Below are 70639 nucleotides of genomic sequence, written 5' to 3' on the forward strand. Positions count from 1 at the left end.
AGACTCGGGGAGCTGGATTAGGATTCAACCATGTCTCTCATAAATACCAGCACCATTATGCAACCGTGTCTGGTGTGGTGCCTCTGGAAGCTCTTTGGGGTCAAAGCTCATCTTGCTCATCTTTGTTTTTTTCAGTGCCTGCCACATTGCTGATGTTCGGTGGATGCCTGTTGAATCTAAAGAACAGATAATGGTGAGGCCAGGGAACTTCAGAAAAGGATTTCCGAAGGAGGGGATTCCATTTAAGCTGTAATGAACGTGAGGTGGGTGGCTAGGTGAGGAGCAAGGGAGAGCATGCTAGAGGTGAATTACTGGGGCCGAGACTGGGGTATACTGTGGCCTGTTTGAGGTCTGCAGGTGCTGCCAGGGCTGGTTCAGGGCTAGAAGTTAGGGTAGTGATGGGATAGAAGGTGGCTAAAATCCAAAAAAAGGAATGGAGGTGCCAAATGATGAGAGAATTTTATTTCTTTCTTTTTTAAAGTTTATTTATTTTGAGAGAGACAGAGAGCGGGGCAGAGGATCGGAAGTGGGCTCTCGTGAACCTCGAGATCATGACCTGAGCCGAAGCTGGACGCTTAACCGACTGAGCCACCCAGGCACCCCGAGAGAGTTTTTATTTTATGCCAGAATCATTAATATTATTGAAAGGCATTTCCTTTGAGGAATTTAAAATTGAAGAATTGTAGGCAAGAGGGTAATATAATCAAGTGTGTGTTTTAAATAAATTACTCAAGCTGTCACTAGGCATGCATGGAGAGAGAGAGATGCGAAGTTGATTTCAAAATAGTTTGGGAGAGAAGATGGGACTTAAACCAAGATGGATCAGAGAGGAGAGATTAAGACGAGAGATGTTTGTTTCTTGGACTCTAGACTTGATGAATGATTTCAAAGGGGACAAGTTTAGGGAGAGAAAGGAGGAGTTAGGGATGACATCTGGATTTGATAATTTGGCAGCTGAGAGGTTGTTAGTGCTATTCACCAGAAAAACAGTTTCAGTGGGAGATTTCAGTTATGGACATGTTAAGCTTGCACTGTTTGGGGAACACCAAAGAGGGGGTCCGGCTTAGTTCAGTAAACGTTCATTGTGCAACTAGTATGTGTCGGGCACTGTTCTAGATACTTGGTGTGTTAGTGAACAAAACAAAGATCTATCTATCATCTTCCTCCAGCAAGAGGAAACAGACACTAATCATCATAAGTAAACCTTGTATTAGCACATGATAAATTCTATGGAGAAAACTAGAGCAGGATGGGGATCAGCAGTGCGGTGGGCGTGGGGGGACAAACGCCGTCTAAAATAGAATGATCTGGGTGGGCCTAAATGAGAAGGTGAGATTTCATCAAGGACATGAAGGAGCTGGGTATCTGGCGGTAAGATATTGCAGGAAGGGTGAAGTGAACAGCTATACAAAAAGGCCCTAGGGCCAGAGAAGGGGTGAGAGAAAAGATGGAGGCCAAAGAGGTAATGGGGGTGGAGGGGTAATGATACAGGCCTTTGGACACTTGTAGGGACTTAGGCTTTTACTAAACAGGATAGAGGTTTCAGGGTTTTAGGCAGTGATTGCATCTGGCTTAAATTCAAAGTGATTGCTGGTTGCTGTGTTAAAATAGATTGGGTGTGGGAGTGTGCAAGTCGTTTCTAGGACTGGAGAGATCTCAGATGGAGATACAAATTTCCACATCCCTGTAACAGAGGTTATAGAAACGCCTCAGATTCATTTTGGGGACAAAGTGGGGTCTAAAACACTTATTTAAAGAGGTCCTGTTGTTTAATTTCCAGGAGTGAGTGATATCAGCCAGAAAGAAGTGAAAGGCTTTGTGAAGCGGGCAAAGAAGGGGTGTTACTGCTGGGGGCAGGTGCCCGGGATTCCATGGGGTTGTAAGGGCCGCGGATGACTCTTCCAAGCTTTTGCTCTCCTGTGTTGCAGTAAGCACCTACACCTTGGTGGTGGGCCCACTCGCCTTTTGCTTTGCGCGGATCCAGCACAGGAGATGCGCGGCGGCGCCCAGAGCGCGGCACTGAAGAGCTAATCTAGCCGACAGGACAAACACGAATAAACAGGTGGAGGGATTACTGACGAAATCATAGCGGACTGTCGCCCTCTGGGCTCTTCTCTGCTTGGTTCTCACCAAACACCCGCGCCTGAGCCAGAATCCACTGCACCTAGGCCGCAGCGTCCTAGTTTGGTTCCCTCTGTGCTCGAGCCCCAAGCTCCACCTAGAGAGAGGGAAAAGGCCCGCCCCCATAGAAGCACCAATCCCGTTCGCCTGTTCCTTTCTCATCTCCAATTAGCTTAGAGGGTGTGGTCGTCACGCCAGCCTCATCCTACCGTCGATTGGCCGGCGTCTGCCTGGTGCGAGTGGTCCTAGCCAATCAGAGACCGTCAGTCCACCCCGCGAGCCCACGAGAAGCGGCGCGAGAGCCAGGGACCCGTTGAGATGGGCGGGATGTGGGCGTGGCATCATGAACTGGGCCCGCCTACGCCCCGCCCCACCCGCCGCGCCTCTTGGCTTTAATCTTTTGCTGTGTGCGGGCGGGTGTCCACCGGAGGTATACCGGGAGGTGAGCACCGATCCCCCGGACCCGCCGCCCGCCGCCAGAATGGAGTTCGTGAAGTGCTTGGGGCGCCCCGAGGAGTTCTACAACCTATTGCGCTTCCAGATGGGGGGCCGGCGGAAGGTGATACCCAAGATGGACCAGGTGGGCCGAGCATCCCTGCATCCTGGCTGGGGCGGGGCGGCTGCGCGCGGCGCCGGGCCTGAGGCCTGGCCGACCCGGCCCAAAATCCTGGGCGGAGGGTGCGGCGAGCGGGTGCCAAACGCCTCAGGCGCCCTTCTTCCCTCGGGGCGGCAGACCCCCGCCCCTTCTGGCGGCCCCACCGGCCCAGCCTAACTCTGCTTTCCTAACCCCAAATGGGGCCCAGGTGGTAGGCCTCCTCTTCCCTCTCCAACCCTACCCCAGGTTGTCTTGATGTTTCTGCTCTTTCAAGACATTGCTTGCCAGGTCGTTTTTCTTCACTTTTCCGTCTGTCCTTGAGCATTGATGTTATCTGTGTCTTAACTGGTGATTGCAAAATTGAGATTGTGTGGGTAGATTAAGTGGGGGAGGACCTGTGAGAGAATTTGGTGAATGTAAAAAGCTATGCAGATATTGTCCCAGTACCTTTTCTGGAATGAAACCTTGCTCATCCTTCCAGTTTTCGGTTACATCACTTCTTCTATAAGCTTCCCTCACTTTCCTCGGGTCTGATCAATCCCTTATTCTCCAGTGCTTCTTAGGTTTTTTTTTATAACACATATTTACTCTTCCAAGCTCTTTAGTTACCTGCATGTCTGTCGTTTAGCAACATTGTTGGTTGCTTGAAGGCCAGACTTGGTTTTATTTATTTATATTTCATCTGCCTCATTCTTGTATCCTTTGTTAACTGAATGCTTACAAAGGTATTTATTCCAACAAGAAACTTACTCTTAAGTGATTAGTGGATGAATAAATACATTCAGCCGAATTAGTGGGTTGTATCAAAAGTTTTAAATTCTTTTTGCCAATGGAAACATCACACATACTATTTTTTGCTTAAATGCACTCTTAATTGGTGTCCTTTATTAAGTAAACACTTTAAATTTCCCATCAGAAAAATTTTTTTCATAACTCAGGATCCATGTCATCCTTCAGGGTCTAGCTTCAGTCAGTGCCACCCCTAGTGACCATTCAGCAGACATTTTTAAACACCTGTTTTGTGCTAGATGTTATGGTGGGTGCACCGTGGCAGGATGTCATGCACAGACAAATAGGACACACAAAATGCTTCCCATCTTGTCAAGTGAATAAGACTTTGGAAGACTGTTCACAGAAAATTTAGAAAAGCACCATAACAAGTTACCTGTGAAACTCCCTCAACCATTTTCTCTAGTACTGCTTACCTTATATCGGCCCCACAGTCTTGTATGGTGGCCCCCAAATCCCTTTCAGATCCAAGATTCTATATTTGATTCTGGATTTTTAAGCTATTTGGATGTAGAAATCTTGTTCGATGTACCTTTGGTGAATTAATGAATAAAAGGTGGGTACACTACCCCCAAGAAACCTCTAGTGTTTTAAACAAGATAAACTTAAGTAAATGTGGCAGAATATAGTAAATGCATAAGGACATTTATAAAAGGGAAAAATCACTTCTGGCTGGGACAGGGGAGTCCTTTTTTGAGGGATGCTCCTGTGCCTTGTTCAGTAGGTATTTAATTAGAGATTCTTACTGAGAGTTTTTGGAGCTTTCCTGAAATTATTTGCAAATATTTATGTTATTGTACATTTGTGTGTTTTGAGAGAACAGTGTCCACTATTATCCTATCCTTCTGGGATCTGTGACCCAAAACGCATAGTCACTGCTTTACAAACCAGTTTGTACAGTCTCCTGGGCACTACCTGTGACAAGTAGTTCACTGCCTCTGGAGACTTGCCCACTTCACCCCCCAGACATTTTTCGATTTTAGCAAGTGCTACCTTCTAGTACAGTAAGCAGGATTGTTTTCACTCTGTTCTCCCCCTGGAGCCAGGGTCTAATCCATGTTTGTAATCCAGCACTTGACATATTTTAAGAGAACTCTCCTGTTCTTAGTAGGAACACTGATAGCCAGGCCAAATATTCTATGTTCTTCCTTTAGTTATTCCTTATATGTTTTTCTTTCCAGATCATTTACCAGCCTGTTCTCTCTCCCTTTAAAGTCTAGTGTCCAAAGTTGAACAGTACTCTTTCGGGTTGGTCTGCGCATTTCAGAACTTTAAATTCCTTCTTTATGGATGCAGTATTTCTATGTAACATAGTTGAAGACTGCTTTCACTTTAAAAAATGTATTTTAATTATAAAATATTTCAAGCAAGTAGAAAAATACTGAAAAAACTCTAACAAACCATTTTCTATTTCCAAGATTAACTATATCGTATAGTAAGTGTTTGCTATATTTGCTTCATCTTTTTTTTCTTAAGAAATAAAAGGGCCATATACAACTAAAGTCCTTTTCTCCATCTTACCTCCCTGTCACATTCACTGTCTTTTTTAGGCAGTCTCATCATGCTGTGGGCTTAGAATTGGGGTCAGTCAGATTCCTAATTGCACTTGTTCAAGACCTTTTATTCCATCTTGATGCCCTGATGAAACACTTCAAAAAAAATACATATATATATATGTGTGTGTGTGTGTGTGTGTGTGTGTGTGTGTGTGTGTATATATATATATATATATATATAATGTTTTATTTATTCATTTTTGAGAGGTGGTGGAGGAGCAGAGAGAGAGGGAGACACAGAATCTGTAGTGGGCTCTGTGCTGACAGCAGAGAGCCCAATATGGGGCTCGCGACCTGAGCTGGAGTCCGATGCTTAACCGACTGAGCCACCCAGGTGCCCCTGTGCTGAAACACTTTTTAAACCTCGATCTTTACCTTTTAGATAAAGGGTTTCATAATAATGGCTAACGTTTATTGAGCTCTTTGTGTGTGCCAAGCATTATTTTATACACCTCCTTGCATCTATTTTTTAAACCTTCCAGTAATCTTATGAGGAAGGTACTGTTATTTTTACTGTTTTATAGATGAAGAGCAGAGACATAGAGAGGTTAATTAATTGCCTGAGGTCTAGTTATTCAGGGGTGGAGCCTGTCTTTGACTCTGGCTGTCTGACTGCAGAGCTCATTCTCTAAACCCCACCATGCTGCTTATCAGTCAAGTGTTGGACCACAGAGACGCCTCAAACAGAGGATTATCCAGATTCAGCTAAAATTGACCCACTTGAGTGTGATGGACACAGGGTGGAAAATGCCCACTCTGATGTGTTCACAATCTAATGGAGAATAGGTGTACAAAAGTAAGATAGCCTAGGGAGTGCCAAGTATTCTTAAGTACATTTTGATTTCAGGAAATTTTAGTGAAATTAGAAATGTTTTAGAGGGAAAAGTTTTCAGAAAACACAGGAAAAGTACTTTGTAAACCGTTAGATTTAGTTTAGTGGGGAGGATCTTCAGTAAAAGCTACCATGGGCCAGGTTATATAGGACTAAGCATGATGTGTGTGGGATGATGAGGAAACCAACTTGGCTGAAATGAAAGAGTGAAAGCTAGAAGTATAAAATTCATTAAGTGCATGTGGGAGTCCAAAAGCTGAGCTGTGATCAGTAAAGCAGGTGATGGTTAAGAGCAGAACTGTGACACAATGAAAGCAACATTTTTGGAACACAAATTCGACGTGGGTGGGATTGGGAAGAAATTATATTGTGAGTTAGAATAATCAAATTAATAATGATAATGATTACCTAATAATAACAATGGACATCATTTATTGTGTTCTTATGTTTGCCAGGCACTACGCTGAGCTCTTCAAGTCTGTTATCTCAGTGTATTAGGTTAGCTTTTGCTGAGTAACAAACCATTCCAAAACTGAGGGACTTAATTCTGGAGACTGGTTACACACCAATGTGAATGTATTTAACACTGCTGAACTGAACACTTAAAAATGGTTAAGGTGATAAACTTTATGTATATTTTACCACAATTTACAAAAAAAACTCAGTGACTCAAAATATCAACAACTTTAGTTCATAGTCATCTGAGAGAGCTCGGGAGTTCTACTAGTCCCGGCCAGTTTGGTTGATTTCTTCTGGGCTTGCTCAGCTGGCTGGCTGGCTTATGGCTGGGCCATCTGGTGGTTAGCAGGCTGTAGGCTGCAGTGTTAAGGGGAGACCAGGCCATATGCGTCTCATCATCCAGCAGGCTAGCCCTTGGCTTCTGCATGGCAGCTGGAGTTTTCAAGCCTCTGTTGGAATCACATTTGCTACTGTTTTATTGACCAAAAATAGTCACAAGGGAACCCAGATTCAAGGATGTGGAGAAAAACCGTATCCCCTGATGGAAAGAGCCATAAACTCCTGTGGCCAGTTTGTAACTCATCACACTTAGTCAATCTTGACAACAGCCCTAAAGTGAGAAGTATTATTATTACTGCTATTTTACAGATTAGGAAACAGTGGCATAAAGCAATCAGATAAATTCAAAGTCACCTGGCTTGTAAGAAGTGGATCCAGGATGCCAACTCAGGCTAGTCTGAAAACCTCCATGCTTCTAGTTTGCCCTGGATGAAGAGCTTAGGTTTGACTGGCCTCAGATAGCTGATTAGATCCCACCACTGTCACTCCTGGCACGTCCCAGATACTCTATAATTCCTAGTTCCTTTCTTCCCTTCTTAATCTGATGTAGATTAGCTTCCTTTCCTTTCCTTTCCTTTCCTTTCCTTTCCTTTCCTTTCCTTTCCTTTCCCCCTCTTTCCTTCTGTGCCTCTCTCTTTCCCTCTCTCCCTCTCTCCCTCTCTCCCTTCTTCTCTTCCTTCCCAAATATGTGACCACCAATTGCATGTCAGATATCATTTTAGGTGCTGAAGATATAACAGCAAACAAGATAGGTGAAGACCTTGCTTTTATGAGCCTTACTTACATGCTAGAGGAAGAGAGAGAGAATGAAAAAAAGCAAATACAGTTCACCCTTGAACTACGTGAGTTTGAACTGCACAGATTTACTTATACATGGATTTTTTTGATAAATGCAGTACAGTACTATAAATGTATTTTCTCTTATGATTTCCTTTGTTTGTTTATTTATTTTACACGTTTATTTATTATTGAGAGACAGAGAGACACAGAGCATGAGCAGGGGAGGGGCCAAGAGATGGAGAGACACAGAATCCGAAGCAGGCTCCAGGCTCCGAGCTGTCAGCACAGAGGCCAAAGCTGGGCTCGAACTCACAAACCATGAGATCGTGACCTGAGCCGAAGTCGGACGCTTAACCGACTGAGCCACCCAGGCGCCCCATTAAGTTTGTTTATTTTTGAGAGAGAGAGAGATAGCGCTAGTGGAGGAGGGGCAGAGAGGGGGACAGAGGATCTCAAGCAGGCTCTGCTGTGCTGACAGCAGAGAGTCCAGTGTGGGGCTCGAACTCACAAACTGAGGTCATGACCTGAGCTGAAGTCCGATACTTAACCAACTGAGCCACTCAGGTGTCCCCCCCAACCTTAGGATTTTCTTAATAACATTTTCTTTTCTCAAACTTACACATATGACATACGAAATTATTTGTTAACTGACTTTATGCTATCAGTAAGGCTTTTGGTCATCAGTAGGTTAATAGTAGTTAAGATTTTGGGGAATCAAAAGTTATATGCAGATTTTCTACAATGTGGGGGTTAGCACCCCTTACCCCAGAGTCTAGAGACTTGACTTCTCTCATTCTCAAGTCTCCTCTATAAAATAAGAGTGTTGGAGAAAATGGTAGCCTTGGTTATTCCTAGAGAGAGAAGTGATAAGGAGGTAGGAGAAAGACCTTCCACGCTATTATCTCTTGATTTTCTTTTTAAGTGAGACTCTTCTAGCTCCAAGATTTGATGAACAATACAGTATAATATTATTTGTTTTGTTGCCTGCAGCTTTTCTGAGTCCTTTTTAAGCCCAAAGAGCCATTAAAAAAGAAAATAGTTAAACAGAGGAAACAGGACCATACGTTTTCCTTAGCTTAACGTGATCTTAGTTTCTCTCTTAATTAACAAAGAAACTGGGGGGAAATGTACACTTCATAGATATTGAAGGCTGACTATTTCTGTCACAAAAGGATTTGGCTGTAGGATTCAGGGTTCAGTAAACTTAATTTATACTGAATTTTTAGGAGCATTTCAGTAAATAGGGACTTGCTGCCACCTGCAAGTTGTATGACATCACTCAGAGGGGCACATAGTGGAAAAAGCAGATGTTTCATAATGATTCATTTCTGGCTTCTATCAAGTCTAAATCCTGACTCTTAGCTAAATAACTTTTGGTAACTTAAGCTCCAGGCAGCAGTTTCTTCATCTATAAAGTAGAAATATTGATCACAGGCCGTTGGCCACAATTTCCCAACTGGCAAATGATCTGAAAATGAGGAGCGTTTTCATAAATGTGGCTCAAGATCATTTGGCAGCAAACCTGCCCTGAATCAAAATGATCCTGGCTTAGTATATTCACACTGCTGTGCAGAAGAAATATTAACAATTAATTATGGGACGTTACTCCATAACAACCGAGGCTGTATATGCGTCTTATTGCCTGCTTTCTACAACACTAAAAATTCTGAATTCTGCACACATCTGGCCATGAAGATTCGATGTAGGTGGGTGTAGGTCTGTAATATCTTCCTTAAAGCGTTTTGTACGGGTAAAAGGTAATGTCTGTATTGTGCTTAGCACGTAGTATCTGCCCAACATATGGTAGTTATTAATCTTATTGTTACATAAATTTGGCTCCGTGTGTAGGGTTTCTCCCTATTCTGAGCGATCTGTGTTAAAGTCTTAAGGAAAGCTGTCAGAAAGGTTGGTAGCTTGTGGAACTTGAGGAGGCTGGAGCCCCAGTCCTGGAAGCTCAGTCTTGCACTTCTGGCCACTGCACACTCTTCCTCCAAATGCCCTTCATCCCTGTTTTCTCTTACTTGAGAGTTCTCTGGAGTGTACTTCATCTCAGACAGCAATGGACAATGTCAGGAGGCTCTAGGGACAGGCAGCAGTTAGCCCTAGACTTTTTTCCCACCCTCCCCTGCCTGCCAACTCATGCGAATCAAGCAGTGGAAATTTTTATAGTGAGCAGAGTTTTTTCCAGTGTTTAGTAGTTAGAGCTTCCTATATCTTCTTGATAATTTGAAGAACTTACTGTTCAGAGCGAGGAACTGAAACAAATAGGTGGCCAAAAAAGAGTGATGGAAGGAGATAGGGAAGGGAGTTATTGACTTTGTTATAAGAGTGGAGGAGGTGTTGGTAAGGAGGGGTGGGTAGTATTCTTTAAGGTTGCTGCTGTCTAGCTTTTTAATGGAACTCATGGTTGGAAATCAGCCCCAAAGCCATTAGGTATAGCTGAGGATTAAAACATTTGGCAGTGCGGAGAAAGGCATCATTGTGGCCTGGTAACAACAGTTTATGTGGAGAGCTTGCCATGGAGATCAGTAATAGCTGTTGTTCTGTTTCTTTTGTTTCATTGTGAAGCCTTGCCTCTCCACACTTGAGAGGGAAGGAGTTGGTGAATGGTTTTTAAATACTCTGAATGTATTCATTTATTCATCAAACCTTCACTGAGTATTTTTATATGCCAGACACTGCACTAAATGATTTTACTAATATACAGTACTCAGTAAATATTAATTTTTATTAATAATTAAAGTTTTAAAAAAATGTTTATTTATTTTTGAGAGAAAGAGAGACAGAGAGTGTGAGCAGGGGAGGGGCATAGAGAGAGAGGGAGACACAGAATCCAAAGCAGGCTCCAGGCTCTGAGCCATCAGCACAGAGCCCCACACAGGGCTCAAACCACAAACCACCTGAGCCAAAGTCAGAGGCCTAACCAATTGAGCCACCCAGGCACCCCTTTACTAATATTTTTTTTAATTGAACATTTTTTTAATTGAACTGAAATGAAATTCTCATGAGTATATGACTTTTTTTTAAAGGTTAACTCTCTTGACAGTATGATATGCATCCATGATAGGAAATTTAGTTAATATACACATATGAAAAGGACATGGGTCCGCTGGGGTTCAGGGTTCATTGTTAACATTCCAAAGTGGTATATCCAACTAGTGATATGCCATATGTATATTTTTAACCACTGTCCTGTTTGATATTTCAAATGTTTCCTTCTCTTACAAAGACAGTGAGGAGACTGGGGTTGGAGGGAGAGTAAGTACATGGAAACTCTGTACTTCGCACTGAATTCTCTTGTGAACGTAAAATAGCTCTAAAATTAAAGTCTGTAAAACACACACATACACACACAGTCAGCAATTCTTTGAGATGTGCTTGAATTGAAAACATGGCTTTTTTTTTTTCCTGGAGAAATGATTCTCGTTTTTCTTAGGGAAGAGTAAAGTTCAGGAAGCAGCTCATTACAGCTCACTAGTTTGAAAGAGAAAGAGGATTAGAAATATTAAAAGTAACAGCTAGCTTTCCAGGGGATAGAAGACGTTCAACAGGTGTTAAAAGCCAGAGGTGGACAGTAAAGTGGGAGAAACAGGTTTTATTCAGAAAAACTAAAGGGGAAAAGAGACCCCAGTATAGACTTGGGCTCAATTTCGAATACGACAAGGAAGAGTGGGAATTTCTAGCCAAGGAGCAGAGTGAAGGGGTCGGTGGATGGAAAATGACTGAGATGAAACATCTGGGGTGAGGGGCGTTCTAGCTAAAGGATCTAACCTAAAGGGATTCTTGCTGGAGGCAGGCCAGGGCGATGGGATGATGGGAGATGAGGAACCCTGCAGGACGGTCAAGGTGATCGGTAGCAGGATTATTGCTAAAATTGGGCGTTGCGGGGATAGGCACAAGCACAGAAATGTAAGGTTCAGAGCCCGACTTAAGTTTGGTCAAGGAGAGGTTCTGTCATCAGGAGGAAAAGCCAGCTTGGCAGAGGGGACAGGGCTCCGCCAGCCATCAGAGGGTTCTGCGGGCTCGGGGAAGACCGGGAGGAAGGTGGGGGTGGTGGAGGGGTCTCCCGCCTGGGGCCTCGGGGGGGCGGGGCTGACCTCAGGTGGGCGGTGCCCCCCTCCCCCCCCCCCCCCCCCCCACTGGGTGGGCGGGGCGGGCGGAGGCGCGCAGCCGCTGGGCCTACCGCTGGCCTGGTGGGGTGGAGGGAGAGCCCGCCCCGCCCTCTGGGGCGCGCCTCCCGGATCGGCTCGGGTCTATGGAGGAAAAATTCTACGCCAGCCCTGCGATTTCCATGGCCGCAGCCGCCTGCGGCACCAAGGCCATGTCCCTGTTCAAGCGGACCTTGGTGCTGAGCCCCGCCGCGGCGCCCCGGGGTACGGGCGCAGGCTCCCCGCCACGCGGCTGCCCCTTGCCTCCCGCCGCCTGGCCCTCCAAGGACTGGCCGCGCGGAGAGGGCGTCTGCGGCAGGCTGCGGAGCCCGCCGGTGGCCGGCCGCCTGCCCCATTCCCACTCCTGCTCCGCCGCGTCTCCCACCGCCGTGTGTCTTCTCTGCCCGCAGGATTCGCTCAGCAGCAGCTTGAAAACTTGCTACAAGTATCTCAATCAGACTAGTCGCAGTTTCGCAGCTGTCATCGAGGCGCTGGATGGGGAAATGCGGTGAGTGGCCAGACAGCTCCTTTTTGCTTGGGGCAAGAAGGCTTTTCCAGGGGACTTTGAGCCACTCGAAGCTACTTTCTGACAGTCCCTATCATTGCAGTCTCCGCTTGTGGCTCAGCTAGAACGTGCCCCACTCATGCCCCACCTGAGTGAAGGCAGTGTCTCGTTGGAACACCCATGTATTTACTTTAGAATGCCCTTCCAGGCAGTTAGCCATCCAGTAGTTGCCCTGTGGGCCCAGCTTCAGGGAAGCGGGGAGGAAGGGGGGGGGGGGGGGAGTGGATGGTGGTGTTTATTAACTTTTTTTAGTCCTGGCAGCCGAACCTGTCTCTGAGGAGGTCATGCATTTTTTTTCTTGGCTTCCCTTATGCTGCTTTGCAATTCTAGTATATGGGATTAATTCTTCCCAAGTTGCTGCTGTGCAGGCTGCATACATGAACCTAGACCAATTGCCTTGGTGTATGATAGCATTTATACCTAGAAGTTACAGCGTCTTTTGACATTTTAATCTGCAAAATATTTGCTCCATGTAAACACTTGGTTTGCTGATCTTTGTATGGTTGTTCTACAGTAGTTAAATGTAACTCATTCTGGGAGTAGTTGTGACATCCAGCTGCTAGGTTTTTTATTTCGTGTTTTATAAATAAACCACTGAAGTCCATTGCTCCCATCTAAGAAAAGAAAGCTGAGATGGCTCATTAAGTACAAAAGGGTTTGGCTCTCCTTTCAGAGTTCTTTAGAGGTAAGGCTATAGGAGGTTTGCATTCATGACATGTTATTTTAAAATACGTATCTTTGGATGTTTATCTGTTACATTAATAGTTCTTCCATTTTTTACAGCCATGCGGTATGCATATTTTACCTGGTCCTCCGGGCTCTGGACACTCTGGAAGATGACATGACCATCAGTGTAGAAAAAAAGGTCCCACTGTTGCACAACTTCCACTCTTACCTTTATGAACCAGACTGGCGGTATATGGAGAGCAAGGAGAAGGATCGACAAGTGCTAGAGGACTTCCCAACGGTAGTGGAATTACAAATGTCTTCTGCCTATGGTTGTGTTGATAACTGATGATATAGTTGGCTGCTAGCCCCCATACCTGGAGAGAGCAGTGAAATAAGCAGTCTGAGGACAGTGTCATATACTGTGCTGGGTAAGAACTCTGGTAGCCAAGACTCTGAAGCCAGACTGCCACCTCTTCCACTTAGTATCCGGTGCTTAGTGATGTAGCCTGTCTAAACGTCAGTGTCTTCATCTATAGAGATAATAATACTACCTACCCATAGTATTGCTGTGAGATTTCTAAGATTTAACACAGGTTAGAATGGTGTTAGCTTCTATTATTGTTACCAGTATGTTGCTCGGAAGTCCAGTATTTCCTTCTTCAGAAAGGTACATTCTAAATCCAGTGTGGTAAAAGATGGATTCTCAGGCTCGTTCACAAAACCCGTTGCCATGTAATATAGCCGAAGGCTTCTGGTACCCTTAACCTGGTAGTGTGGATGTGTTGTTCTTGATGTTGTTCTTGATGGGTAGTCGCCATGGGGTAGGGAGCAGGCTCTTAGCAGCTGGGGTGAGGACTGACAAGCACAATGATGCCCTGCCACTTATGGCCTTTGTCTGTGCCTTGGTTTCCTCATTTGTAAAGTTAAGAGCTCTCAGAATTGATAAGTGCATATGTATAAAGTACTTAGGGACACCCGGATGGCTCAGTTGGTTGAGTGTCCACCTCTTGGTTTCAGCTCAGGTCATGATCCCAGGGTCATGAGACAGAGCCCAGCATTGGGCTCCATGCTGAGGGTGGAGCCTACTTCAGATTGTCTCTCTCTATCTGTCTATCTCTCCTACTCTCCCTCTGCCTCTGTCTCCCACTCACGCTCCCTCTCTAAAATAAAATAAATAAATGAAAATAAAGTACTTAGAAGATTGCTTGCTGCATACTAAGTATTCTATAAATACTAGGTGTTTAGTCCATTCTGTTGGAGTAAAGTGGGTTATAATTAAACTCTTGAGCTTTAGAAAATTGACAAGTTTATGTTACACGTGTCATTAGGTCTTTTCTGGAATTTGCATGTCTTATCACACAAATAAGTGTTTCTTTCATATCTTATAAATAAAGGTTTGATTTAGCGAAGTCTCATGTTCTCTAAGAGCCCAAAGAAGCCCTTCTTTTTATGCACAATTTCTAGAATCTGGGGGGAAGAATAGTCCTCACGTGGCTGTTGCCACTGAAACAGGTCTATATTCCAGTGGGGAGGCGAGGAATCCACCCATTACAGAAGAATGTTTGAGAAACTCCTTGGGTGAGGAAGGGCTATTTCAGAGTACTGAGATCATACCTTCACTGTCAAAGACAAAAATAAAATACGGTATGATTCAAACCAAAAGAGAAAGTCTGTGAGGAATTATTAGGTGGAGCTGATCCAGTGCACTGCTATGATACAAGAGAGGAAGAAGAACCTGGGACGCATAATTAGGTGAGGAATTAGAGCTCTCACCTAGAGAGGGTACCAGTGATTTGACTCTCCCAGGATACCTCTCACATGAGCAGAGCTTGGGTTTCCTCTGACTGGAAATCCACAGACATTCACTGATGAGCTTGTGACACTCCACTAATGCAGAGAAAGTGCTGCAGACAGAGTCCCAGAGCCTTTATTTATTTATTTGTTTATTTTTGAGAGAGAGAGAGAGAGAGAGTGCGAGCGGGGAAGGGGCAGAGAGAGAGGGAGACACAGAATCCGAAGCAGGCTCCAGGCCCCGAGCTGTCAGCACAGAACCTGATGTGGGGCTCGAACCCACAAATTGTGAGATCATGACCTGAGCCGAAGTCAGATGCTTAACCAACTGAACCACCCAGGCACCCTGCTCCCAGAGCCTTTATTATTGATGTGTATTCTCACTTTAAAAAGTGATATTCTAGCTAGAGCCTCCAAAACCAAAAAAACCTTCCAAACTACTTTTGACTTGAGTAAATTCATAACAAATAATTTCTAGTCATGGGAAAATGTCATAGGTATTTTAAAAATCAAGGTGCCCCTATCCACTCAGCAAAAATGGATATGAAAATGTGTGAATGCTAGAATAATTTTGGGGGGGGGGTAGAGCTGATAAATGTTTAGATAATTCCAATATGCTTAGAAAACCAAAATCTTCTCCTTTATAAATACTGCGTTGCAATGGAAAAACGACAGTTTGTTCAAGAAAATTGCACCATTAAATCTATCTTTTCCTGTGTTGGGGAGTAGAGTGAGAGCTGACAGGCACTACTGTCCTGAAAGCAGAGACTAGCCCTGGAAGAGGAGAAGGGAGCAGAGAGTACAGGCCAGGCATCATTATTTTGCTGTTGTTAACCCTTTATATCCTTATGAATGTGAAATCTATGGGAGCTAGGTGTTTTGTGAGAGTGTAACTGTGTTTTGTTTTGTTTTTTAATTTTTTTTAGGTTTATTTATTTTGAGAGAAAGAGAGGGAGTGAACAGGGGAGGGGCAGAGAGAGAGAATCCCAAGCAAGCTCCGTGCTGTCAGCCTAGAGCCTGATGCGGGACTCGAACTCATGAACCATGAGATCGTGACCTAAGCTGAAACCAAGAGCCAGACACTTAACCGACTGAGCCGCCCAGGCGCCCTGTGAGAGTGTAATTTTGAATTGGAGGTCCTTTCAGCCTTTTGTTCGGTTGAGATAGAAATATATGGAAATCCACGGTGCCTTACTTTCTTAAGGAAAGGTTTGTGCACATGCTGATCTCTCCCACCATCTCCTTGAAATAAGATGCACAATTTGAAAGGTAAAGCCGTCTGGTTAGGCAGACAGTCAGTTTTGGGCAAGGGCCTAAAGGCAGAATAGATAACTTGGCCTCACTCACACAGTACTGCTCTTTCTTAGACATGGCACACAGCCATTTCTTTTTTTATGTTTTATTATTTACTTTTGAGAGAGAGGGTGTGGGGGAGGGGTAGAGAGAGAGGGAGACAGAGGATCTCAAGCGGGCTCCAAGTTGATAGCAGAGAGCCGGATGCGGGGCTCAAACTCACAAACTGTGGGATCATGACCTGAGCCAAAGTCGGACGCTTAACCGACTGAGGCACCCATGTGCCCCGTACAGTACTGCTCTTAGACTGAAGCAAGGAGGGCCTTACTCTGAGGCAAAAGGGGGGCTCCTCACTCTCAAAGGGGTGGGGGGGGGGTGCCAAGAACTGATGCAGCTCCCCTTCTAGACTATGCTCTGAGTGTCTGGAATTCCCTACCCTCAATTCCCTGAGCCACCGCACCCCTAGGCCTCCTCGTGCTGGGCAGAGTGGTACAGCCTGGGAGTGGGATCAGCGGTCTGCCCTGCATTTCGGAACCAAGTCTTGAGGGAATTGTAAATTCACACCTGAGGCCTTCAGGCTGTTGTGGAGGTATCTCTGTCAAGGCAGGAGAACAGAACGTACTGTTTCACAAGTTACTCTGTTTCACAAGTTACTCGTTTAACAAGCGACTGATAATTTTAAGATAACTTTCATCCCAGGCCATGTGGATTTTAGGCATAAGCCTAGACAGTTCTAAGTGCACACTTCCTCAATGTGTGTGCCTTGAGATTGAACCTGGTATTTTATGCTTTAGTGGTCAATATTTGAAAGTCAGGCTTTCTAGAACTCTCGCTGTACATTATGGATGAGATATCTTTTTCACCTGGTACTAGTGGAAACTAGCAGTCTTCAAGATAACATGGGGTTATTTTTAAATGATAATAGCAATAATAATATTTATTGAGCTGTGAATTAGTTACAAAGTATATTTCATTAGTGATTTACTATTTGTATGATTTTGTGTTAATGTAGTTTTAATATTTAATCACTGGCATATTTCACTGCCCTTTTATTTTTTTATTATATATTTTAATATTTATTTTATTTTTGAGAGAGAGAGAAAACATGCAAGCAGGGGAGGGGCAGAGAGAGGGAGACAGAGGATCCGAAGCAGGCTCTGGGCTGACAGCGGAGAGCCCGATGTGGGGCTCAAACTCAGTGATCCGTGAGATCCTGACCTGAGCTGAAGTCAGACGCTTAACCGACTGAGCCACCAGGCGCCTGCCCCATTTACTGCCTTTTTAAAAATTGGTCAAAAACAGGACTTGGCAAATAAGCGAAGGTAGAATTACCCGGTGTTTTGATCATAACGTCCTGAAATTTATAGGGAATTTTTAGTATAGGTTAATGGAAATGTCTTGCTACCCTTGACCCCTACTTTGGTGTTTGGCCTTTCTCCATTATACTAGCGGATTCACCATGCTATCCTTCCTTCGTGTACTTGAATCACCAGAGTGTGACTCAAGGACCTAGAAATCTGTAGTTGTGAAACACAGTTACCTGGAGGGACAGTAAAAAGTCCTCATGGCTCAGGGCGCCTGGGTGGCTCATTCGGGTGAGTGTCTCAATTCATCTCAGGTCATGATCTCACAGTTCATGAGTTCGAGCCCCGTCTCGAGCTCTGTGCTGTCAGCGCAGAGCCTGCTTCAAATCTTCTGACCGCCTCTCTGCCCCTCCCCGGCTTGTGCTCTCCCAGAAATGAATAAATATTTAAACAAAAACCGTCCTTGTGGCTCATTTCACTCAACAGCTTGCTGTTGCTCCTAGAGAGTATGTGAAACTGGGTGCCAAGCACGGAGGAGCCCCTCAGTGCTCTCCCTCCCTCAGGTGTCTGGGAAAACATAGGGCTCTTCACTATCACCCTTTTTTTTTGTTGTCGTTAATGTTTGTTTATTTTTGAGAGAGAGAGAGAGAGAGAGAGAGACAGACCACGCATGAGCAGGGGAGGGGCAGGGACAGAGAGGGAGACACAGAATCCGGAGCAGGCTCCAGGCTCTGAGCTGTCAGCACAGAGCCAGAAAGCGGGGCTTGAACTCATGAACTGTGCGATCATGACCTGAGCTGAAGTTGTACCCTTAACCCACTGAGCCACCCATGCGCCCTCCTAGATATTTTTGTTTTCATTTTTTGAATTCTATAATTAGATAATGATAAGTCCCAAAAAGTTGTTGAAGGGGATGGTTCACAGTCAGCAGTGAAGTGTTTCTTTTGGTGTGCTTGATTTTAAGAATCTAAGCCGCTCCTCTTTCCTCACCTCACTGGTCTTTGTTCTCATAAACAGAATGACTTGGTCAAGGATCTGTTGAAAGAATGGGGTCCTAAGGAGATTCAGGGATTCAAATGCCCTTTGATAGAGTTGCTCATTTGTTTCAGTCCGTAATAGAAATGACTTTTTGGCTTTGTCTTCCAGCTGTTCTGGAAAGAACAGTGTTCTGGAAAGATTGGATTGATTTTATGGACTTTTGGGATTGTTTTTAATTTCAATTTTTATTTTGGGGGGGAGCGGGAGGTTTTTTTGCACTGACAGTGGTGAGCCTGATGTGGGGCTTGAACTCACAAACCGAGAGATGATGACCTGAGCTCAACCGACTGAGCCACCCAGGCACCCCGGACTTAAGGGGTTTAACAGTTTATGTTATTCAGAGTAATGGTAAAATATCTTAGGCCTCTGAATCCCGTGCTGTGCCACCAGCTGGTTTTCCCTCAGGTCCTTACGTATAGGTGTTTCTTGAACAAGTTTTTCTAACATTTCTGCAAACGCAGACCAAGTCATTCTCACACTTCTGATGATTAATAAAGTCTGTTAACTGTTTTCAGTATTGTGTGTTGCCTCTATTAATATTTTGTAGCATTTTATGAAGTTTCATGGTGTTTCCATATTGTGTTTTGATCACCTATAAACACTTCTTTGAACTTAGGATGTTTGTATAATAGCAATGAATTTAAAAAATATCAGTATGATTTCTACATTAGAGTTTGGGCTATGGAAAAAATTGTTGGGTAGCATGCCTCAGGTTGGGCTAAATTGAGTTGTTTGAGGAATTAAAATGTATAGCCTTCTAGAGGGGAGACACTATAACTTCAAGATAGAAATTTGGGAATTGATGATAGAAAATGATTGGCTGATCTCCTCAGTAAACTGTACAGGGGCATGAGTTTCTGGTCCTTTCCAAGGCTGTGTATCCCCATTGCCTAGAACAATGCTTGTTGTGGGGGAAGTGCTTGATACATGTTTGCAGGAATGAGTCTCCCATCCCATGAGGTTTGTCTAAAATGGGGCATTCTTCCTAAAATTCTTATGTTTATGCCTACTCTATGTTGAGGCATCTTATTTATTATATATTGGAAAGATGAGCATATTGTGAGATTTTGAATTTTCTTTTGAGTGTAGAAATCTTAGCATTTTTAGACCCTTCTATTTTAATAATTATAAAATTTCTGAGTTTATTATTCAGTATATAGACTAGCATAACCTAGATGTTAGGCTTATAGATGAATCATTTGGGAGCCTTAATGGGTTCCACTATTGCTTTGTTTTACAATCTATAGGTAACCATGTTGGTTCCCAGTATACCTACATGTTTCATATTTTCTCTGTTTTTTGTGTGATTTCTATTTCAGATCTCTCTCGAGTTTAGAAATCTGGCTGAGAAATACCAAACGGTGATTGTTGACATTTGCCGGAAAATGGGATTTGGGATGGCGGAGTTTTTGGATAAACACGTGACATCCGAACAGGAGTGGGACAAGGTGAGTGGTTACAAAGCAGTGTTGGTGTGTGGTACGTGAGACAGAGCTGAGGGTGTTCACTGTCAAGTTCAGAAAGAGGGATAAAGTTGTCTACCCGTTCCAGGTTTTCTGCTTTTACAACCCATCTGTTTAGTTTGAATGGCTCATCATAAACACTTAATATAGGGGCTTATCCTTGAATACTTGAACTAATCCATGCCCTAGAAGGAGTTTACCAGTAAGTCAGGCCAAAGTAGATAGAACTTGCCCCAGGGGTACAGATGTTAAGCTTCTAAAAGTGTCTCTGACTCGTTGTGATATTTTAGATAAATGGCCAAATTGCTTCATGTAGTATAAAGATATCAGTGATTTTCATATCTTAAAAATGTTTTTTTTTATTATTTTCTTTTTTTCCGTTTCTGAGTACATGTGTATGTGTACACACCTTAGTATCTGAATCCTTTCTCCAGTTCCATCTTAACACAAGATTACATTTATTTGTTTATTTATTTATTCATTCATTTATTTAAAGTTTATGTATTTTGAGAGAGAGAGCATGAGGAGGGGAGGGATGGGGGCGGGGAGAGAATCCCAAGCAGGCTCTATGCTGATACCCAGAGGCTCGATCTCACGAACTGTGGGGCTCAATCTCGCAAACTGTGAGCTTATGACCTGAACCGAAATCCAGAGTCAGATGCTTCACGGACTGAGTCTTCCAAGTGCCCCTACCCAAGATTACTTTTAAACTCGGTGCCAGCTTGATCCCATTTGTTTGGGAGAAGTAGGCATCCCTCAAACTGTTAACTTTGTATGTGTGTTTCCTTAGAAACAAAAACAAGTTTAATGAGAAACCAAAGATAGTGACTTTGGATCTTGGGTGTGTTGTGCTGAGGAGTGAGCACCTCTCCAACACCTTACCTTTTTCTTTCCCATCATCTCCTTACAGAATTAACACAGTATGAGATGTTCCAAGTTTCTTGACCTCCCTCCCCCAATTCCTATGGCGGTTATAAATGGGTATGTGCGGGGATTAGCGGTGGGAGACCTCACATGGATGAGGTTATCTTCTTCAGGAGACAGAGTAGCTGGAAAGGGCTAGGAGAGCAGATGATGTGGCAGATAAAATTATAATGGCTTTTATTTGGCCTGAGTTTATTCCTGAGCAGCAGCTGAGTAGGATATTAGCCAGGGTAGGAGTAGGGGGCAGGGAGAGAGTGCTTTTCTAGACAAAGTGACCTAATTGACTCTGGGGACTAAAGTAAACATCAGAATACAGGATAGAAGGGAGAGGTCTTGCCCATTTTCCATAGGCATGGTGTTTGTGAGCCTTCTTCGTCACCCTAGTGGAGGCAAAGACATTTTAATCATCTGAATTGTGTACGTATTTTGCATCTTTAATGGTATTTAGGTTGGGATCTCAGAAGAGACACTACTGCATACTTATGCATTGGGTGAGTGTAGATCCAAAGTCCGGCCTCTTAATCCTTCAGTCGTCAAAACTTGCTGGCAACGTCTTTGGAACTGCTGGCTTATGCTCTCCAGATGAGCATGCGTGGAGCATGCGTGTGACTGCTGCTGGGCTATCAGTTGATCAATTTAAAGTTAAAGCTGAAACAACTCCTGGCCAAGAATCAGCACTCGTTAGCTGCATGGTAACTTCCTTTTCTGCCCTGCAGACCTACACAAGGAACCTAATGATCGGTTGTTGAATACAAGTTCTGATTAGATCAGTACTTTTAATGATTTCCCCCTCTCTCTTTAACTGTGGAGGAGGAGGACTGCTTCCATTCTAGGAATATTTCTATCCAAAGAACCATTATCTTAAAATATACTTTTCCTTGGACAGCTCTATGGATGTACTCATGTTTTTAAATTTCTAGTAGTTCTTTGGAAATTTCTTATAGTTTCCCACAGCTCATTTCTGTCTAATTTTAGCATATCTTTACTCTTTCCAGATTCTTCCTTTCCTAGACCGTATTCCGAGTGCATTCTTTTTGCCGTTTCATTGTGCCCCTTGATTGGTCTCTGGCTTTGTGTTACTTTCAACCAAAGACCCTCCTCTGTGGTCTTTCCCTAACGTTTACCCTTCCTAATGTCCTCCCCAGAGTGTACCTTTAACTGCTCTCCACTTCTAAAATTGTCTAATGGACATTCATTTCATAAGAGTATTGCATTAAGTTGTCTTGCAATACTCTTCTCAGGAGAGGATAGCTTTGACAAGCCACTTTTATGGAGAAAAAGTCTTTGACGATTAAGAATGACGTTTGCCAAGATCTCTTTTGAGGAGAGGCAGTTTTATCGAAATTGTTAAAGCCTGCCTTTAAGCCAGACCACCTGGCTTTGAGTCCCTGGCCTCTGACTTCTCAGATGAGTGACCTTGGACAATTAACTGACTTCTTTTCTGTCCCAGCTTCCTAAAATGGTGGTAATAATAATACATGCCTCAGGGTGCTGGGTGGCTCAGTCGGTTCAGTGTCTGACTTCAGCTTAGGTCATGATTTCACGGTTCGTGAGTTCAAGCCCTGCATTGGGCTCTCTGCTGTCAGCACAGAGCCTGCTTTGGATCTTCTCTTTCTCTCTCTCTGCCCCTCCCCTGCTCTTCTGTCTTCTCTCAAAAATAAACAAACATTAAAAATTTTTAAAAAATAATACGTGCCTCCTAAAGGTGTTTGTGAGGACTGAATATGCAGAGTGCTTAAAACAGTGTCGAGAACATAGTGGTTGTACTTTGTTCTTCTGTATAATGAAGATTTTGAGACACTGCCAGATCTCTAAATGTCTTCAAGATTGAACTCTACTTAGTATTTTAGTTTCTATTAGAATATTCCTAATTCCCTATGGCCTTCACTCTCAATTTTAGATCTCAAAAAGTTTATTGTACTAGTTTATTTTTTCAGTAACCTTTTATTCTAGAAGTAATGCATGTTCACAGTAGCAATACAGAAAATGCAGGTGAAACAAAAACATCACACCAGCCAGAAATCAGAGATCGCTTTGGTTAAACCTTTTGTGCACATCCTTTTTGGATGTTTTTTTATTCCTTACATGTCCATAGCTATTGTATATTTGTGTCTGAATCAAAATAAGATGTTGTACTTTGTTTGGAACCTGTTTTTGTTTTTGCTTTTGTTTTGTAGTTAATGATCTTTACTGTTTTCATGTCAGTAAATACGTATTAAAGTACTTTAAAAATAATCTTTTACAGTACTGTCACTATGTCGCCGGGCTGGTGGGAATTGGCCTTTCCCGTCTGTTCTCAGCCTCAGAGTTAGAGGACCCCCTAGTTGGTGAAGATGTAGAACGTGCCAATTCTATGGGCCTGTTTCTGCAGAAAACAAACATCATTCGTGATTATCTGGAAGACCAACGAGAAGGAAGAGAGTTTTGGCCTCAAGAGGTAACAGAGTTAGGGGATTTGGGAAAAATAATGTCAATTTACTTTTCTGAACACAAAACAAATCTTTTGATTGCAAGTGATACAAACATGAATCAAACTGCCTGAGACAACGGAAGAGAGTGTATAAAACAGGTTAAGATTTAGTTTGCTTCAGGGTGGACTGGCCAAATCCACAGGTTCAGTCGTGTGTGTGTGTGTGTGTGTGTGTGTGTGTGTGTGTGTGTGTGTGTGGCTTTTCCCCCTTCTTTCTATCTCTTGGACAGGCTTTCTCCCAAGTAGTAGGTGTAACAACCCATGACTCACAACTTATTAGCTTAACAGAAAAGTCCTTAGGAAGGCCTGCTTGGTGGGGCTTGGTTCCTGTGCCCATCCCATAATCAGCTGCTGTAGCCAGAGGGCTGAATACTTTGGCCAGACCTGGATTATCTCTGCCCAACACACATAGATGGATTCCCCCCACCCACCCCAGGAAGAAATATGCTAAATAGAAACTACAGATGTTCATTATAAGAGACCAGAGTTGATCTTTGACTCAATTTTAAAAAAATAGGGAAAGGAAAGACTTGGATGTTGGTTTTATTCAGAAAGAAAGTTATAAAATATTTTTCCTTATTTTTTTTTTTTTAATTTAAGTAATCTTTACACCCAATGTGGGGCTCAGACTCACAACCTCAATATCAAGAGTCTTCTAACTGAGCCACCCAGGCACCCTGGAAAGCTAGAAAATCTTATGACTATTTCCTACATTTGCCTATTGATTTCCATAAAATGGTTTCCTAAAACCAAGTGGTTTTAAAGTGGAAAAAAAGGTGACAAAGTAGGGAAAATATTTGCAACTTATGCCGCAAATAAAAACTGCTAAAAGTTAAGACCAGTTACCCTATAGGAAAATGGACAAAGAGATGAGAACAGATCAAGGAAAGAAAGATCATTAAACAGCTGAAAAGATGATCAATCTTACTTCTAATGAGAAAAATTCACATTAAAACTACCCTGGGCTGAGACGCCGTAGTTTGTCAAGCTTCCCAGGGGACTACTGTGCAGGCAGGGTTGGGAAGCAGCTCTTGTGCACCCTTCCTTTGACACCAATCCTCAGAGAAGGGAAGCGATTCGTGTGAGGACCTACGGTGAATGAGTCAGTGGCCGCTAGAAGGGACGCCCCAGTCTTCTGGATCCCTGCCAGGGCCTGACCACCGTATGACGCTGCTTCTCACACAAGCGCATCACCCAAGTGTGGTTCATGAGTCCCAGCTCTGCAGTCCTGCACACATTTCACTTCCCTCTTTCTGTAAAATTGAATAGTTTATACCACAGGGTGGTGGTGTGCATGAAGTGAGATAAACTGCAGCCCAGGGTGCTTAATGAATGTCAGTTCAAATAGCCTAACCCAAAAAAGATATAAAAGAATCCTGAGATACTATTTCTTGCATTGGACTGGCAGACAGTCAAAAGTTTGATAGGCCTGAATGAAGCAAGATTGGGGAACCAGGCACTCTTGTGTGGCCGGTGAGCGTATACTGGTACAGCCCTGAGGCCTGGCAGTTTGGCAAATGACTCATATGGGAGCATATGGATTCAGTGTTGTTTGTAATAGTTACAATTTATTAACAACCCGGATGTCCCTCTATACAGGACTGGTTGAATGAACCTATGGTATATTCACCTGGTGGAGCGCAAGAAGAACTATACTATTACGGAGTAATCTCCAGGCTATATTATTAAATGAAAAAAACAGGTGCACAATACCATAGTTTTGTGTTTTTGTTTTTTACTTTTTATTAAAATTTTAGTTAGTGAACATACAGTGCAGTATTGGTTTCAGTAGAATTTAGTGACTGATCACTTACATACAACACCCAGTACTCATCACAAGTGCCCTCCTTAGTTCCCATCACCCATCTAGCCCATCTCCCACCCACCTCCTTCCACCAACATTCCAGTTCTCAATCATTAAACGTCTCTTGTGGTTTGTTTCCTTTTTTTCCTCCTTTTCCCGTATGTTCATCTGTTTTGTCAAATTCCACATATGCGTGCAATCCTATGGTATTTGTCTTTCTCTGACTTATCTCAACAGCAGAGTTTAAATGGAAGGATAAACCAAAAGTAATAAAAGGTTTTCAGTAATCATACTGTGAATATTTTTGTTGAAATACTGAAACTATTACAGAAACTTGGTAACATAAATAGGCAATTGTGTTCTTATCAGTCTAAGAACCAAGGTTTTTCAGTCTAAAATACAAGATACAAATAGGAAACAAGTTAAGCAAAACTCCCATAATCCTGAACTGAATTGGAAATATCAGTATGAACTCATGATACAGATTCTTTAAAAAAAAAAAAAAGTCTACCTCTGTTTAGCAACAATGACCAAACCAGTAGTAATATGTACCTCTGGTGTTCCAATTTGCTCTTTTAATACCATTTCCCAGTATAAGGAACAGTAAGGGCAGAAAATACATAAAAGGAGCTTGAAATATACTGTCATGCCAGAAAGTAAGGGAACTATCAAAGTAAAAAGTACAGGGTAAAGAGGCACACAATCCAATTTGAAGGGGCTTTCACTGGCCACATATGGAACACTTCGAGTACCAAAAAAGAATAAAAATGGCAATGGATTAAAACACATCAAATGTGTTTAAATAAAAATGAGCATGCACCTCTTGATGAAAGATGTTGGTGTGCTCTTTTATCAAGAGGCACGTAATGTCTGATCTTTGCCCACTTTTGATGTTAGCAATCAGGCTTCATCCCTAGTTCTGTTAATTTATTAGGGTTGCGAAATAGTATTTTTATCACAGCTTTATTGAGACAGAGTTCACTTACTATATGCAGTTCATCCTTCTAAAGATTTTAGTGTTTTTTTAGTATGTTCACAGAGTTGTGCAACAATCACAATTAATTTTAGAACATTTTCATTACCCCAGAAAGAAACCACATGCCTTCGAGCAGTCATGATCTGTTTTCCGCTGATGCCCACTCCCCAGCCCTTGGCAACCAACCATCTTCTTTCTGTCTCTGTACATTGGCCTGTTTTGGACCTTTCATATAAATGGAATCCTATAATATGTGACTGACTTCTTTCCCTTAGCGTGATGCTTTTAAGGTTCATCCAGGAGGTAGTATGTTATCAACACATTATTCCTTCTTATAGTCAAACAATATTCACTTATATAGATATGCCACATTTCATTTGTTTATCAGTTGAGGAATATTTGGGTTGTTTCCACTTTTTGGCTTTTATTATTTTTTAATGTTTGTTTATTTTTGAGAGAGAGAGAAAGCGGGGGAGGGACAGAGAGAGAGGGAGACAGAGGATCTGAAGCGGGCTCTGTGCTGACAGCAGAGAGCCCGATGTGGGGCTTGAACTCATGAACCATGAGATCATGACCTGAGCTGAAGTCGGATGCTCAACCAACTCAGGTGCCCCCACTTTTTGGCTATTATTAATATGCTGTGAACATTTGTATACAAGGTTTTGAGTGGACATGTGTTTCCATTTCTCTTGCATATATATACATATAGCTTGGAGAGGAATTGCTGCTTCATACAGCTACTAACCTTTGAGGAACTGCCAGACTGTTTTCCACAGTGACTACACCCTTGTACCAGTCCTATCAGCAGTATATGAGGGTTCCAGTTTCTCCACAGCTTTGCCAACAGTTCTCACCTTTTTTTATGTATGTGTTTAACATCTTTTTTTTATTGTGGTAAAGTTTATGTAATATAAGATTTACCATTCAAACTATTTTTTAAGTGTATAGTTCTGTACCCTTTAAACAATAACTCCCTACTTCTCCATATTATCTATCTTTTTTTATTATACCCCTCCTCGTGGGTGTGAAGTGGTTTCTCATTGTGGTTTTGATATGCAATCTGATAGCTAATGATGTGGAGCATTTCATGTGGTTGGCCATCTGTATATTTTCTTTGGAGAAATATCTATTCAGGTACTTTTTCTGAAAACTACTAAAATATTTTCAGATATTTTAATGGTATTGTTTGTTTTTATTATTGAGTTGTAAGGGTTCTTTCTATGCTCTGAATACAAGTCCCTTATCAGATACATGATTTACAAATATCTTCTCCCAGTCTGTGGGTTATCTTCTTCCTTTCTTGATGTCTTTTGGAGCGTAAAAGTTTTTAATTTTGATGAGGTCCAATTTATCCAATTTTCTCTTTTGTATTGTGCTTATGTAAGAAACCATTGCCTAATCTAAGGTCATGAAGATTTATGCCTATATTTTCTTCTAAGAGTTTTATAGTTTTAGCTCTTAATTGAGTGCTTTGATCCATTTTGAGTTAGTTTTTGTATGTGGTGTGAGGTAGGGGTCCAGCTTATCATTTTGCACAAATGTCCAGCTGTCCCAGTACTATTTGTTGAAAAGATTGTTCTTTCCCCCATTGAATTATTTTAGCACCCCTGTTGAAAATCAGTTGACCCTAAATATGAGGGTTCATTTCAGGACTTTCAATTTTATGCCATAAAATAAGAACTTTTTAATTCTATATTTGTGCCTTCCTTTATTAGCTGGGCTGATTTTATAGGAGATATGTTCTCTCCTTTATTATTTGCTTATTGAGTGGTACAAATCACGTATGGAAGGCAGTACATATATTTGATTCTTTCCTTTACCTAGCTTTTAAGATAATTTTCTGTCACCCTCAGAAGGTGACCAATTAGTTATCTTTTGCTGTCATTATAAACTTACAGATTAAAACATATTTGGGTTTAATTGGTTGTAATTATTCTCATTATTAAAGCTTAAAATTTCCCTTCTTTGGTCGGGAATAGATTCAGGTTGGCTCTTGAGTCCTCATGACCCTTAATAGTCTATGATAGCTTCCTTGCCATTTGATACGTGAAGATGTTCTAAACTCATTTTGTACATTTACTGTCTAAGATCTGGACTCCTCCAGCTATTCAAGAAGCTCAGGGAAGACACCTGGGCTAATGGAAAATAATAGCCAACACCACACTTGGGCAGGATAGTCATTGCTCTTGGGGTAGCCCGTGTGTGTGTGTGTGTGTGTGTGTGTGTGTGTGTGTGTGTGTCTAGTTTTAAAGCTAAAATACCTTGTAATTTATATTGGTAAATTTACAAATACCTTGTAAATTTGTATTGATATTTCCAATTCAAACGCAGGACAATAGAATGGTTATATAATCGTCTCCTCTATATTATATCTCCACCTCATTTTTTCCTCATTGAGATTCATATTTCTCAAGGAAATAAGAGATGCCAGAATTAGTATATGCCATAACTACTCATCTGCTTTTTTTCCACATTACAGATCTTGCAGTCTCTGAATAGTGATACTGATGCTACTACCACCAAATATGCTTACGGAAAATAATTCAAAAAAATTTTTTTGCATATGATATCCTAATTCCCAGTTTTTTATGATTACATTTATATCTGAATCGTCAGATCAGATAGCCGTTACTACCGTAATATCTCCCTTTTCTCCTTTATTTTGTCTTGGTTTATGCTCACCACCAGCCTTTATGTTGATGTCTCTAACCATTTTGGTTGTCCGGAGGTCGCACTCTGGTAGATAGGAAAGAGCCATGAGAATAATAATTCTCCATGTTTATACATATTGAAGATAAATTGTGTCCTTGATATTTGAAAGTCAGTTTTTTCTAGCTATGAAGTTTTTAGCTCATAGTTTTGAGTACCTTAAATGTGTTACTCCCATTTTCTTCTGCTTTTACAGACTGGCTGTTGAAAATCTAATGATCGTTTTCTTTTCCTTATAAGTTGCGGGTTCTTTTTCTTCCTGGTGGTTGCTCCCTAGACTTATTATCAGTGAAGAGGCCAAAAGGTGCTATCCTAATTCTGTCATCCTTTCTGCATCTATTAGCAGGAAGTTTGGATTTTGTAAAAATGGTAGTGATGGTGGCAGCAGCATGGTTTGGGGATTTTTCCCAAATTCTCAAAAAGAGATGAAACAACTCGACAAAAAAATCCGAACAAACACCCAAAACCCAGCCCGTGGATAACCTGTACAAAGCACCCCCAGGAGCTCCAAGACAAAAGTGGGCACAGGCGAGATGCCAACGCCACAGATAGAACCTGCATGATGGAACAAGATGGGCCAAATGTCAATAATTGTTGAGGCCGGTGGATGTATACATAGGGGTTTATTAACTATTTTCTCCAAGTTCTGCAGATCTTGTACCATCATTGATCTAGTACCATCAATCTGAGTGTGTTTAAGGTGCAAATTAAGAATGGATAACAAACTTGACTTTCCATAGAATCTCCTAGTCCTCTTAGGCCAGTCATGTATTTGGGGGAGTGCATAAGGTTACAATGAGTGTCATTCTTTGGGCGGCTTAAGAGTTTTCAAAAATGGGGTGCCTGGGTGGCTCAGTTGGTTATGTGTCTGACTCTTGATTTCAGCTAAAGTCACGATCTCACGGTTTGTAAGTTTAAGCCCCACGTCGGGCTCTGTGCTGACAATATGGAGCCTGCTTGGAATTCTCTCTCTCTCTCTCTCTCTCTCTCTCTCTCTCTGCCCCTTCCCTGCTCTCACTTTCTCTCTCAAAATAAATAAATAAACTTAAAATTAAAAAAAAAAATACTTAAAAAAAATGGTTACCAAAGATGAAAGTAAGTTTTATGTTAGCTTCAGAAACTACTTTATTTTTTTTCTGATGTTTAATGTGTGTGTGTGTGTGTGGAGAATACGAGCAGGGGAGAGGGATTGAAGGAGAGAAAGAGAGACTCTTAAGCAGGTTCCACACTCAGCACAGAGCCCGATTCGGGACTCAATCCCACGATCCTGGGATCATGACCTGAGCTGAAATCAAGAGTCAGACACAACTGACTGAGCCACCCGGTGCCCCTAGAGATTCCTTTAAATATTAACATTAAAAATTGTCAAATCAGTCCCACCATTGGAGTTGAAGATGTTATTTCACTTTTGAGTTACTAAGATCCAAGGAGGTAATGTTCTCATAGTACAGACTTAGCTCATTTTCCCCAAATACGATTGTTTGGCAGCATTCTGAATTCTCGGAATTGGGTACGTGATGTTAATCACTAATTACTTGGAGACCTGACCATCATCAGAATTTTACTGTTTAGCCTACAGTATTGTTGTAGCTGGTTTTGTATATATCTGGTTATTTTTTTCAGGAGTAGACTAATGCCTTCTGAATAACACGAGTTTTCTTTATCTGAAGTCATTAAAGTATTGCTGTAGTACATGCTGTACTAATCTTCCCAAAAGGACAATTTCCCAGAAACTTAACTGACTCCCAGGTTGTGATCAGACCCTGACTGATTGTCACAAATAGCCCCTGTGTGGAGCTTAAAACAGACTTGATCTTGGTGAAAGAGGAGTCCGCAGCTAAGAAAAACTTTACTGTCTATCATAGTTCTTATTCACGAAGATTCTTTCATGTTGCTTGGAAACCTTCTTCCCTTATGCACATTCTGACTTCTTTTTTAAGGTTTGGAGCAAGTATGTTAAGAAGTTGGGTGATTTTGCTAAGCCACAGAATATTGACTCAGCTGTGCAGTGCCTGAACGAACTTATAACCAACGCACTACACCACATCCCAGATGTCATCACTTACCTTTCAAGACTTAGAAACCAAAGTGTGTTTAACTTCTGTGCTATTCCACAGGTATGCAGTGCTGCTGTTCTTGTTGTAGAAGAGAGGTGGAAGCTACAGGCAGTGGTGTGGTGGTGGTGATGGGGGTGGATAGAATGCATTTACTATTTTGGTTTGCTGTATTCGGAATATGGGTCCTTAAAAAGAGGACTCTGGTCTGTTTTCTTTTGCTGGCGAAGAGGCAGTGTCTCACCATACCTTCCCTTTGCTCTATGACCACCACCCTCAGCTCAGCCTCGCTAGATCCTTATTCTCACAGTTAAATCTAGGGCTTTGGCTTAGATTTATGGGGAGTGCTGGGTAAAATGTAGGTGAAGGTGTTGTCATTACAAAGTCTTAAGCGCCTAGTTTTTGCTGTGCTTTTCCTAGACTCATGAGAACAGAACCTGGCCCTATGGACCTAGCCCCTCAATATCCTAGGAGCTTACACTTTTTAAATGCCTTACTAATTACTTTAACTCCAGTAAATGAAAGTTCTAGGATTTAACTGATTTGGAAACTCGATTTAATCTTTTAATGGCCAATCTTGAATTGTTGTTGGAGCTAAAATCTGTAGGCCTGACATAGGTTTCCGTTTATCCTAGAAATAGTACACCTTTGAGCTTGGGAACTATCCCTCCTTCCCATTTGTGCCCTACCCCCTCCTCCATGCTGTTTTTTTTCACATATGATGGTTTGTTTGTTGTAGGAAAAATAGAAAATTATTTGCAGATATTATTTTGAGATACATTTTTCAGCTCTATGACTCATTATTCTAGCATAGAAAATGTTGTATTGGCTCGTGTTTGTTTTTTCCAAATAAAAAGTTTTCATGGTCAAACCAAAGAATCATTTAAGACTGCAAAGATCACTTGAGGCTGTTGTTGAGGAAGGGAGGAGTGGGAAAGGTACAAGTTTTGATATGCTTTCTTCATGGGTACTTTTTCTTGGTCAGTTACATCTTAGCTCTTTGGCACTTTCTTATTCTATAGAAGATTTTTTTTTACGTTTTCACAATGGTGATTGCCTATAGTACCATTTCTTTTCTTTCATGAAATGAAATGAATTAGCATTTTCTTTCGTCTCCCCCACCTAATATCTGTAGGTAATGGCCATTGCCACTTTGGCTGCCTGTTACAATAACCAGCAGGTGTTCAAAGGCGTAGTGAAGATCCGAAAAGGACAAGCAGTAACTCTAATGATGGATGCCACCAATATGCCAGCTGTCAAAGCTATAATATACCAGTATATGGAAGAGGTGGGTTTCTATTTAACTACCTGGATAATTTCTAGCTATTTTTTATAGTATTTAAATAATGTCATTGTTTAAATAGTTTATATTTGAATATTAGATGATCCTAACAACTTATTGTGTTATGGTATAAAGAGACAGGACAGGAGTTGGTCTCCTTTATTTGGAAAGTTCGTGTATGCATGAGTTACTGATTGTTCAGAGTTGCACAGCACCCTGGTGAGAGAGTATAAAGGCAGCAAGCCTTTAGGGTGGAGCTCCTAAGCAGAATCATAGGTTTTGAGCTGGAAGCTGATGTTAGAGGCCAGTCAGGCTTTTTGTTTTATGGGTGAGAAAAATGAGGCTAAGTCTTGTGGATGCAAATGCAGTATCTGACTGAGTAGATCTGGGACCCCAGTCCATCCACACTGCCTCACACCCAATCCAGTACTTTCTATGACTTCATAGGCCTCAACTGAGAAACCACAGTAGGGAATTTTGGCAAAGGAAAACCATCAAGTTGCAATGATATCTAAATTTTTTTTTCTTTTTTTATAATTCTTTTAATGTTTTTATTTATTTTTGAGAGAGAGAGAAAGTGTGCATGCAAGTGGGGGAGGGGCAGAGAGAGAGGGAGACGCAGAATCCGAAGCAGGCTCCAGGCTCTAAGCTGTCAGCACAGAGCTCAACATGGGGATTAAACCCACAAACTGCGAGATCATGACCTGAGCTAAACTCGGATGCTTAACCATCTGAGCCACCCAGGCGCCCCGATTTCTAAATTTTCTAATGCAAATCTCATTTCAAGTACCAAAACCATCCTATAAAACAGAACATACTTGTTCAAGTCAAATATCTTTCTGTGGAGGGTATAATATATGACTAGGTTCAAAAAAGCCTTTTCTTAGAGGCTAAAACTCTAGGTCCTAGATCAGTGGTTCCTTTGTTTTTTTTGTTTTGTTTTGTTTTGTTTTGTTTTAATAATGTTTGTTTATTTTTGAGAGAGAGTGTGAGCAGGGAGTGGGCAGAGAGAAAGGGAGACACAGAATCAGAAGCGGGCTCCAGGCTCTGAGCTGTCAGTACAGAGCCTGATGTGGGGCCTGAACCTACAAACCACAAGATCATGACCCAAGCTGAAGTTGGATGCTTAACTGAGCCACCCAGGCGCCCTAGCAGTGGTTCTTAATTGGAGATACTTTAGTACCCCCTTCCCTGCAGGGGACATTTGGCAATGTCTAGAGATTTTTTTTTTTTTTTTTTTTTTTTTGACTGTCACACTAGGGAGCTGGGTGGCTCTGAGATCCTTAGGTATGTTCTTACTGAAGATTGTAATACTACAGAAATACATGAAAACATAGTAAGATCTTCCTCCCCCCCCCTCCCAGAGGTAACTATTGCTGTCAATAGTTTTCTGCCTCCTTCCAGTCCTCTGGCTATGCCTTTACAGGGATGCAATTGGTAATAGTGGTTTCCTCTAAATAGAATTCTGCAAAAACAGTTATTTCCTCTGATTTCTATGGCATATTGCACATTCTCCTTGGAGTTACGCCCTGTCTTCTGACGAGCTTTGGACTTCAGCATTTCTACCAGAGGTACCTGTAGAAGGCATAAGAGAAAACTAAAGAAAAATTTTTTTAATCCTAAAATTCTTTTAGTGACTTAAGTGTTCAGCCATTGACCAAAAAATTGCTGCTTATGAGATTTGGGACGGTCTGGTTCACCATATAGCCAGCACTTACTCTGAGCTTACTGTGTGCCTGGCATAGCAACCAAAAAGGTGGGTGCTATTAATATCAAGGAAACTTGAGGCTGGTGCCATAATTTGGACCCAGATCTGGCTGACTTCAGACCATATGCTGTTCACTACAATTCTAAGGGGGTTGGACTATCCTTTCTAAACTGAGTAGTACTTTATTAGGCACTTTTTCTCTGTTTTGTATCAATTAGAATCCTTTTATGTAGTGTGTAGTTCAGAGAATATTTTAGTTTTAATACTGACCACCGATTTCAAAAAACCATTTTTTAAAAATGTTGTTTGCTAGTTCCGTTACTATATTAACATTCAGATTTTATCTGGTGTTTTCCTTACCCATTGGAATTAAATCCTGGTTGTGATCAACAGTTTGATTTGGGGCATGGGTACCCACACTACAGCTGACTGACCTCCCCACCCCCACTGCTTTTGTAAATAACTTTTTATTAAAACACAGCCATGCCCATTCGCATATGTCTTGTCTGAGGCAGCCTCAAAATACAGTAGCAGAGTTGAGAAGCTGCAACAGAGGGTGACCCACCAAGCTGAAAAGAATTTCTGGCCCTTTAAGGAACACTGATTGAGGTCATCAGTTTTTAAAGTTACTCTGGTGAAACCCAGCGTGATTTGGAGGAAACATTAATACTTGATCTGATTCAGAAAAATCTCAAGTCTTTCAAGTCCAAAGGAATAAAATGTGATAATGGTTTTAATGTCCTCATGAATGAAATTTCAAGTTAAAACTTTTTGAAGACCGCAAGTTGTCTATTTGCTGGTGTCCAGATATTAACCCTGATCCTACTTCTCACTGACCAAGTCTGTCCTTTGCAGGAAGACTGCAAGTCTTCGGTCAGCTTGGGGAGCCTGGGTGGCTCAGTTAGTTGGTTAAGCGTCCGACTTTGGCTCAGGACATGATCTCATGGTTAGATTGAGTTCGAGCCCCGCATCGGGCTCTGTGCTGACAGCTCAGATCCTGGAGTCTGCTTTGGATTCTGTGTCTCCCTCTCTCTCTGCCCCTCCCCCACACTCTCTCTCTCTCTCTCTCAAAAATAAACAAACATTATTAAAAAAAAAAAAAGGTTCTCAGATTAAAAACAAAAGGTTCTGTCAGTTCCCTGGGCTTAACTGGTGGTAACAAGAATGCACTCGCAGGGGCGTGTAAAGGTCTCCTCATGGGACTCTAATGTTTAAAGGAGGAGTTAGAGGGACACCGAACCTTCCTGAGGAGGTGGGCACTGCTCTTCCACACCCTCTGTCCTCTGGAGCAGCCTCAGCTGCAAACCAGTCTGGATACCTGTCAGCTGGCGAGAAGCTCAACCAGCTATTTTGGGACAGAAACAAATACTCAGGCAAACGGCCAGAAGCTGTTGTTTCCTTCTGTGCCAATGCTCACTCCTCGGCGAGGGCAACCTCTCTTAAGCGGGCACACCTTCCCATTTCACGCTACACTGTGCTTCCTCTAGAGCATCGTCCTGCTCTCCAGGCCCTTTTTGTACTCACATCTCACAAGTGTTGTGCAGCATCGGCGGCCCTTGGGCACTTGCTAGAGCCTCACCCCTACTCAAACCTGTTGACTCAGAATCTGCCTTTACCAAGATCCCCAGGTGATTCCTGTGAACATAAAGTTTGAAAAGCACTGCTGGGGACGCCTGGTGACTCGGTTGAGTGTCCGACTCTTGATTTCGGTTCAGGTCATGATCCCTGAGTCCTGCCGGCCTCACCGGTCCAGGATCCTGCTTAAGATTCTCTGTCTCCCCCTCTGCGCCTTCCCCTCTCGTGTGCTCGCTCACTCTCTCTCTGTCTCAAAACAAGAAAAGTACTGCTGTACATCCATTCTTTCCTTCTCCGCTGGCTCTGCCGTTAACCACAGGAGGAAGTACGAGATTATATGTTGTGAACTGTCTCCACTTCTCTGTCCGTCTCTCCTGTGTGAGCCTAACCCCTGCAGGTATGCACTCCTGCTCCTGCCTCTCACCCCCTCAAGATCCACCTCCTCTTTATCTAAAGCCCCCTCCTTTTTGGGTCCCTCCTCTAGTTTGTATTTGCACTCTGGCCACTCGGCTTCAAAAAGTAAACAGATCAATACTTGGCTTGACTTTGCTCCTCTCTACCTCGTCCCCATCCTCCTCTCCCTCACAGTTAAGCTTCTCGAAGGATTCATGTACTTCATGTTATTGATTCCCATTTTTTTCTCAACCCACCTCATCCTAGCTTTTGTTCATTCCTTGTCAGAACTTTTCTTACTGAGGTGATTTAATGACCTTCTAATGACCAGTTTTTGTTTGTTTGTTTAAAGTTTATTTATTTATCTTGAGAGAGAGAGTAGGGGCAGAAAGAGAGGAAGAGAGAGAACCCCAAGCAGGCTCTGTGTTATCAGCTCAGAGCCCAACACGGGGCTCAGTCTCCCCAACTGTGAGATCATGACCTGAGCCAAGATCAAGAGTTGGGCGCTGAGCCGACTGAGCCACCAAGGCAGTGCTCTAGTGACAAATTTTTTAAAAATTCGACACTGGATCTTTCTCACCATGAAAGCCCTTCCCTGTCTTGGCTTCTGTGCCGCTTACCTCACGTTTAACCTCTTACCCATCTGTCTCCTCCTTTGCCTTTCTGGCTCCTTATCTCCCAGAGTTGTCTTGATTTTTGTTTCTTCTGGCTGCACAAAATCTTCCTGGCATTCTCTTCTATGGCCAGGCTGTTTCCTCCACCCCATGCTTTTCACTCCAGACTTGATTATTCCAGTTCAGTCCTTGGTCATAAACCTTTTTTTTTTTTTTTACGTTTATTCATTTTTGAGAGAGAGAGAGAGAGCAAGCAGGGGAGGGTCAAAAAGAGGAGACACAATATGAAGTAGGCTTCAGGCTCTGAGCTGTAAGTACAGAGCCCCATGTGGGGCTTGAACCCACAAACCACGAGATCATGACCTGAGCCTAAGTTGGATGCTCAACGAACTGAACGACCCAGATGCTTCTAAACCTTTTTTCTTTTTTCTTTTGGTTAATGACATTAGCTGTTCATACTTGTCAGAATTTTGTCTGCATTAGCCTTTGACCACGCAATTCTAGGACTTTACCTACACAATTAACTAGAAAATGTACAGAGATGCTGATTGTAGCATTTTGTCCTCGGTCCTTATTAGGAGGGGGTTGATTATAAATTATAGTGTGTTCACATTACGTAGGTTGTGTTTAAAAGGAATGACCTCTTTTTCTAGGTTCTGGCATTAAGAAATGTCCATAGAAGCTCCTGGCTCAGTGAAGCGTCTGACTCTTGATCTCAGCTCAAGGGTCATGAGTTCAACCCCTCATTAGGCTCCAGAGTGGTCAAGGAACTTACCTAGGAAGGAAGGAAGGAAGGAAGGAAGGAAGGAAGGAAGGAAGGAAGGAAGGAAGAGAAAGAAGGAAAGAAAGAAGAAAGAGGGAGGGAGGGAGGAAAGGAAGGAAGGAGAGAGAGAGAGAGAGAGAGAGAGAAAGAAAGAAAGAAAGAAAGAAAGAAAGAAAGAAAGAAAGAAAGAAAAAGAAAAATATCCATAAAATATTATGTGAGTGAGACACCTAGGTGACTCAGTCGGTTAAGCATACAACTTCAGCTCAGGTCATGATCTTGCAGTTCATGAATTCGAGCCCCTCGTCAGGCTCTGTGCTGACAGCTCAGAGCCTGGAGCCTGCTTCGGATTCTGTGTCTCCTTTTCTTTCTGCCCCACCCCCACTGTGTCTCTGTCTCTCTCAAAAATAAATAAACATGAAAGAAAATTTTAAAAAAAGATTAAAGAAATTATGTGAGTGAAAAAAGTCAAATTACAGCATAATATGTTTATAACCTATCTTAAAAATAAAGTGTATAATTTCATATACACAATATAGTCATATTTATACATTGTATAGAACAGCCATTCTGTATAGTGTGTAGACTATATAATACGTATATATGACATTTTATATGTTTTTATATTGGCTTATATGCACATGGCAAGAGGTATAAAAGTAACTACACCAGTATATGGTAATACTGTATTATTGTGTATGACATTTCATACATTTTTATCTGAGGTTATAAGGGCATAGTGAGGAAAAGTATAAAAGTAACTATACTGGCCTGTGGCTGAGGGGCAAGTAAGGGAATTCTGTCTCCTTTTTTTACTTTATTTTTGTATTGCTTGTTTTTATAAGCTTAACTCCATTATCTAAATTTTTTTGAAAAGAAAGAGGAAATTGTAGTTTCATTGAAACCTTTTTCTTCTTCTTTCTAGAGCTATTCTTGGTAGCATAATATTAGGTATCAGATATCATTAGCATATTTCTGTAGGCATTTTTTTCCCAGTGAGCTCTCTGCCCATTGTGGGGCTTGAACTCATGATCCAGAGGTCAAGAGTCACATGCTCTACTGACTGAGCCAGCCAGGCACACCTGTGGGCATATTCATTTATTTTCTTGTCCTACTAAATCGCAGCTGTGCCCTTTCCATGGTGAGGTGGGAGGGTGGCAAGAATATAATCTGTCTCTGGAAAAAATACCCATTATATCATTCAGTCGGTTAAGCGTCTGACTTCAGCTCAGGTCATGATCTCACAGTTTGTGGGTTCGAGCCCCACATTGGGCTCTGGGCTGACAGCTCGGAGCCTGAAGCCTGCTTCACATTCTGTGTCTCCCTCACTCTCTACCCCTCTCCTGCTTGTGCTCTCTCTCTCTCTCTCATAAATATTTAAAAAATATTTTTTTTAATACCCATTATATAATGAAAGTCTGGGGAAAAAAATTATTTAAAAAATATGCCCGCTTTGTAATCTTCCTCCTTTTTGTCTCTGGGCTCACATCATTGTCCCTTTCCCCCTCAGTCATCTCTAAACTGCTTTGTCAGCTTAGTGAGGGCCTCCTGTGTGCCAGGCTCAGTGCTGGGCTGGAGGCAGAAAGGTAAGACATGGTGCCTTAGAGGCTCGCAGTCTAGTGAGGGAGACGCATAGACATAGATGAATTCAGTGCTAAGTGATAAGGTAGGAGTCTGTGTAGGAGAGTGGCATGTGGCCCAACCTGAGAGTTCAAGGCAGGTTTTCTAAAAGACTAATACCTAAGACTTGGGCAACAGGTCAAGTTAGCCAGGTGAAGGAGTGTGACAGGGGCATTCCGGGCAGAGGGAACGGTGTGAGCAAAGGGGAACACACGCATGCAGAGCATCAGAAGTAGAAGACGACAGCGGGTAGTTGTTCTAGAGTGAGAAGAGACAGGTGGGGAGCGGCAGGCGAGGCCGGAGAGGCCCAGTGGGCCCAGGTCATGGGTGGCCTCACGTTCCACATCACGGAACTCAGAGCTTATTCAGCTGGTGATAGGTAGCCACTGAGGGTGTCAAGCAGAGGTTTTTAGTTTCTTTGGTGACAGCGTGGAGAGCAGGCGAGTGGACTTCAGGGTTCAGGCGGAAGGAGCTCAGGTTGGAGGTTGGTGACAGCTCAGATGAGAGGCATTGAGGGCCTAGCCGGCAGCAGTGGCTGTAAGCATGGAGGCGAGGCCTGGAGGCAGCAAAGGTGTCAGGTCTGTGGAGGTGGAGGAGGGTGAAGGCACCGGGAAGACTCGAGGATAACTCTCTGGTGCCCTGCTTCTGCTCTGGCTTTTCTTCATCTAGCCTGTTGCCCACAGCACAGATCCCATCTTGTTTGGCTGTGTTCGCCCAGTCTTCGCGATATCATTTCCCCTTTTCTGTGTTGCTCTCCTCCAGCCCAAACTATGCTGACGTTACCAAGCTCCACTCTGTTCCCGGCTCTGAGGCGTTGGGGATGCGAAGACCAGGGAGGACCTGGGTGGCTCCCCAAGTGCAGGCCTCCTTGCTTGCTCCCTAGGACAGGCGGTGGGATTACCGGGCCTCGGTTGACATCCTGCCTTGTTAGTGGAGTGACTTGGAGTTTCCTTTCATGTTCTCTGAATCTGTTTCCTTGTAAGAGAAACGTGGCTATAAAATACCTACCTGTTTAGGGTTATTGTAAGAAGTAGACACAGAAGATAAAGTTCCTAGGACTCCATAAGTGGCACTTAACTATTTTTTTTTCCTTTCTTTAACAGATTTATCATAGAATCCCCAGCTCAGACCCATCTTCTAGTAAAACAAGACAGATCATCTCCACCATCAGGACACAGAATCTTCCTAATTGTCAGCTGATCTCCCGAAGTCACTACTCCCCTATTTACCTGTCATTTGTCATGCTCTTGGCTGCCCTGAGCTGGCAGTATCTGAGCACCCTGTCCCAGGTCACAGAAGACTATGTTCAGACTGGAGAGCACTGATTGGGTAAGAGTGGGAGCTAACGCTCGCCGTGGAATAGACTGACCTTTCCTTCAAGGAAGGATGTTGGTTTCCCCCTCCCCCTCCATTTCCCTCCTGCTCTAATTCCTAAGAGAACTCTGTGGACTTGGACCTTTAGAAACTGTGACATGCAGTTGAGAAGATGAGGATAAAAGGGAAGGATAGCTCACCCTCGGCTAGCAGGTATTTGTGGGCGTGCTCACATCTGCGCAAGGTGGCCAACAGCCGGGCGCTCCTCGCTGCAGGGCAGAGGAAATGGTTGCGTATGGGGTTGCTGAGAGATCTTATTTCGTGTGAGTCCTGGCTAGAATTCTAATGAAATGTATTTAATTTGAAGCAGCCTCGGAATACATGTCCTAGCAGGAAGTGAATTTTTCTCGGTTTGGTTCTGATTTTTCTCATTTTGTTTTCTCTTCAGTTGATTTGAATGTGGCAGATGTCAGTGTTTGTAGCTCTAGGTGGTGGTCCCATGTTTCCTAAGAATGCAACTGTCTTCTGCACGTGAAGGCTAAGGATTCACCTCTGGGTGTTCTGGAATGGTTTCCTCATTTAAAAGGAGATTAGCTTTCCCAGAGGAACTGCAGGATTGCCTTTGGCCCCATTGTAGAAGACTGGCCTCCAGTCAAGGCTGACTTCTTGAGAAGACACCATATGTAAAGATACGTTTGTAAAAAAGAATGGAATTACTCTGCATTTGTCAAGGGCAGTTCACTTGAAAGCCTGGAGGCACATGGCAGATAAGAAGTCAAGAGCGGAGTTAGTGATCGAGGGCCAGGGGGCTTGGCCCGCTGCTGCCCGCAGAGCGGACCAGAGCGGTACCAAGAGCGAGGATCCAGCTGCCTGGCCCCGGCTCCACGGCGCCCGCCGGAGATGAGCAAGTGACAGCATTGCCTCACTGCCCAGCCCGTAACCTGCATTGACTCTGCCAGCCTACTCTAAAGTGGGCCGATTCTCTTAGCCGCAGCAGATTTTATTACATCCAGGGGGCTTGTGGTTGTGGTGGTTGTTGTTATTGTTTTGTCCTTTGTTTCTGTTTTTAAAAAAAATCACGTTTATACACTGAAGTTTCAACAAAGACAAAAATGTTTTCAGGTGATGGGCTGGGAAGCCGAATGTACTTAGCCTAATTCTTCTAGCATCGCTGTTTGCCTTCTTTACTCCCACGCAGCCGGGGTTGGTGATGCGTTCTCACCCAGTGACTCACCGAGAATCTCAGCCTGGACCAGGGAGGACCCCTCTCTAGGGGTGTTTGAAAAAGCCCCTCAAGCTGAGCAATCACTGTCGTAGGGCATTAAAGTGCTTTCTAGAAGCCATTAATGCTCTCCATGTACATAGTATATAGTCTACTCTTTTGCTGCTGTCCTTTGTGGATGGTGACTTAATCACCGAAGTTGAGGGTTTTCCCCAGCAATAATATTGGCCTTGCATTGTTATACGCACACCCACACTGATTTTCGTCCTGTGACTGCCGCCGCCTGACACAATGGCTTAGTTTTGGTCTGTGGGAGCTGCAGTTGGTGGATTGGTTTGGGGCTCAGTCCTGGACAAACTTGTCACCACGCTGAAGCCAAAGTCCTTTGCCACCTGGAGTACAGCTGTACTGTACTCAGATCAGTAATTACTCAACAGTAATTTCCCAAGTAATTTAAACATCGGAATTTGGTTAAAGATTCCAAGGTAGGTTGTTATAAATTTGTGCGTTGAAGTATCAGATTAGTTCTGTCCTGTGTAGAACACAGGACAACTTGGTGGAGAGCCTTGGTCGGAGGTGGATGTACCGGAAGTTTTCCTCCTGGCTCACTTGTGACCTGTGCGACTTTCTAAGCTTCTGTAAGGTTTATTAGATGACCTTCTAGGTCCCTCCCAACTGTAAAGCTGTGGAATTTTTCCTATCGCTGACTTGTGCCAAGGTCTTAGCTCTACTGTCCACTCCTGAGTGCTTTGGAAGACAATTGCCCTTCTGTTTCTCTACTTAAATTGCCACGTAAAATACAGGATACGCAGTTAAACTTGAATTGCAGACATAATAGTGTTTTTTAGTAGAATTATGTCCCCCAAATTGTATGGGACATACTTTTTTTTTTTTTAATGTTTATTTTGGGAGAGCATGTGAGCGAGAGGGGGAAGGGCAGAGAGAGGAGAGAGAGAATTCCAAGAGGGTCCTGTGCTCAGTGCGCAGAGCCAGACACAGGGCTCCATCTCACAGACCTTGAGATCATGAGAGCCGAAATCAAGAGTCAGACGCTTAACCGACTGAGCCATGCAGGTGCCCTGCACAGGATATATTTCTACTAAAAAATTACTTGATCTGAAATTCAAATCTAATTAAGCATCCTTTATTTTTGTTAAATCTGGCCACCTCACTCTGTTCCACACTTTAATTATTCATCAAATATTTAGCATCTCTGGCCCATAGTCTACTTGATTTCTACTTACAGTGGAGTATTTCTAGCTTTTCCTCAGAGGAGGATCTGACCCATCTGAATCTAAAATTCCACTATAACAGACCTGAGCAGGAACCTGCTCTCCACATTCTGGGAGCTTCTAGAGCTCCAGGTAAAGCCTGTGCAGACACACAGAGCCACCTATCTCCCTTTGGGAAAGTGCTTGGAGCAATTACCCAGAAGCCCATTCTATCAGAACCATTTCTCTGGGTCCGGCATGCACATGTGCATAGGGGAGGAGACATGGCTAGCCATTTGTTAATTCTTAGCAGCTTTGGAAGCAGAGCTCTAAGGCTGTGGTTCTCAGCCTTTAGGATCAGAGTTGCCTGAAGGTCCCAGATTGCTAGGACCATTTGTCTCTCAGGTCTGGGGAGGTACCCCAAAACTTGCATGTTAAGTTCTCAGGTGATACAAATACTGCTGCTGGACAGGAGCCCAGTTTGAGAACCACTGCTCTAAGGCCTTATTCTTCAAACTTGAGTGAACATATTGAATTACCAGGAGTCTTGTTAAATTGCAAACGCAGACTGAGGTCTGGCCCAAATTCTGCATTTCTGACAAGCTAGGTGATGGCCATGCTTTTCAAGTGTAGCTATCTGATGTATGTGAAGAGTGGGACAGGTTCAACTGTGTGCTCAGATGCTAAGTCTAAACTAAAATCACGCCCTTCTCCAGGGAATAAATGAAAAGGCACAGACGGTCACTTCCATCTATCAGGACAGGCACCCCAGGAAAACATGGCACCAATTGAACTGAGGTGACAGGGTGGTGGTCAGTGAGGTAATTTGAGGTTTATGAAAGAATTGACATCGATTCCAATCCTAAATAGACATTGTTTTATTTTCTAACAAAGACTCAAGCTGATCCTGAGGATGCCGTGAAGTTCATTTGGGTACTTCGTTTTAGGGCAGCTCTTTCACCTTCCAGGGGGGAGGATGGGCTGCAGGTGGGCACATGGCAGACAGGATGGAAACGGGATCATTCAACTCCATTTGGAGAGCAGGTCGAATTTGTTAGAACTACATTGAGGTTATGAATGTCTTCTGATTGCAATTTTAAGAATAAAGCGATTGCAAAATTTGTGGCTTTGGTAGCCTTTGTTAAACACTTCTGAAATATGTTGGGTTTCATAAATTTTCCCTTCAGTATTCACCGGGTGTAAGAGCTTATTTGATGATGCAAATAAGCTTGTTTCGGATTCCTTGTTTTTAATGTTCATTTATTTTGAGAGAGAGTGCACAAGCTGGGGAGGGGCAGAGGGAGCATCCCAACCAGGCTCCGCGCCATCAGTGCAGAGCCCGATGAGGGTCTCGATCCCAAGAGACACGAGATCATGACCTGAGCCAAAATCAAGAGTCAGAGGCTTAGCTGACTGAGGTACCCAGGTGTCCCTCTGATTCCTACCTTGCAATTCACATCAAAAGTCACACTTTCCACGCTTCTGGAGCGAGTCTACCTCTCAGGGAAAGAAGTCACGTGTTGATAGGCCAGTGGGATGGCTGCAGTTTCTTTCCCCCGTTTCCAAGAACTGGTACGCGTCTTTGCTTAGGATTCTTAACTAGGCCCATGCAAAGCCACGGTTCTTAACCAGCAGTGTAAATCAGAGACCTAGGGAACTGAGAATACGACACACAGGCTCTGCCTCCATCCCGTTCCAACATCAGAGGGGACCAGGGAAAGCCGGTCCTCCACTAGGACACCTGCGTCATGGCATCACCGATACGCCATTGTTTGTGTGAATCCTCACACAGGTCACTGCTGGCCTGTAGCTGGTAAAATGTGGAGTATGGCTTTGTTCTTAGCTCCTTAAGCAGGGGCAGAGTTCATCAGGGCTTGAGGCAGTTTAGGGGATGAATTTACAGAACAGGGTGGATGAAAACGGCAGAGGCCTAAGAAGAGAGAAACTGGTTTGAAAGTGCGGCTGGGGCAGCGAGGAGTTAAAGTAGGCATTTATTTAGTTCCCCCTAATTGAGGCAAGAGACCCCCGGTTAGAGTTTCAAGGACCCCCCCAGATGCAGGAAAATGTTGATTCCACGGGATAAGGACAGACAGCAGCTCCGAGTCTACAGACAGCGGGATCCCCACCAGAACACAAGGCTTCGCGTTAAGGGAGCAAACTTTTATTGGCACCGTCATTCCTTTCCTTGTTAAATTAACAGAGTGAAGCAGTGATTTTTTAAATGGTTAAAGCTGGCTTCTCCCAAACGAGCTCCACTGTGTCAGGCTGATAGGCCTGTTTGCTCACGACCACCCGGTTTTGTTGTAAGGAGACAGCCTGTGAAGCAGGCCAGCTCTTCCAAAAAGTTTCCTCGTTCGTCCGTATGACCAGCTGAGGTGCACAAAAAAATTAAAAACCCCTATTTAAAAAGGAGCCATGCCACGGAGAAGACCAGAGAGGGGGTGCAGCACTGCAAAGCTCAAGGGATGCAGGGCCCTGGGAGAACAGCTTTCTCCAGAGAGCTGCCGCACTATTTTCCTCCTCAACTTATTCCAAATCTAGAAAGTTCCTCGCTCAGAAGTACTGCCGCTGGTGGCAATCTGTCTTGTGAGGAACTCCACTTCCTATTCCTGTGGAAGGCCTACAGGCCCATGTGGATGTTTGTCTCGCTCCCTGGTGCACGCGGGTTGGGGGGGGTCGGGGGGCGGCGTGGAGGTGGCGGCCGCAGGAGTCGGAGCAGCAGGCACTACGCGCAGCACTAGTCTACGGGGGAGGCCTCGCCGTGCCTGCAGCGGGCGCTGACGTGGGCTAAGTGTGCACTGTGACAGCAGGTCCACTGAACAGGCCGGAAGGTGGCAGGCTTCGGATGTGTCTCCTTGGAAGACAGTCTGACGGTAGACACGAGGTTTGGCCCAATCCTTCAGGCCCTGTCCAAAACCTCTTGTATCTCAACTGAATGCAAAGAATAAAAGACATTCCTACCCTCCATTACCAGCCCAATTGGCTCGATTTAGGGAAAAACTGCCCCGGGGCTGGCAAGACCAGTGCCATAGCAGATTAGATCCTTTTCCAGTACTGCTCAGTGCATGGGATTCCAGCCACAACTTCCGATTCGATTCCACAGTGATCCCGTCCCCGGAGGATTTTAAAGAAGCCTGGAAAGCAAAAGTAATATGCCTTTAAAGTGTGCCTTGGGTTTTGGTCCTTGTCAACATACTCAGACTCACCCCAGAAACACCTAGGAGCGGCAGACCCCAACCCAGCCCTAAAGCAAGCATCAAATCGGCATCGAGGTGCCCTATCGATGTCTACTGTTTGCCCAGGAGCCTGGCACCACGTCGTGAGGCCTCTGGACACCACTTCCAGTGGACCCCACATAAACCGGCTCTGCGCCTGGGGCGATGGGGGAACTGTGCGGGCACCAGCGACCTGAAGCTGTCACCTGCTTCACACCACCCTCTCAGGATCAGAGTCTACCCTTATGGCAAGGGAACCCCCAGCTCACTAGCACCCAGAAACCTGGAGGCTCACAGCTGAGCCCCGGGCCTAGTGTTAGGAGCTGTGCAGCAGGTAGAGCAGAAAAGGACAAGAGGACCACTACGTCCTGGCTCACCACACCCTCTTAGCAGGAAGAGGGCTGCCACTCACCATTGTCGCCCCAGTCAGTGTTCCAGGAGTTTCCAACCAGCCAGTAAGGTGTGTCATTCTCCACGCCCCAGCCCAGGATGCGGACAGCATGGCCTCCCATCATTTCTCCGGTGACGTGCTGGTACACGCCTAAGGGAAAGCCCATTCAGGTGGAGACCAGGCTGATGCCCCATTTCCCACGGCATCCCTGTCCCTCAGCCAGCTACCTGTCAGGACAAATGGGGTCCAGAGGGCCCAACGAGCCCTCCCAAAGAACTGCTTGCAAACAGGGCAGTACAAGAGGCCTGGTGTTCTCCCAGAAGGCTCCAGGGGCTCCCACAACGTTCGGGAAGTATTTAAATAGGTTTTTGAAAGCCCAACACTCAAATATGTTGAAAAAATATTAAAATGGGGGTCCCAACAAAATACGCTTCTTGGTCACCTTTAAAACTAAAGTTACAAATTCTAATTTAAGGAAAAAATGGAATGTTAACAAACCAGTTATCTGTTCTACATACTGGGACTCCACGTAAGGGTTTATTTGTCAAAAGGGTTCTGTAAAACTTAAAAGAGTTTTAACTGCTGCCCTGGGATACACGCAGAGGAGAAGTAGGAGACAGGCCGGATCGGTGGCGGCGAGCACTGATGGATGAAGAAAGATACAGGCGGAGGTGCCCATGGGCCTGTCAAGCAGGCCATCCCCTCATTGGTGAATCACTTTGTCAAATGAAAATGCATCCTTTTGTAATATGGGTGGGGACTGTTAAAAACTGCCAGCTTTATAACTTTTTCCTTGCCAGGATCATCTTTATCCAATGAGGTTTCATAAAAGTTGAGAGGTTTGAAGTTTTCCATCTGGCACAATGTAAATGAGACCAAAGTGGTCAGCTATAGACCGTTCATCTAGAATGGGGGGTTTCTAAGAGGGCTCTTGGGCCAGGGGCTGTCCTCATGCCCCGGGTGAATCCCCACAGCCTCCCACATGGCCAGGTGCTTCTTGTCTTCTCATCCACTGAATGTGAGGCATGATCTGGGACGTGGCCAGGACAAAATGAGGTCTTCTTCCTTGATAGAGTCCTGGTGGTCCCCCGGAACCCAGACCTCCTCTGCTCCCACTGTCATCAGAGGGGCCAATACATACCAGACTTGTACAGCAAGAAGTCCGAAAACACAGAGAAGGCCGCCTCTACAGGGCCATTTTTGTAGATCTCCGCCATGATCTCTTTCTCATTGTTGGACACGCTGTAGGAATTGCATCCTGGCAAATGAATCAGCCGAGTGGGGGTGAGGCGTGCTTCCCACGGTTCCCTCAGTCAACTATGCACTGACTTAAAGGGGGATTCGCCCAGCCCGGGGGTCAGGGAAGGCTTCTGCAGGGGAGAATGATGGCATTGGACCCGGAAGCCAAGAAGTGGGAGAGCAGAGCTCTGTATCGGGAGGGGCAGTGAGCAGGAGACCCTGGAAGAAGGGTAGAGTGGCACCCAGAAAGATTCTCGGCCAGATTACTCCTCTGTAAAGCGAGGGGTCTGGTCCCTCCCCACTCAGAGGGTCTGTGACTCTCAAACAACAGGAATCCTGAGGCCAAATTCAGGGTGGAGACATGCAGAAATGCAGCATGCTGCTCCCTCTGACAGGAGAGTCCTTCATAACTTTCCTTTCTCCATCCTGTGTTCCTGACTCAGACTCACTTGCCCTGGCCTCTCCCTTTCTCCGGCCTGGGAAGGGTGTCGGCAGGTCCCCGGGCCCGGGGTGCTGGGTAGTAGCCCAGGCCCCACCTTACCGTAGTGCTTGTCTTCTTTGTAGGATGGGGTGTAGCCGGGCTCACAGATCTTGCTGCACTTGGGGGTGTCCCCCTCTCCTGTGCATGGGGGCCGGGAGCCATTCACGTGGTGCTCACAGGGAGGGATGGAGTAGGGTCTGCAGCCTGGGGGGGACCAAGTGGAAAGGAGGGTGTCAGCCGACAGCTTCTTCAGAAGCCCCTTGAAGCAGAGGGCAGAGCTGGGGCGACAGGAGCAGTAGGTCAAATACACAGCACTCCCCACACTGTGCTAACTCTGCCTTCTTCTCCATCCTCCTGCCCTCCACCCTCAACCGTCACTTTGTAATGCACAATGAGCCTGTTATTGTTCTTTGATATAAAATCCATCTAGCCAGATACACGCTGATGGCAGACACTCACCTACATGGGAATCATAGAGGCCACCAGAAACCAGGCCTTGTTTTGTCCAGAAGTTCCAAGCTTCGGCAGGAAAGCCCCCATTACAGCTGAGAAAAGAGCCATTCATTAAATTCACTGTGAGAGAAGTTGTAGCTGCTCCCAGACCACTGCCTGGGGCCCCAGGGTTGCAACTGGCCCAGCAGCTCTCCTGGGTCCCGCCAACTTCACCCCTCCTTGGCTAGTCACTTCTTCCAGGGAATCACCACCACCATCCTCAACAAGTCGGAACGACTCTCTTCTTCCTGTCTACCCCAAACCAGGCTGTGTCCTTCCCGGAACACGGAATGCACATTGCAATTCCCTGGTGTTTTAATACAGAAAATGCGAAGGCCAAGGACTGGTGTGAGGTGAGGCCTTGGCACTGTTTTTTAAACTCCCAGGTATTTCTAATCTGCAGCCACATCTGAGAACCACGTTATAAAACCAAGGCCAGAGCTGGCAAAAAGGCAGGCACCCATCATTCTTAATTACAGAAAACAGACCCCAAGGCTATTACATTTCCTTCAGCAAGAAGAGGGAACAAAGACGACAAAAACCAGGCCTGAGATCTGAAACTTAATCACATATTCCAAGACCATCTGTGTTGTGCCTGGACCCCACCACCCACACCCAGCACTGTGGGGTCAGCCTGGTCTTAGGCGGCTCCCAGAAAAGAGCAGTCACGCCAGGCCTGCTTCTGGACTCCCCAGGTCCCCAAGATGTCCCAGCAAAGGACTGTTATCTGACCTGGAAGTAACACTCCTGTCCTCAGGGAGCCCTCAGCCGCCGTCCAGGAGGCCTCGGCCTGGGGGCTCCCAGTGCCATTCCCAGGGGCCCGGCTCCCACAGTGGAGGATGCTGCTTCAGACTCACCCATCCCCACACTGGTCACCACAGCAGGTGAGCATGTCCTCGGCGGACACCTCCACATTGACGTGGCCATTGGTGAGGATGCAGATCCGGTCAGAAATGGCTTCCACAGCCCCAAATGCCTGCAGGAAAACAAGCCCCACGCAGGTGAGCCCCACTCCTGGACTGTGGGCCCCACCGGCCACCGTGTCAGAGGACCACAGCAGGAGGCTCAGACCTTGCTGACTAGTCTCTCCCAAGGTCAGTGAGGGTCTTGGTGCTCAAGCTGGTCTTTAAAGTTAGGAGACCCATCCACCCCACATCTCTATCTGGTCACTCAGCTCATTTCTAAAATGTGGTTTCTGTTAACAGAAAAAACAGCTCACACAAAGGACAAATACTGTATGATTTCACTAATACAAGGTATCTAGGCTGGTCAGTAAGAGACAGAAAGTAGAGGGGTGGTTGTTGGGGGGCAGGGAACGGAGGGGCAGTGTTTAATTTCCACGCTTACAGATGACAAGAGTTCTATGGATGGACGATGGTGATGCGTTCACAATAATGTGAATGTACTTAACGCCAGTGAACAGTACACTTAAAAATGGCTAGGATAGGGGCGCCTGGGTGGCTCAGTTAAGCATCTGCTTCAGCTCAGGTCATGATCTCGCAGTCCGTGAGTTTAAGCCCCACATTGGGCTCTGTGCTGACAGCTCAGAGCCTGGAGCCTGCTTCAGATTCTATGTCTCCCTCTCTCTCTGCCCCTCCCCTGCTCGCACTCTCTCTCTCTAAAAAATAAATGATTAAAAGAAAAAATTTTTTAATTAAAAAAATGGCTAAGGTAGCTCAGGTCATGATCTCACAGTTCATGGTTTTGAGCCCCAGCTCAGGCTCTGTGCTGATGGCTCAGTGCCTGGAACCTGCTTTGGACTCTGTCTCTCTGCCCCTTGCTGGCTTGTGCTCTGTCTGTGTCTCTCAAAAATGAATAAGCGTTAAAAAAAATTGCCGACCAAAAATGCCTAAGATGGTTAATATACCACGTGCACTTTACCACAGTTAAACAAAATTAAGACAGCTCATTGACAGAGATGGATGTTTCTCCACGAAGCAGAGTAGGAGTCTAATGGTGCTTGCTGATGGCCTGGGACAGCGCATCAAACAGAAAAATAGACAGCCTCACAGCACACACACGGGCCACCCAGGGCACTTTGTGTATCTATCTATCTATCTATTCTTCCACCACAGATCTTTATAATTTTTATGTTGACAGAAACGAAGGCTCAGCAAGTTCCCATAACTTGCCTAGTCACGGCTGATCTGACAGCTGTCCCCCCGCCTCACTCCAGCCCCTCTCACCCAGCAGGAACCACAGGAACCCTGGTCTCGGATCTCTTTGATGGTTGGGCAGTTAGACCAGTGTTCCCGGGCATCGAAGTTTTCAGGCAGAACCATGTCCTCGGCAAACGAAACTCTAGATAAGAGGAAGGCTTTCATGACAAGCTCGAATGTCACAAACCACCCCCACCCCTAAAGAGGCCAGTGACTTCGGGCCAGGCCACCGCCTGGCAAGGAGACACAAGGGAGACAAGCCCAAGATGATGGCTGCAGGGCTGTCCCCTGGGAATTCTGTAGAACCAAACCAGGAATTCTACTGCTCAACACAGCTTCTCATTCCCTATGCTGTTTTCCAGTCTTATTTTCTGGGGTATCTTTCAAGAGTTTTGGCCACAAAGTCCACATAACTGTGTTTCGCCCTCCCCTAACCCGCCCCGCACAGGGTCTGCCCAGGGTCCTTGCATCAATTTTAGTATCTTCACCACCGTGTTAAGTCTCATAGCTATTCCATCTGTGTTGTCAGAGATTTCTAATGCTTCTTACAAGAGTAATGTCTACATGAAAATGCCCACTGCAGAGTTCTCTAGAAAAAAATGGAACATTAATGGAGATCGTATGACTTTTTTTAAATTCTCCTTAAACCATTTAAGACTGGGTCCATCCCGGTCATGCAGAACCAGACCTGGGGCCTTTTCCACTGGGGCCCTGAGACACCTGCAGCAGCACAAAACACGGGCACCGGGGGCTGAGCCCTGTCAGGTGGCATCCTTGCGGCTCTGGGAGGGGGAGACCTGTGGGTGCCAAGGCCTCCTTTCTTCCCTCCTTCCCGCTGTGCCAAACACACACCTGCAGTTCCCATGGCAGCGGGGCAGGTGCAACAGAGTATCTATCCCCCAGGGAGCAGGCACTCACCTCTGGGGCAACTTGGGCCCACCCAGGATGGTGCCACACAGCCTCCTCAGGTAGCTCGGCTCCACATGGTAGAAGTTGTGTCCAGCCTGGAAGAGAGCCCCGCCCACAGCAGTTAACAGAGGGGGTGTCTAGGGATGCGGGTGGATGGAAGTATGCACACCGCCCACATGCAACGCCTGACAAGGCCAGGGCTCCCATCCAGCTCAGCAGAGCAAGGGGGGTGGGGCCCTCTTAGAGAACACGTGTCCCCAAATTCATGGTGAAACCTAACCCTTGATGGCACCTGGAAGTGAGGCCTTCGGGAGATGATTAGGTCATGAGGGTGGAGACTTCATGAATGAGATTAGTGTCCTTATAAAGGAGACCTCAGAGAGCTGGCCTGCCCCTCCCATTAAGCGAGGACACAATGAGCAGTCACCCATCTGCAACATAACAGTGCCCTCCCTAGAGCCCAATCATGCTGGCGCCCTGAAATTGTACTTCCAGCCTCCAGAACCACAAGCAATACTTTTCTATTTATAAGCCACCCAGTCTGTGGTATTTTGTTACAGCAGCCTGAAAGGACAAGACAGGTACCCTGCGAGCAGGCCACGACCAGCCCAGAGCGAGCCACACGGGCAGCGCACAGCTCCGAGGCCAGTGGGTGTCTCCTCTGATCTGCTACATTTACCGATGTCAAGAGAGACGCTCTGCAGCCCTGAACGTGGCTTATTCCTCATTTCTTAATTCCTGCAGCCCCAGGGCTGCGGACCGGCCAGAATCGAGGTGCTGCCACTACTGATGAGCACTAACACCTACCACGGTGGGGTTCAGGGTCTTCCTGATTGTGAACCCTTCCAAAGCTCGTTTATCACCCAGTGCACTTCTATGGGTGCACGCGCGCGCGCGCGCACGCACACACACACACACACACACACACACACAGGGAAGGGAGCAGGTAGGCATGGGCCTGAGTGGCCAGGACTCTCAATCAGACCAACTGTCCAGGACAGAGTGTCCTGTGGACCACAGCTGCAGCCACCTCCCTTGGGAGTCAGAATGCACAGACCGATCCCCAAAAGGGACATGCACAGAAGTCCCCACAGCCCACCTTCCATGTAGTGTTACGCTTGTTAACATAGTCGACCAGCTCATCCGACAGGAGCTGGAGAGGCGGTCTGCTCTGGGCATTGGTCAGCACCACCAGGCAGCTAAGAGTGGCCAGGAGCTGCCACATTTTGGATGCTGGATCTTAGAGTCACCTAGAAAAGAAAACACACAAGACATCAGGACACTTCTTTCAGTTCAAGTGTTTAACATACACAAGGGTGCCATCTCTGATGGCATGTTTCCAGGGCCAGAAACAACCCAGTAGTCAAAACACCCACGTCCCCTTCCCGGCTCTGCCATCTCTGCCCCCTTCTGTTCCTCAGTGTCCTCTCCTGGAAAGCTTGGGTGTGGTGGCAGAGAGCCCTCAAGGCCCATGGGCTCCCAGGCCTCGTATCATCAAAATCCCAACCTATGCCCACATCACAGGGCCGTGCCGTGGACTGAACGTCCGTGCCCCCCAGGCCCCCAAACTCATGGTGAAATCCTAACCCCAATGTGGTGGGATTACGAGGTGGAGCCTGTGGGGGGTGATCAGTCAGGAGGATGGAACCCTTGTGATGGAACTAGTTTCTTATAAGACACCCCAGAGAGCTCCCTTTCCCTTCGGCCATGTGAGGACTCCACAAGAAGTGTGGTGACCTGGAAGAGGGCCCTCATCTGACCATCCTGGAACCCTGACCTCAGACATCCCCCCATCATCCAGAACCAAGAAACAAATTTCCGTTCAGAAGGCACCCATCGTGCAGTATGTGTCATAGCAGCCCACGGGCTAAGACGGACTGTATTTGCTTCTCCTCCAGATGCCTGGGAGACAGGACAGAGAAAAACACATGGCTGCATTGCAAGCGGCGAGGCCCTTTTGCAGCTGCGTCCTGGTGATGCATGTGGCCTGGGTCTCAGGGGCTGTCCTCAAGCTGTGTCTGAGTCACTGCTGTTCCCTGGATGGTCTGTGGCTATCTTGGGAGCTGAGAGGATGGGGCGCGCACTGACCCGCTGCCTGTCATAACCCCGGGGCCCAGGCCACAAAGCAGGATCGGTGACTCCACGAAACAAATCAGTGAACGCAGATACTAAGGCTAAATTGAGTTCAGTGCCCTCCCTGCTATTGCCAAACTGCCTCTCCATGGGTCTGTAGAACCAAGTCTTGGAGACTTTTTTCCAAGTCAGTGCTCTGAAAGAGTCAACAGCCTCTGAGATTAGGTCCCAAGTAGAGGCCCAATGAGAAAAGAAAACTACAAAAGAAAATACATTTCATGAGCCACATTCTGGATATAGAACAAGCAAAACACAAGCGAGCCAAGCCCAGCGTGTGCCAAACTCAGCAGAACCAGGGAAGCAGGGCTGGTTTGGCCAGTGGCACAAGTCTGAGATTTTTCTCTGGTTTTTCCAGTCAGCCAAGGGCTCTGTTTCCTGGTTCAAAGCGGGAGCTCCTGAGAAGGGAAATCATCCCATTACAACCACAGTCCTTAGATCTTGGACTGGCTTGCAAGTCAGGAGACGGGCAGTTTCCCGCTCGACCTCTGAATCACGCTCTTAGGCAAGCAGCTCTAATGAAAGCAAGAAATGCTCTTCTGGGTGTCACAGCACCATGGGGCCTTGTGAGATGCCCACACAGTGGGGAGTGGCGGCGGTGGAGAGAGGGGGAGGATTTCCTGTCCCTGACCTCTGGGGCTTCCAGAATGACCCATCTCCTCCGGGGTCATGGGGTTACAAGAAGATGCACTGAACATGCCACCTCCCACAGTGAAGTACGTCCGAGGGAAGATTTAAACTTGATGGCTGCCTCAGCAACAATTCATCCCAACGAATAACTATGATGGCAGCAAACGATTCTGGAAAAGAGCACTGATGGAGGCTTGCTTTCTGAGATAGTCGGTATATAATAAAACCCTGGGTGACTCCTGCCTGGGAACAGTCTGGTCAACAAAACAGACCATTCAGAAGCATCTCCTATGTGTGGGTGCTCAGCGTATGTGGTATAGGTGGGTGAGGAAACAGCACGTGTCATAAATGGTGCTTGCACATCTGCATCTTGGAAAAAATAGTAAGGCTGAACGTTTACACTTGGTTTCTCACACACGAGAAGCGCTACACGGAACAAAGTTCTTGAATTAAAACAGAAACTGTATGAAGAAAATAAACGCAGTTTAAACAACCTATTATCAGAGTAAGATACTTAAGACTGACGTAAAACCAAGGGACAAGGCTTGCTTACGTAAAAATAAAGCCACTCTTCTAGAAAACAAAATAAAAAGTGACCAACTACAAAATAGTACTTACATATACGCAAAGCTTCATTTCCTTAATATGCAAAAGGTGCCTAAAAATCTGAATAAAAACAGGGGTGGCTCAGTCGGTTGAGCATCTGACTCTGACTTCAGCTCAAGTCATGATCTCATGGTTCGTGGGTTTGAGCCCCATGTTGGGCTCCACGCGGGGATTCTGTCTCTCCCTCTCTCTGCCCCTATCCTGCTCATGCTTCCTCTCTCCCCCTCCTTCTCTGCTTCTGTCTCTCACAAAATAAAAAACTTAGTAAACTTGAAAAAAAACCTGAAAAAGCAGAATAAAAAAAGTGGCAAATGGACACACACAATGAAGTATAGGAAAAAGAACTACAAATGGCCAGCAGATATTAAAAGATGCTCTACCACAGGGAGGTACAGATAAAATTAAGGACTGGCAAAGGCAGACAGCTGGACAGCTCCTGGGGGGTGGATTAGGTGTGGGGAGGCAGAGGTGCTGCGCTTATGAACCCCATGGAGACGATGGCCTGGCTTTTTGTTTTTTTTAAATGTTTATTTATTTTTGAGAGAGAGAGCATGAGCAGGAGAGGGACACAGAGAAGGGGAGACAGAGAATCCAAGGCAGACTCCAGGCTCTAAACTGTCAGCACAGAGCCCGAAGCGGCCCTCGAACTCATGAGCCGTGAGATCATGACCTGAGCCCAAGTCAATGCTTAAGCGATACCACCCAGGCGCCTCCCCACCCCCCCGACCATTTCTATTAATTTGGCGATCTGCACACGCTTTGACTCAACAATTTGACATTCAGAAATGTATCCTACGAGCTTCAAATTCACAGATATAGGTATACAGATGTTTACTGAATATTCTTTGTATCACAGAAGACCAGAAACAAAGCAAGTGTCTACTAACCACAACTGTGAAGTTACAGTAAATGATTAATAGAATACAAAGTAACCATTAAGATAGGAACTAGCTGAAGCGAGAATCACATTGTACTGATAAGCAAATAAGCCCAAGATACCCGTAAGTGGAAAAAAGCAGGCAGCCGGTGAGTCATGGTAAGCGTGTGAGATCATGAAGCAATATACATTCACATTACTGTTACCACATGTAAAACATAAGGAAAAACATATGAAAGCAATATCTGTGGCGGGGAGATTTATTTTCCACTAACCCCCTCTTTTTTTTTAAATTAAATTAACATATTATACTCAAAGTTTTGGTCTTTTAGGAAGAGTAGCCAGAGCTACCAAAACCCCTGAGCCCAAAGGCACTTCCAGTTGATTTCCAGTCAATAGTGAGGCCTTCTCCCTAGTGACTTTCTGCTCAAAACACAGAACACCTTCTTTCCAGTGACTCACAGGGAGGCTGGTGTTCACCAGACCACATCAGGGACCCACGTGACCTCCAACTGTTAGGTGAATGTCTATGTCCTCACATGGCGGAAGGGGCAAGGGAGCTGAGGTCTTTCTTAATTTTTTTTTTTTTTAAGTTTAATTTGAAAAAGAGAGAGAGGGAGAGAGAGAATCGCAAGCAGGCTCCATGCCATCAGTTCAGAGCCTGATGCGAGGCTCAGACACACCAACCTCAAGATCACGACCTGAGCCAAAATCAAGAGACGGATGCTTAACCGACTGAGCCACCCAGGCGCCCCTGAGGTCTCTTTTAGAACTTTTGGGCAAAGAAGCAAAGCAGTCAGATTCCTTTCTTTTTCACGGCACCCTCTGAATTACAGCCGGTACCTTCACATTTTCCCCAGATGTAAGAACCTGGCACACAAACACTGGAGTATACACTCTGGGCATGTGGGCATTGAGACCCATGCCAGCAGGTTGAGACCTGGCTGAAGAGCCCATCAGAATCACACCCTATCCTCGGCTTTCACTGTGACCTGTCAGGCAGGGGTGACGGGAACGTGGCTGGGTCCTGAGCCAGGCCCAGGTGAATGCTCCCTATATGTCTCCAGGTGGCCCCCGGGGCTTAGCCATCTGCTGAGATATTACATCATAGGCAAGTGGAGAATGGGAGCAATTCCATGGTAGCTTGGACTTTACACAAGATTCCTCTGGTTTTTCTGGTGGCAGAGACCACAGCCACGACCCATTTATCGGACGGTTCTCAGTTCCTGCACTGACGGCTGCCATGGCCATACCCGGGCCCAATTCCTGAGGTCTGCCAGGCCCCCCAGATGTGACGCTTTGGTGCAGTTGCCCTTTTCTTTTGGTTCCACAGGCCCTCCTCCAAATTTCCTGTTAACTTCATTCTCCCTACTCACAACCCTGTGTCAGGAAGAACCAGGGGCCCCAGTGAACTTCAGAGATGTGAGTCTGGAGGGCAGGAGCTCATCTTGAACCAGATTCCCAGCCCCACTAGGACTGAGCACTTGGGAAACTCCTCTTTTCAGCCCAGCCCTCCAGGCACAGCGCTGTGGCATTTGGCGGAAAGTCAGGGTTGAAGTGGTTAATAGCTGCGGTAGCCTGTGGGGCGGAGGAGCACGGGGCTTGGAGTCAGGAGACCTGGATTCAGATCTTCCACTTACTAACTGTGCACCCTTGAGTACCAACCTGTACTGAGCCTCAGTTTCGCCACCTGTAAGACGGGGCTAATGACCATTCATTGCTCCAGGTGGAAATCAAGAGTGTCATGAGGGTGGGCAGAAGCCCCTGGTACAGCACCTGCTCTACAGTAAGAAAGCAATAAAGGGCTGCTCACGTGGGCACGCTTAATGCCCAGGTCCAACTCACTGCCCTGCTTCCTTCCCTCCTCCGTCTTCCCTTCTTCCCCCTACTTCTAGCCTGTGCCAGAGAATTCCGGTTCACTCCAAACCTGTCCACAATACCCCTCTATCACAAAGAGTCTGAATTAAAAGGAGGTTTTAACCTCAATGAACCTCCAAGTGGGTTTCCATTTTGAGAGTCTGGAGACTGTTGAGCCCAAAGAACATTAAGTCAACTTTCTCCTCCTTAAAGGGGACACAGATGTCCTGAGAGCAGTGGCGATTTGACTTCAGTGAGCGCCAGGCATCTCTCTCTGCATCCACACAAATCATGCACACTGGACAACCTATGTGCGAATGGTTAAAATAAGCTTGTTAACGTCGGGCTCTGTGCTGACAGCTGGGAGCCTGGAGCCTGCTTCGGATTCTGTGTCTCCCCCTCTCTCTGACCCTCCCCCACTCATTCTCTCTCTCTCTCTCTCTCTCTCTCTCTCAAAAATAAACATTAAAACAAAATTAAAACATAAATAAATAAAATAAGCTTGTTAACATGTTGGTCATGGGTTCCCTGGCCTTCGCATGAAACAGAGCCAGCTCTCACTTCCCCTCTTTTGGGCAAATACTTCCCTTTTAATTTCTCAGTTCTGTGGTCTTTTTTTTTTTTAATTACAGCAGAGAACGAACAGCAAGTCCTTATTCTGTGAGAAAAGAGGGGCCTGAAGTGGATAAGCACTTCCAAGTCACCAGACTCCCTCTCAGGGCGTGGGCTGGTGGAGGGAACAGCTGCGGGCAGATGGTGCTTCTAGCCCCGGGTCAGCTGGTCCTCCTGGGTAGACCTGGGGTTCCACTACACCCCTCTGCCATTTTGCCAAGACAAACTCCGGCTGAAAAAGGGCAGACTCTCACATTTCTTTCCTCTCCAAACCCTGCGGCACTTAACGGTTTACATGAAAGCACATCCCACTGAGGGTCTATAGAATGTCGACATGGGCACAGAGGGGCCTGGGGCCAGCTGATCCCCCACCCTCTTATAGCAGAACCATTCCCCAGACTCCTTTGAAGCCATTCCTGGGACTAATGCAGACCTTGGGACTCTGGAAGGTGCTGGAATAAACACAGGAGAGGAGCTGATGCCAAGTCACAGAAGGCTGAGAGTCCTGATATCCCTAAGGACATGCAATCAGTTTGGACTGTCACCAAGCTTGATTTTTAAAAAAGCTTTCTCATGTGACTGTAGAGCCCCTCAGGTAGACTGGATTCGAAATCTGTACTGAATCTAAGGAGACAGGTCTGCAATTTCCACGTAAGCCAGCGGCCATCTTGTGGCCACACAGAGGAGGAACGCGTGCCTAGCACGCCTTCCTTCCCATACGTGGCTCATGCCTGACCACCGCTGCTGTTCGTATACTGCCAACCTCTTGCACAGTGGGCTCTAAAGAATCAAAAACTGAGTGCGCCTAGATTTTACCAACAGTCACAAACTAAAGTTGTACCTTGGCTACAGATTAGGGGGAAGGTGGACAGGCAGGAGGGATATGAAGACTGAGTGGCACCTTGCTAGAGAACTTCATCAAGCTTCTTTCTCTCCCACAAAGACTTATCTTGCCTCCTGCCGTCACCACGGACGGTTGTTCCTGAAGTTTCGACCGCTTCGGTACACCTACACATCGAAACCAGACAGCTCTTCATTTCCTCTGACTTCAACTTGCCCAGTCACACCTCAGCGTTGGAGCGGCTGTGATGCTGACACAACGTGCCTTCATCTCAGATACGCTCGGACCTTGCCTTTGAGTCTGAATCACAGCCTTGATGTGTCTTTCGTGTTTCATGTCTTTGCTCCTGATGGAAACACGGTCAACTACTTCATGGCTTACGATCTTTAAATTAAAAATAACACAACAAAAAGGGCTCCTAGTCGCCATCCATCTCCTTAAAGCTGTGCGGGTGAGCAGGCAGCAGTTGGCAATCTGTCCTCTAGAGCCAGGCTCTGCAGCTGAATGCCCCAAAGCAACTCCTGGGTGACCCAGAAAGGGGGTCCACTGCAGTCAGCCACAAGCTGTGCAGCTAACAGCCCTGCAGGGTCGAGGGGAAGCAGCGAGAAGGCCCCATCTGCCTCACCCACCTAAACAGTTTAGGCCACTCACAGGTACTTCCCTTGCAGCCCACCTGCCAACCATCTGTCCAAAATCAGTGACTAATTCCCACCAGGTTGAGCAGGGCAGGCCTGCTCAACGCTAGTCTCCCACAGGGCCTGGAAACCATCTAGCTACACGGCCCACGATGGAACATCGCTTAAGATCGGCCATGGCAGCCCACATCCTGCAAACAGAAGAAGAGAATTACTACCTTAGGCTTAAAACAATGGACCCCAGGAAGGCCCTCAGCAGCTGAAAAAACTTGTATCGCTGAGAACCAAGAGAGTTTGGGCAAAGTCCTAGAAAGTTCTGGAAGCTTTTGCTCACCAGCTTTGCTCCACAGCCCTGATACTGACTTGCTGAGATGCTAAAGGGGGCACTGCATTCTCATGTCTCTGTTTCTCCCATGGACATACTGCCTGGATTCTGAAGGACCTCAGGACCGCTTTGCAAAAGCTTTCAGAAATCCTTGGAGATTTAAATGAGATTAGGGTTCTGTGCCTCCCCAGCCTGCAGGGGCACAGCAGCTCCGTAATTCGATTGCAGGCTAGATCACATCTCTCTGCCGGCTGGGTACGGAGGTGGCTAAGACTTCGGCAGTGCCAAACACAAGTGACAGAAAGGCCTTGCCTCTCTGCTTGATCCAGGTTTCTCTCAAGGCTCCAGGAAAACATACTCACCTCACAAGGCTGTTGGGAGACGTAAGGAGATGGTCTTTTTGAAAGCGCCTTCCATGCAGCCTGGCTCGGAGCGGGCAGCCCTTATAACGAACTGCCACCAGGAAACGGCTGTGGGCTCACTAGTGAGGGGAGTACACATCTCTCTAGTCACAGGCCAGTTAACTCTTGATGTCCCAGGCTCATTCTTTTTACTCTCAGAAGTAAATGAAAAAATGGGATGAAAAATTATGATCGCCCTACTTGCAGCAACGGGTCCCCAAACACTGGTTCATTCTGCTCTCTTGACCACCAGAACAAAGCACTCCCAAACACCAACCAGGTTAAGTGACTGAGAAGGTGGCTCCCGGCTGATGTGTGACAAGGCCTCCGCTCTGGAGTGGCGGAGGCCTTTGGCTGGCACGGCCTTCCCAGGTCTTGCACAAGCCTGGAAGCCGCGTGACTTACACATGTGTGAGCACATCCTGCCCAAGTCCAGGTCAGCAGGTCAGAGGGTCATGGGGAAGCCCAGCCCCTGCTGGGTCTTTTGGCAGAGTATCTAGGTGCCTTACACTGGATCGGTTTCCTATTTTGGTGGGATCTATCCCACCCTCCTCCCCTCATCCTTCCTGGTAACTAGGTTATCTTGATGACCAGACCAAAGTGAGTTACTGGCCTGGTGGAGACAGATTACAACAGTCAAGACTGTAGGCATGCATCTTTCTCGGTGTCCAGCATTCATAAGACAGTAACGCTGGAAAGGGACCTTTGGTCTTGTATGAAACCTTTGTTTTATCACATGTGAGGGAAACTGGTGCTTGAGAAAACAAGCAAGCCCTGAGGAGTATATCTGAGTAGGGACAGACAACTGGCAAGAGATCAAACTCTAGGAGAAATTCCACCTCAGTTATTTTAGTGACCCCTGTCATGTCACCAACTTGCAGGAGCCTCAGTTTTCTCATCTGTAAAGGGGAAGCGTCAAACTATAGTACCCTAAACACACATGCATTCTGAAAGTTAAAAAAAAAAAAATTAGAAAATGCTACCTAATTACAGAGAAGTCCAGATACCTGTTAGGATGTAGAGAAACCTTAGTACGCTCTCGCTGTTAACAGACACATTAAAACTACAAACACTGTCAGGGATCAACAACGAAAATAGAAAACCTCACTACATCAATGGTTTCTTGGGCAAGGAATTAATTTGAATTCCTGGAAATAAAAATTAAATCAGCGACACCATTTCAAGCCCATCAGTTTGGTAAAAATTAAAGTCTGGTGATAGCTAGTGGTGGTAAATGAGGAACAGGAACTCTCAACCCCGCTAGTAACACATAGTGATAACACTTACTGGACAGCGCTATCAGCATCTAGCAAAACGGAAGTGCACACACACCTTATGACCCAGCAATTAATGCGACTTCTCCTGCTCTTGCCCTCGAGAAACTCTTGCAAGTGCCTGAGATGCCGAGGGTTTACTGTAGTGCAATGGTGAATAATGCAAAAGTGAAAACTAACTGTAACCTTGGTAAATACTCCGTGCTTTGGAGAGGAACTAGATCTTCATGGAGAGGAACTAGATCTTCATGTATCAACATAAATAAATCGCACAAACACTAGCGGGAAGGGATACACTGCAGCACAACTACAGTAATATCAATTTTAATAACATTGTTCACAGATTGATATAAAGTATTAAAATTACCAAAAAAAAAAAAAAAAAAAAAGTGTGCAGGAGAATTCTAAAGAACAGAACGGACAGGAGCCAGGATGTCTCCCAGGAAGATCAGAGGCAGGCCCCGGTGGGTAATGGATTTGCAGAGCCAACAAGCTGCAACCTGCCTCCTTCAAAGGGGAGCTGTAACCAAGAAGTGCACTCACCCTAGGAACCCCACACAAGCCTAAGACTTGGAGGCCGCAGGGGCTGTGGGAAGGGTGTGGGCATGAGGCTTGAGGTTAAAAATGAGACTGGTTGAAGTCTAAATATATAATGGCATTTGGTTCCTAGGTCCCCTTCCCTATCCAAACGAGGGTGGAATAGGAACATTAATTAACAGCCACGGAAGGAGGCTTTATCGCCCACACACCCTTTCTTAGGCAGCCTCGGGAGTGTGTGCTGAGCTTAAACCAAGAGGTGACGCTATATATGGGACCAGATGCAGACACTGCTGTCTATCCCGTATATACAATACATACTGCATGTGCCTCACCTAGATTCATCACCATGTCAACCCCCACCATCTCTCTGCAGGTGAGGCTGAACCCTACGAAAGTGCCCAATTTCAATCCTTCTTGATCCAGAAAAATTCCCATTTCTTTAACACCTTCCTTATGTGAAACTATCTAAAATAGGCGGCAGACGTCATGTCATGAGCCCTCCCTCTGAAATACTTCAGTTTTTCTCTCCCTATGACAGGGAAAGTCTACACAACCACAAGTCATGACCACATTTAAGAAAATGACCCGACAGATGCTCGACAGCTCCTCTGGATATGCTCTCCATTGCCTCTCAATCCAACAGCCAATAGCAACACAAAATCTCTTATCCCTAAAATGTGTGCAGCTTCCTACTCCAATTCCCAGGTCCCGTAACTGGGAAAAGAAAGAGCCAGTCTAGAAGAAAAGGCCTCAGCTCAAGCTGCGGAATCAGCAGCACACCGGCGGGTTCATCCTGGAGCCAAAAGGCCTCACCGCTTGACCAGTTCAGAAACAGAGTTGTCCTGACCCAACAGCAGGGCAGTTACTAGAGCCAGGGCTGGACTGGCCTTCGAAGCCCCCAGATAAGGGATCTACAGCTTTCCACTGCTGAGCGGCAGTATCCCAGCTGTGGGACAGATGCCCAGAAAGATCTGAGCAGAACCTTTCCCCAGGGCACCTTCAGGGTTGTTCTTGGGGAAAGCCACTGCCTGGGGGGTGGGGGCAGGGTGTGGCTCAGTCCCCTTTTCCCATAAGTTCAGGGGCTCTGGGTCACCATCAACTGTGCCAACAGGAAACAATTCTCCATTAAATTAAGGATGTTAAGGCAGAAAAGCAGCCCTTACTAAAACAGACACCCTTCTAAGCCTCGTCATCTGTCACATTCTTATCGTTCTGAATCTATTATAAAGTCAACTGAACGCATGTATCTCAGCTGTGTTTGCCTCTGGCGGAGGCACTTGAGGATTTGTTTCCCAAGGTAACAAAAGGAGCTAGGTCTGCATTTGAACCCCACTTCCTCCCCTCCCACTGGGGATGAGGGACTGGTAGGATGTGGGCCTAAATAATTGTCCTGTCCCCGTCCCCATTCCCCCCCCCCCCCAGCCTGTTGACCTCCTCCAGCCTGTGGAAGAGAATGTTCTAGGCCCACTAAGAAGGCAAATCCAATTTACATCTACCAGGACGGGCTGCTGCTACCCTCCGACTCCCTCGCCCAGGCCTCCAGGGTCACTAGTTGAGGGAAGAGGTGATGCCCCAGAGACTCTGGCCTGCTTTCTCCTCTTGCACACAACCCTGGCCTGTGGAAGGCACCGCCTTCGCACCACTGCAGTAGGGAGTGGCATCTTCCCCTCCACCCCCAGCCTCCCAGGGAGAGGTGGACTGGAGCCCCCATGCCCTTCACCCAGTCTCCCAACCTTCTCTCAGCTTAATGTCCCCTTCCATGGTTGAATTAGCTCAACATGTGGCCTCCACCCGACTCCACCCAGTTCCAGGCTCGTGTTCTGGTTTCTATCTTCTGGGGTCCCTGGAATCGTGTGTGGTCGTGTGCAGAAAAGTTGCCCAAGCAAACCCTTTGGAACAAGAAAACACCTGCAGGGAGACACTATTTTATCAGCAATTTCCTGAGGAAACTGAGGCCCAGAAGCTCACAAGGGGTTGGGGAGGTAGATCCTACCCGGAAAGTCACCAGAACCCAGGCCAAGCGCTTCCCCGCAAGCTCCTCCCCCGGATCTCCCCCGCAAACTCCCCAGCTCCGCCCGGGCTGCTCCCCAGGCTCGACCCTAGAGCCGGGCGGATCATGGGGTCTGGCTGAGCCGACCCGGGGCCGCGAGCACAGCCCTAGGGGACGGGCCGGCGGGTGCCTGCTTTCTGGCCGGAGTTGGGGCGGGTGCCAGGCTGCCCTCGTGGGATTTTTTGCATCTCTCCCCGCACGGACTTTGAGAAGTGTGCGGGCTGCCATCCCTGCCCGCCCAGCTATGACAGCCCGAGGGTTCCCCCCCCTCCACTTCCCGCCCGCCCCGGGATATCTCGGGATCCGGCCTGGGCCTGGCGGGGGTGCAGAGGGACCCGGTGTCCCCGTCCCATCGCCAAGGTCACTTCCATCGCGCCGGCGCCGCGTCTCCACCGCCCGCCCGCACTCACCGACTCCGCAGCCGAAAGCCTGGGCCTGCAGCCTGCGAGCTGGGGTGCCGATGCCCAAGCCGCCGCCGGAGCTTCCCCGAGCCGGCCCCAGCGCCTATTTACAGCGCCCGGCTGACTCGCCACGCCCTGCGCGCCCAGCTGACTCGCCACGTGACCGCTGCGAGCCCCGGGCCCGCCTCTCCACCCCCTCCCCCACCCCGGCCTGCTCCCCCACGGCCTCCCCCACCCCGGCCCGCCACCCGCATCCCCGTCCCCGGCCCCCCCTCCCCCCCCCCCCCAGTGGACCCTACACCCGACACGGCTCCGGGAGATCCCGCGGCTGGTGGGTAGGGGGAGCTTACGGATGGGGGCCGGTGGGGAGCCGAGGGGAGATGCAGGTGGCCCTAAGGGCCTCCATCCAGCCGGGAGAAACTCCCCAGGGGCCGCCGGAGCCTGAAAGCAGCCATTCAAAGCCTGATGGATCCCTGCTGGGGGGAGGGGTAACTGTCCTTCATTTCATTCATTCAGAAACCACTGACTGAGTGGGGGGTATCATGATAGTAGGCCTCCCAGAAGAGCCTTAAAAGGCTCTTTTGGCGTTGATATTCTGAGAACGTGCCTGTAAAATACTCCGGCTGTGTAATAATAAATGGGTATGAATTTCAGGACCTGCGTCAGGATGTCCATGGAAGAGAAGGGGCAGAAATGTTTGAAAGAGGGGTGCCAGGAGACCTTTCCTAAAGGGGACACGCACAACAAGTACGCTATTTTATTTGGAATTTATTTGGAGAGTGCCTAGGGAGGCTGATGTAGAAGGTGGGGTGACTCAAGACCCACCCCCTCCATGAATCCCAGTGCTTCTCATCCTTTTGATGACTTTGCTAGGTCGGTATTGTCTCGATTTTATTCGAGAGGCTCAGGAAAGTCCAGTATTATCTAGGTGCTTCTGATAATTAGAAAACTCTAGGTCTGTAGATCTTGTCCCCAAGAGGTCCTAGCTGATAGCTGCTGCATCTTGGAGATGCCTGGCCTCCAGCTGTCAGTCCCTGTGCCTGCCAGGGCCCATCAGAGAGAACCATCTGGACACATATACTTCTACCTGTTTGGTCCCCATCAAAGATCGGAGTGGAAGGAAGGAAGTCTCAGGGTCCACCCACGGTTACTAAACCTTCAATTGAGTGGGATAGCTGAGGAACTCACAACAGTGGGGAAGAAGACTGGCCACCAAGGTGGTCCCACTGCAAGCTTCCCCAGTCATATCTTGAGAACCAGGGACTCTAGACTGCAAATCAGTGTTTTTGATGGGGTTTGGGGGTGATGGTGCGGTTTGGAGTTGACGGTCAAGAAAGAATTCTTGAAGACGTATTTGGTGCAGAAAGGTGATTTTATTAAAGCACAGGAACAGGACCTGTGGGCAGAAAGAGTTGCACCGGGGTTGTGAAGAGTGGCTGGTTATATACTATGGAGGTGGGGCAAAGTCAAAACGGAAGTTTCCGAAGAGATTTTCTTATGCTAAAGACTCACAGATTACTGGAGGCCTAGCTATTGTCCAGCTAAGGTTGTTTTTCCCTCTAGCAAAGCATTAACGTCAAGACGGTATGGAGTTCCTGGACAGTAGGCTATTAATTTTTTTTTAATTTTTTTTTTTTTTTTTTTTTGAGACAGAGAGAGACAGAGCATGAGCAGGGGAGGGGCAGAGGGAGAGGGAGACACAGAATCCGAAGCAGGCTCCAGGCTCCGAGCTGTCAGCACAGAGCCGGACACGGGACTCGAACTCACAAACCGTGAGATCATGACCTGAGCCGAAGTCGGATGCCCAACCGACTGAGCCACCCAGGCGCTCCGGACAGTAGGCTATTGATGAGATTGCCTTTTTCTGGTAAACTAGTGGAGATTTTTTTCAGTTTAACCATTTGTAGGGTTTTTTTGTTGCTGTCGTTTTTTTGTTTTTTGTCCTTTTTGGGTAGCTGGGAGTGTCCAGGGAATATCATACATATCCCACCTGGGGGCGGCAGGTGTGCTGGCTTGTGCTTTGCTCTCAGCCTGCCTTATGCTCCCTCATCATTTTGACATGTCACTTTCCACATGGTGTCAGTCATTTTCAAACCCCATAATGGAGCTCATAAAAGGAAGCCCACATGGGGGTGACACGCAGATAAATATGAAAAATCTCTCATCGTAACAGGAGTGCTCAGTTCTTTACACTGTCTCATTTGTATGATGTTTTGAATGGTGCCATTATAGAGCTAGAAATCACTTTTGAAATAAAAAAGAGATAAACAAGGACTACCAGAGTAGAATTTGACCCTTCCTACCACATCTGCTTCACGGGGAAAGGAGCACAGCACATAACTTACTTGTTTATTCTCCCCGCCGCCCTCACTGGATCTTAACTCCGTGAGGACAAGCATTTTTGCCTATAGTTAAAAAGAAAGCCACAGGGCCACAGTGGAGTCATTTGCCCCAAGGACAGCAAACCAAGACTTAACTGCAGGTTCCACCTACCCAAGAGTGGAATTTTAAACTAATCTATCTGGAATTTCTGGTCAGCATCAATGAGGTCATCTGTCCCACGGGCCCTTTCCGTGCCCCCTCCCCTCCCCTGGGAAGATGACATTACCCACCTAATAAGACCCCCTGCCCGCTGTCTAAGGGAAGGCAGCGGTGCCTGGAACGGTCTTCTTTTGCTATAACTTTTTGCCTCAACCTCTTTCCCACAAAAACTTTCCATTTTGTACAGCTCCTTGGAGCCCTCCTTACTTGCCACATGGGGGGTGCTGGTCAATTCACAAATTGCTTAATAAAGCCAATTAGATCTTTACATTAACTTGGTTGAATTTTGCTGTTTAATGCTATGTTGTTCTTTCTGCATCCCCAGCATGTCACAGAGTGCCTGGCACCTGGTACAGAATCAATAAATATTTACTGAGTGACTATATGAGTGAATGAAGTGGGCCTTGAATCTTAATCTGCCAGGTTTGAGGTCAGGCTCAGGGAATACCCCCCAGAGCTTATAAGGGCCTGGGCCTGTATAGGCAGAAGCCATTCGGCTGCTGAACCTCTGGAAAAGAGGCCTAGGTATATACTCAAAAGACATGAAAACATATGTCTTCACAAAAATTTGTGCTCAGTGTTGATTGCAGCATTATATACAGTAGTCAAAAGATGGAAAAATCCAATGTCCATCCACTGATGAGCAAAATGTCATACACACATACAATGGAACATTTTTCATTCACAAAAAGGAATGAAACACTTGTGTATGCTACAACATGAATAAACTTTCAAAACATTTATGCTAAGTGAAAGAAACCAGTCACAAAGGCCACATAGTTATTAATTCTATTTATATGAAATGTGCAGAATAGGCCACTCTATATATAGAGTAGACAGATTCGTGATTGAGGCTGAAATAGGAGATTTGGGAGGTGAAAGATAAAAGATACAGGATTTCTTTTCAGAGTGATAAAAGTGTTCTAAAATTGTGATGATGGTTTTATACTTTTATTTATTATGTTTATTTATAGATAGTATTTATACATTTTTAAGTTTATTTATTTTGAGAAAGAGAGTGGAGGAGGGACAGAGGGAGAGAGAGAGAAAGAGACAGAGAGAGAGAGAATCTGAAGCAGGCTCTACACTGTCAGTGTGGAGCCCAATATGGGGTTCAAGCTCATGAACCGTGAAATCATGACCTGAGATGAAATCAAGAGTTGGACGTTTAACCGACTGAGCCACCCAGGTGCCCCTATTTATATTATTATATTATTATAATAAATAATATATTTATAAATATATATGTGATTTATAAATATATGTTATATAAGTTATGTTATATATAAATACAAATTTACATTTATATTTATAATATCTTATAAAATTATATATAAGCTATTGAATTGTACCCTTCAAATGGATAAATATTATAGTATGTCACTTATATCTCAGTACACCTATTACCAACGTTTTTTATTTATTTTTTTTGGGACAGAGAGAGAGCATGAACGGGGGAGGGGCAGAGAGAGAGGGAGACACAGAATCGGAAACAGGCTCCAGGCTCTGAGCCATCAGCCCAGAGCCCGACGCGGGGCTCGAACTCACGGACCGCGAGATCGTGACCTGGCTGAAGTCGGACGCTTAACTGACTGCGCCACCCAGGCGCCCCAGTACACCTATTACCAAATAAAAGAAAATTGAGGAGAGAAGTACAGGAAAAGGCTAAGGTAGCAATAATTTATTTTTTCTTTTTGGGACTGTCCTTTTTTTTTTTTAAAGTATTCTTTTTTTTTTAATAATTTCTTTTTTTTTAATGTTTTTTTATTTATTTTTGAGACAGAGAGAGACAGAACATGAGTGGGGAAGGGGCAGAGAGAGAGAGGGAGACACAGAATCTGAAACAGGCTCCAGGCTCTGAGCTGTCAGCACAGAGCCCGATGTGGGACTCGAACTCAGGGACCGCTAGATCATGACCTGAGCTGAAGTTGGGCACTTAACTGACTGAGCCACCCAGGCGCCCCTATTCTTTTTTTTTAATGTTATTTATTTTTGAGAGAGCGAGCAGGGGAGGGGCAGAGAGAGGGGTACAGAGGATCCAAAGCGGGATCTGCACTGCCAGTGCAGAGCCCAATGTGGGGCTAGAACTCACGATCCGTGAGATCATGCCCTGAGCTAAAGTTAGAAGCTTAACCAACTGAGCCATCCAGGTGCCACCCCTTTTAAAAAATGTTTTTATTTATGTCTTTATTTTGAGGGTGGGAAGGGGCAGAGAGAGAAGGAGAGAAACTCCCAAACAAGCCCTGTGCTGACATGGGGATCTGTCTCACAAACTGTGACATCATGACCAGATCTGAGATAAAGAGTTAGATGCTTTAAGGGCACATGTACCCCAGTGTTTATAGCGGCACTTTCAACAATAGCCAAGTTATGGAAAGAAGCTAAATGTCCATCAACTGACGAATGGATAAAGAAGATGTGGTTTATATATACAATGGAATACTACTTAGCAACGAGAAAGAATGAACTCTGGCCATTTGCAGCAACATGAATGGAACTGGAGGGTATTATGCTGAGTGAAATAAGTCAGTCAGAGGACAGATAGCATATGTTTTCACTCATGTATTCATCTTGAGAAATTTAACAGAAAACCATGGGGGAGGGGAAGGGGAAACAAATAGTTACAAACAGAGGGGGAGGGAGGCAAACCACAAGAGACTCTTGAATACAGAGAACAACCTGATAGGAGGGGGATGGGGAAAGAGGGGAAAATGAGTGATGGGCACGGAGGAGGGCACTTGGGATGAGCACTGAGTGTTGTATGTAAGCCAATTTGACGATAAATTATATTCATAAAAAAAAAAGAGTTGGATGCTTAACTGAGCGATGAAGGTGCCCCCTTTGGGCTGTCTTTTAAGAAGTCCTTTTTCTGAAGAAATGCCTGATTTATTTTCATTTTATTTGTAAGTGCTTGTAAATTTGTTTTCCTATGGCTTCTCTCTGCCGGCTTCTAAATCCCTGGGGAGTTAGACTCTGTAGTGGAAAGATTTTTCACCAATGGTCTGTTGCTATTCAATGGGTTCTTTAGTAGTTGGCAATGGTTTCTGGTGGTATTGCAAGCAGAAAGAGTTAGGGTTCCCCAGAAGAAGAAAGACAGACATAGCTCTCTTGACATAAGAAAAATCATTTTAGGCCTCCAGCTGTCTTGTGAAAGAATGTAAGAACAAACAGCCACTGGCAGGTCAGCAGGTAGCCTAATCATATTCAGAAGTGAAAATTGACCTGACACACACTGAGCACTGGTGAGTTATCTTCACAAGATCTAAACCCCTGTGAGCACTCAAATACCAGACCAACTGGAGTCAGAGAACTGATAATGCTGACCCTTGCTGGCCCTAGTGATTTTGACATGGACTCCTTCACTTTAAGATGACCTTTGGCCCAGCCTCATGCTGTATTCCCATTACACAAACCCATTTGTGAATATGTATGCACCCTTAGCTTAAAACTTCCCCAGGTCTGGGGTGTCTGGGTGTTTCAGTCGGTTAAGCCTCTGACTTTGGCTCAAGTCATGATCTTGAGGTTTGTGAGTTCAAGCCCTGCATCGGACTCTGTGCTGACAGCTCCGAGCCTGGAGGCTGCTTCAGATTCTGTGTCTCCCTCTCTCTCTCTGCCCTCCCCCGCTCATGCTCTGTCTCTTACTCTCTCTCTC

General features: G+C 45.7%; 2 protein-coding genes across 6 annotated transcripts; one reads left to right on the plus strand and one right to left on the minus strand.

Moving 5' to 3' along the window:
- Positions 1–2442: 2442 nt before the first annotated feature.
- FDFT1 (farnesyl-diphosphate farnesyltransferase 1) lies at positions 2443–40448 on the plus strand. Of its 3 annotated transcripts, none has more exons than XM_042935041.1 (8): positions 2443–2701; positions 12030–12127; positions 12968–13151; positions 19599–19727; positions 22912–23103; positions 30566–30742; positions 31815–31967; positions 39738–40448. In XM_042935041.1, exons 1-8 carry the CDS (start codon positions 2465–2467, stop codon positions 39957–39959), a joined length of 1392 nt encoding a protein of 463 aa, XP_042790975.1. In that variant the 5' UTR covers positions 2443–2464; the 3' UTR covers positions 39960–40448. The 3 variants fall into 3 exon arrangements, with proteins under 3 accessions (XP_042790975.1, XP_042790974.1, XP_042790973.1); XM_042935040.1 differs by lacking the exon at positions 2443–2701 and having other exon boundaries at positions 11721–12127; positions 39738–39963; positions 40397–40448; XM_042935039.1 differs by lacking the exon at positions 2443–2701 and having other exon boundaries at positions 11721–12127.
- Positions 40449–44526: 4078 nt separating this feature from the next.
- CTSB (cathepsin B) lies at positions 44527–64562 on the minus strand. 3 transcript variants are annotated; one of them, XM_042935043.1, is made up of 11 exons: positions 64456–64562; positions 60143–60333; positions 52367–52517; positions 51277–51362; positions 50386–50500; positions 49057–49175; positions 48167–48252; positions 47768–47911; positions 47129–47245; positions 46009–46137; positions 44527–45515 (listed from the first exon to the last, which is right to left on the minus strand). In XM_042935043.1, exons 3-11 carry the CDS (start codon positions 52490–52492, stop codon positions 45418–45420), a joined length of 1020 nt encoding a protein of 339 aa, XP_042790977.1. In that variant the 5' UTR covers positions 52493–52517; positions 60143–60333; positions 64456–64562; the 3' UTR covers positions 44527–45417. The 3 variants fall into 3 exon arrangements, with proteins under 3 accessions (XP_042790977.1, XP_042790976.1, XP_042790978.1); XM_042935042.1 differs by lacking the exon at positions 60143–60333; XM_042935044.1 differs by lacking the exons at positions 49057–49175; positions 51277–51362; positions 52367–52517; positions 60143–60333; positions 64456–64562 and having other exon boundaries at positions 50386–50459.
- Positions 64563–70639: the final 6077 nt, after the last annotated feature.

Source organism: Panthera leo, chromosome B1 (assembly GCF_018350215.1).
Source record: "Panthera leo isolate Ple1 chromosome B1, P.leo_Ple1_pat1.1, whole genome shotgun sequence".
NCBI lineage: Eukaryota > Metazoa > Chordata > Mammalia > Carnivora > Felidae > Panthera > Panthera leo.

Bases quoted from the DNA above. Each gene is read 5' to 3' on its own strand.
- FDFT1 (XM_042935039.1), top strand. From the start codon at position 11,727: ATGGAGGAAAAATTCTACGCCAGCCCTGCGATTTCCATGGCCGCAGCC. The intron at 12,128-12,967 runs GTGAGTGGCCAG...CATTTTTTACAG, and splicing joins GCGCTGGATGGGGAAATGCG to CCATGCGGTATGCATATTTT. The intron at 13,152-19,598 runs GTAGTGGAATTA...TTTCTATTTCAG, and splicing joins TGCTAGAGGACTTCCCAACG to ATCTCTCTCGAGTTTAGAAA.
- CTSB (XM_042935042.1), bottom strand. From the start codon at position 52,492: ATGTGGCAGCTCCTGGCCACTCTTAGCTGCCTGGTGGTGCTGACCAAT. The intron at 50,501-51,276 runs GTGAGTGCCTGC...CCTCTTATCTAG, and splicing joins GGGCCCAAGTTGCCCCAGAG to AGTTTCGTTTGCCGAGGACA. The intron at 48,253-49,056 runs GTGAGTCTGAAG...CTCTTTTCTCAG, and splicing joins GGTGACCAGTGTGGGGATGG to CTGTAATGGGGGCTTTCCTG.